This window comes from Beta vulgaris, chromosome 3, assembly GCF_026745355.1.
Source record: "Beta vulgaris subsp. vulgaris cultivar EL10 chromosome 3, EL10.2, whole genome shotgun sequence".
NCBI lineage: Eukaryota > Viridiplantae > Streptophyta > Magnoliopsida > Caryophyllales > Amaranthaceae > Beta > Beta vulgaris.
The window spans coordinates 38,653,127-38,725,215 of NC_079204.1; the positions used below are offsets into that span (position 1 = coordinate 38,653,127).

Sequence of the window (72,089 nt, forward strand, 5' to 3'; positions counted from 1 at the left end):
ACTAAACATAAGCATTCCTAACATGATACTACATAAATAACATGCAGGGATAAATAATAATAATATAATCATATAATATTCTGCAGATAACTTTAACTGAACTAAACTCTAAACATCTTTTTATTACTTTAATGGAATAATCATTGGAACGGAGTTGTCTTATCTACTAATGCCTTCACCTATGAAGACGAAATATGGGTGCTACTAGGCACTACAATGCATTTCAGATTGACCTACGATATCGAGGAACTTTTGCTAACTGAAAAAGGGATGGTGATCAATCCATCACCTGTAAAAAGCCATGGCTCGCTCACCATGTACTCCAACTCCTAAATTCTAACTCTAGACGTGTACCAATCTAAAGTCTATATGTAACAGCCCGAATCTCCCCGGCCAGCTTACAAAGGATTATGCACAATGAAAGAGACTCTAGTCAAGATAACTCGGACTCCTACCATCACACTCACCGAACTACATCAGAGAGTGTGTAACTCAATTCCCAACTCTATTCAAATTCATTAACTATTACAACTACGCCCTGATTCTTAGACTTTGTTCCAATAAATTCCTATAAAATATCCGGCAAAATTTCCTTTGAAAATAGGACAACTCTAAAGCGAGAAATAGTTTAAACCTGTTACAGTTTCAATAAATACAATATTTCCAAATCCCAGAACTCAATAACCTCAACGCTTTCGCGGAGCAACACCCAATAGAGAATCAGGCGCACTAACAACTCTTAAATGGAAAGATAGATTATAAATAATAAAAGACTACTATTACAAAGTCAAGCGTCCTCACTTTAGAATCAAATATGACACTACACCATCTCGTATCAGCTTCAACTCGAAAAAGATTAACTCACGACTTCAACCTGAAATATCTAGGAAAACTGCCACCCACCAAGTGTCAGGCCACAGAATTGACAAAACAACATACACACATCAACAAAGCTACTAAACCCGTAAATAAGCTTAACACATGCTTTGGTGGCTTTTATTTGAAAACGACTCAGCAGTCAACATAGTCACACTGTCATAACATACATCACATCAACTCATGTTGATGACATACTTATTATATCTTTATCCGATTGTTTCTTTTGGTACTACACCATCATTCACATAACAATATATGCAACAAGACTACTTCCAAGCAATCATAGCAGAGACATATTTCATATATATTTAATTAGCCTTCCAAACATATCACGATTCCTTATGAGGAATCTAAGTCAACCAATTCTGATATAGATGATATCATTTATTTCCTTTAATCGACTTATTATCAGAAATCCAAACTTATGCCTTGATACTCTATCAACCATTTTCTTATACTGTTTACACAAACCTTTAATCCAAACTTATGCCTTGATACTCTATCAACCATTTTCTTATACTGTTTACATAAACCTTTATCAGCAACAAATAACATAACTTCTACTATAACGATTTCTTATCGGGAATTCAACGTCAAAATAACTTACCACGCTATGCTTCCTTATCAGGAAACCAATATTGATATTCATATTCAAATATTGAATAAACATTCATAACTTACCTGATATGATTCCTTATCAGGAATCGAACATCGAAATAACTTACCATGATACGATTCCTTATCGGGAATCCATTATTGATATAACATTCATAATTTGCGATAACATTCTTTTTAACCAGGGGGAAAGAGATCGCGGCGGAGGAGACACAGCTTACACTCCGACAGTGGGGGTCGTCACCCAACCATTCGCTTTACTTTTGGCCAATAATCACGACTAGTCTAAAGTACATTTTTCGCTGATTTCATCAGCCATCCATAGGTTCACATTACCTGAGATATCGCCCGATTATCGCCCCCACAGAGCAAAGGGCAGGTTTCCTTGTGGGCCCCCCAAGGTTCATAGTCCATGGGGTACTATTCATGTCATCTCATCCGTCGACTCAGACGAGGCTACTTTCCCCTTTAGATTCCTTCCATTACCATTCATAACACAACCAATCATTCTTAGAACTCATCTGTTGGCTTTAGTAATTATAAGCAATTGTTGCATAACCATCCACACTAGAAGATTTCACACTAAAAGCTATAGATACATGTCATTGTACTTTCTTACGAATTCCAGGTTCCACATAGTTATGCAACTAGGTTCAACTCAATTTCAATCATAGAACTTATAAATAACAATTTATAATTGAGAGTTACTAACTCACAAACACACAACTCATATTCTTACTTATAAATAGTTTATACTCTTTTATACTTCATGATTATTAATCGACATTTAGCTCAACAATGATAACAACCATTATCAAGCACCAACAACAATTACCATATGTCTCTCTCTTAGAATTAACTAAGGAGAGTTAACTTAAAACTAAAATATAACTATAAAATCCTTTAAAATTATGGGGGATTACAGTCTATCCCCTTAAAATAAGTTTTTCCCCGAAACTTGACACAAAAACTCACATACTTTCAAAAGTTTGAACTCGTCTTTTTCAAAAGTTTAAAAAAGAATTGTGCCACTTGTGCACACTTTTGCTAACTTAAAACACTTGTATTACTTATGAACACGCTTTCTTATGCGGAGAATCTACTTCTTTAGCACTAACATGTGCAAATTGCCCAACATAGGCATACATATGCATGTAAATCTCATAAAAATAGACAAAAAGCGCGAAATTTATCGCATTCCATCCCCCTTAAAGAAAAAGAGTTACGCCCTCGTAACTCACCTCAAGGCATATGTCTGGATACTTCTTTCTCATATCATCTTTGGCTTCCCACGTTGCCTCTTCAGACTCGTGGTTAGACCAAAGGATCTTAACGATGTGGACATCCTTATTGCGTGTACTATGCACTTTCTTGTCGAAATCTTGACAGGTCTTTCCTCATATGTGAGGCTACTATCGATCTGAACTCGTGCAGGCTCTAGGACATGACGCTCATCAAGGATGTAACGTTTAAGTTGGGAAATATGGAATACATCGTGCATCGTCTCAAACTCCATTGGCAATGCCAATCTATAGGCTACTTTTCCAATGCGCTCTAAAATCTCATATGGGCCTACATATTTAGCACTTAGGTTGCCCTTTTTCCCAAATCTCACGACGCCCTTAGTGGGTGATACTTTCAAGAACACCTTATCACCTATGGCGAACTCATCCTCTCGATGTTTCAAGTCAGCATAACTTTTCTGCCTATCTTGCACAGCTTGAATTCTAGCCTGAATTAGTATAACATTTTTTACGGTTTCCTTAATGAACTATGTCCCCAAGACTATATTTTCACTAAAGTCATTCCAGCAAATGGGACTTCTACATTTCCGTCTATATAATGCCTCAAAAGGTGCTATCTTTATGCTCGCATGATAACTATAGTTATAGGAAAACTCAATCAAATCTAATTGGTCCTCCCAACTACCTTGAAAGTCCATTGCACATGCTCTCAACATGTCCTCCATAGTTTGGTAGTCCTCTCAGTCTGGCCATCAGTCGTAGGGTGAAAGGTTGTAGTCATTTTCAATGTTGTCCCAAGATTTAATTGAACCTCTTTCCAGAATTTCGAAAGAAACCTAGAGTCACGGTCAGAAATGATATCTTTCGGAACTCCATGTAGTCTTACCACATGCTTAATGTAAGTCTTAGCCAATTGTTTCTTCTTCCATGTCTCCTTAATGGGTATAAATATAGCGGACTTGGTCAATCTATCCACAATAACCCAAATAGTGTCATTTCCACTCCTCGTTTTAGGTAAGGCAGTCACGAAGTCCATAGAAAAAGAATCCCACTTCCATCCAAGAACCTCTAAAGATTGAACCTTCGCCATGGATCTCTTATGATTTATCTTCACCTTCTGACAGGTTAGGCACTTAGACACATACTAAGATACCTCTCGCTTCATATTTGGCCACCAATAGATAACCTTAAGGTCTTTATACAATTTATCACCCCTAAGGTGCATAGAATATGGGGTATTATGCCCCTCATCCATAAGGCATCTCTTAAGGTCATTACACTTCTGTGGTACACACCACCTCCCTTTAAACCTTAGACTCCCATCATGATGAATCTTAAAATTGGCTTCCTTACCTTGCTTCATCTTCTCCTTGATCTTACCTACGTGCTCATCCCCAATTTGACCCTTTTATTCGATGTCATCGAAAACTGACAAACCCAATGAAAGGGTACTATGTCTAGCCTCACTTTGCCCAGGATCTAAAATTTCTAAGCTCAACCTTTGCATATCTCTACACAACTCCTCAGGGACTATCAAGGCACTTAAGCTATGACTCGATTTTCTAGTCAAGGCATTAGCAACCACATTTGCTTTTCCCTCATGATACTGGATATCTAGGTCATAATCCTTAATTAACCCTAGTCATCTTCTTTGCCTCATATTCAGGTCTTTTTGGGTGAAAATGTACTTCAAGCTCTTATGGTCTGTGAATATCCTACAAGTCGCTCCATAGAGGTAATGTCTCCAAATTTTGAATGCAAATACTATGGCAGCTAACTCTAGGTCATGGGGTAAGGTAATTAGCGTCATTAGGTTTTAATTGACGCTACGCATATGCAATTACCTTCCCATTCTGCTGTAACACACATCCTAGACCATTTTTCGAAGCATCACTATATACCTCAAATCCCTCATTCCTATCAGGTAGGGTTAAAATAGCTGCGGAGGTTAAACAATCCTTCAAAATCTGAAAGGCTTCTTCACACTTTTCACTCCACTCAAATTTGGACTCCTTTTTCATCAAGTTGTTCATAGGTATCGCTATCTTCGAGAAATCTCTCACAAATGTCCTATAATAGCCAGCTAGACCTAGGAAACTTCTAACATCTGACACGCTCTTTGGAGTTGGCCACTCACTCACAGCTTGAATCTTAGCAAGATCTACTGAGACTCCTTCCTTAGACACATAGTGACCCAAAAACGCTACTTTCTGCAAATGAAACTCACACTTAGAGAACTGGGCATATAATTGGTTTTTCCTCAATGTCCCCAAAATAATCTTCAAGTGCTCATCATGCTCAGCTTCCTTCCTCGAATATATTAGTATGTCATCAATGAAAACCACCACAAACTTATCTAGAAACTCATGAAAGATCCTATTCATTAAACCATAAATATAGCAGGAGCATTGTTTACCCAAATGGTATTACAGTGAACTCATAGTGACCATAACGCGTTCTAAAGGCAGTCTTAAGTACATCCTTATCGGCTATCCTCAATTGATGATATCCTGAATGTAAGTCAATCTTTGAGAACACACTCGCTCCATTCAACTGGCCGAATAGGTCATCTATTCTAGGCAAAGGATATTTGTTTTTGATGGTTACATTATTCAACTCCTTATAATCAATACATAGCCTCATACTACCATCTTTTTCTTCACAAATAACACAGGAGCTCCCCAAGGTGATGCACTAGGCCTAATATAACCTTTATCTAATAGCTCTTGCAATTGCATCTTCAACTCACTCATCTCAGGAGATGCCATCCTATATGGTGCCTTAGATATAGGTGTAGTTCCAGGAACTAAGTCTATGGTGAACTCAACAGCTCTAGCAGGTGGCATACCTCAAAATCTCACTTGGAAACACATCCATAAACTCGTTCACAATTGGGCTTCCTCAAGTTTTACTTCGACTCCCTTACTCACATCTTGCATACTACAGAAAAATGATTCACACCCCTTTCTCATTAATTTCCTCACTTGCATAGCAGAGATAACTCCAAACTTCTGAGATTTCCCAAAACGTCTAAAGGAGGTCAATTTTCCTAAAGGGTTTCTCAACAATACTTTCTGAATCTCACAATCGATATTAGCCTTGCAAAAGCCTTAACCAGTTCATTCTCAGAATTACATCTAGGTCTCCCAAATTGAATTCTATTTAGTCAGATGGAAAAACACAGTCTTCTATCTTCAAAGGCAGATTTCTAAATAATTTGGTACACCTTATGATTTCTCCGGTAGGAATACTAATAGACAAGTCAATTTCTTCGTAATCTACCAACCCCAGACTCTTTAGGACAGATGATGCTATAAAATAATAAGTTGCCCCCGAATCAAATAATGTTTTAACAAGGATTGAGTTAATAGAAAAATTACCAGAAACTACGCCGGCAGATTTCTCAGCTTCCTTTCGACTCATCACGTACATCTTTCCCACATGCTTACTTTGGTAGGGGTTCTCACTTGCATGCTTACTATAGTTCCCTTGGTTATTCTGCTATCCTCGAGGCTTATAACCTTGGTTTCCGGACTAGTTGAATCCTGATCTGACCTGATTACCATTCCCTTGACCTTTCTGCTCCTTGCCATGCTTAGAGTAGCATTCGTACTCCCTATGACCCTTCTTGTGACAGTAGTTACAAATCACTGGTTCTCCCTTACAATCTTTCCCAGAATGGTTTTTGTCATAGAACTTGCAGTGATGCACTCTCCCAGGTCTACCCTTGTTGCGGTTATCCTGGTTGTTTCTCCCTTGGAAATTCCCATTACCATTCCGGTTTCTCTTGAAATTCCCCTGGTTTCCCCCAGCATTAAAATCTTTTCTCTTTTCACCTACTACCCCATTTTTCTTATCTCTCACTAGTGGAAAAAAACCTTATATGTCACCTAGTACCTGATGCGGTTTTTGTTAAACCGCATCCGAAAAGCAACCAAAATATGGGAGGGAAAATTTGGCAAAAAAAATCTGATGTGGTCTTGTTAAAACCGCATCAGATTTAAAAAACCACTACGGTTTTCGGTAATCTGATGCGGTTCGAAGACCGCATCAGATTTTACCCTTATTAAATTCTAAAAGACCCCCGCGTCCCAGATCAGGCCCATTTCTTAACCCGCATCCCTAGCCCTTATAACCCCAACCCCGTCCCTCCCTTATAACCCTAACCCTAACATTTCAAATTCTCTCTCCTCTCTCCCTACTAAATGGCGCCCCTACTCCCTTCTCCTTTCTCCTTCCACAATGAACCACCACCATTTTGCGTCCACGAACCACCACCACCATTTGCGTCCACGAACCACCACCACCACGAACCACATCTTTGTCGTCGCTTCACCACCATCGCTTCACGAAGACGAAGAGATGAAATGAGGACCACGAACCACTGTTGCACAGACAAAGATGAAGAGATGAAATAAAGACCACGAACCACCGTTGCACAGACGAAGACGAAGAGACGAAACAAAGATGAGAATGTAATTTTGCATGTAATTTAGGGTTTAGATTTTTATTTTGTTTGATTTATTTATATTTTTTTTATTTTTCCGTTTTAAATTATATTGTTCAATATTTTTAATTATTTAATTATAGTTTAGTATAGTTTATAGTTTTGCTCAACATTTTTCGCGATTATCAGATTTATTTTTTCATGTATGTATAGATTAGTATAATTTAGTTATTTGATATTTCGTTTTCAATTTAATTACGTTGCCTACTGTTGCTATTTGTTATTTCGTGTCCTTTTTCCTTTTCAAGTTGGTTGTTGTTGTAATATCATTTCCTACTTTCCTTGCCAATTTTCGGACTTTTTTTTTTATTTTTCGAAAACCACAAAATCTGATGCGGTCATGTTAAGAACCGCATCAGATTCTCACTATACCGATGTGGTTCTTAACCGCATGATGCAAACCAAAATCGCATCTGTAAGTCCTGTTTTGACCGCATTAAATGGGCTTTTTTCCACTAGTGTCTCACCATAAATATGAGATGCTCTCTCATACACAACGTCTAGGGACGTAAAGGTCTCCTCTCCTAATCCAAATTGTATCTCCTCGGTCAATCCTTGCTCAAACCTCTAGGCCCTAAACTCCTCAGTGGCTACAACCTCAGGTGCAAATATAGACAGGGCTATGAATTCTGCTTCCTCATAAAGGCAGGGTAAAACTTCTCTCTCAAGGCAATCACAAAGGCATCCCAAGTGAATCCTTCTGCAGCACTCAATCTAGCTCCACTCGCTCTCTACCATAGGTCAGCCTCATCTTTCAGATACAGCACAGCCTTACCCACTCTCATAGTTTCAGGCAGTTCACCACCTCAAAAAGCTTCTCAAACCCCTAATCCAATTCTCTAAGAAGGTTGCCCCTTAAAGTATGGTGTCTTAACTTTAGCTAGTCTTTCAAACATTTCCCCAGCAGTATCAGGACGCTCAGCTCTCTCCTGAGTCAATTTCTCCGCCAAGAGGCGAATAGCAGCAGCTAGGTCGTTGTTGTTCGCCATTCTACTTCGAGACCTGAAAGTAATATAACTCTACTTTAGGTTCCAGCATAAATTACATGTCTATCTAAGAAGGCAACATTTGATTTGATCATTTAAGATCGCATCAACAAACAATTTCTCAACTAGTTTCAAGTTCACATGAATTGTTCTCTAATACCATATACTCATCCATGTAAAACATACTCACATCAATATGCAAATAGAAACAGGCAAGCAAAAAAAATGTAATCAAATACTAAAAAATTAAATAATAAAAAATTTCCATCACGTGCCCAGAATAAATTCTTACTCACTCATATAAATTCAATAATCGCTTTTATTCTTCCATACAGGGTATTTAATGAAATGAATGTTACTATAATACTATACTTTCCCAAAACAATGGTTCTATAAACAATTTTATCACTGTTGGTCAAATATCCAACATTATTTTATAATACTAATATATTATATATTGTTAATCAGAGACATATAATGATCTAAGGTACTATATTGCTAGTCTTATCCTCAGCTTCCTGGTACTGATCAGGCATGAATGTCTCGTCATCAGTTTCTTCTTCCCCATCCTCATCATAGTCGACAGACTTCATCTTCCACTTTGATCTTCTAATAGGTTGAGTATCTTCATCTTCCTCGAGTTCAGTATCAGTTTCATACCTGAAACATGCATGATAGATATCTTCTCTAGTGTTGCCTCTAGCATGGTCAAGTTCTATAATGATCTCGTCGTCACTAAGCATTGCTGACCTCAAGATTGTACGCATGGTCCATTCTAAGTTGGTATATTCCCTATCATCGATGGGTGCAATGTCTTCATCAATTTCATCGTCACTCAGGATAATGGGGTTATAATAGCTTCATAATCTGGCAGACGTGTTTAGGGAGCTACAACACATATAGACCATAATATTTTAGTACTCTCCCTAACGCATTCCCAACAATAAACAATAAGGAGTAAGTACCACATCGTAGGTATGAAAACATAACACTTAGCAGGCAAGAAAGTATAAATAGTTAACATGCAAGAAAAAAATAATCATGCATCATTTGCAAGGAAGAAAAAATAATAATGCATCATTAGTAGAGAAGAAAAATAATAATGCATCATTAGTAGGGAAGAAAAATAATAATGCATCATTAGCAGGGAAGGAAAATAATAATGCATCATTAGTAGGGAAGAAAAATAATAATGCATCATTACCAGGGAAGAAAAATAATAATGATGCTGAACTAACTATTCAATGCAGGCATATAATATTTCTATTCTATATGCCCATCCTATACTACCCATTCTCACAATGCAACAATTTAAACTTTAAAGGCATGAAAAATAATGCAGGCACTCTTCATAAAATAATAATATTTAAGTGTCTAAAAAAAATTTGGACCTAATAATGTCGAAGGGAAAAAAATTAATTTCGATTTTAAAAAAAAATTGAAAATATTCCGGAATTTCGAAGAAAAAAAATTTCGAACACCGAAATTTTCGAAAGAAAAAACAATCGGACTCTTCTCTCTTTTTTTTTAATAATTCGATCTCCTATAATATTATAATATAATGTATTCCTATAAATTTTCAAAATGAATAAGTAGCAACAATTTTAATAATTCCTTCAAATAACTAGTAAGTTTATTAGTTAGGCGCCTAAATTTTTTGAATATAACATAAAGCTCCCAGATACCACTTTGTAACACCACGATAATTCTTTCTTTTCATAAACACCTTTATAATAAAAAAACTTAGAGAATTACCTAAGCATTATCCCCCGTGTGATAACGTATCGGCTTATTCAGAATTTTGCAACGGAAAACAAATAATTTACCTTTAAAATTAATTATAAACAAATAAATAAGTATTTAGAAACAAACAATCTAAATGAGTCTACTCAAAAACTTAATAAAATATGTTCTTATTAATGCAGAAAAATAAATTATACTACACATTCTCTCCATTCCAGATTCCCAATGATGCACATCTGCGAACCTGTAATCTCAATGCTATACTGAATCTACTCACCAAAATGGATCATCACAGGATCAATAAGGCAAAAGCCATGATCACAAACACAAACAAAGCACGTAATCAGCAAAGCTGAGTAGTACATACTAAACATAAGCATTCCTAACATGATACTACATAAATAACATGCAGGGATAAATAATAATATAATCATATAATATTCAGTAGATAACTTTAACTGAACTATACTCTAAAAATCTTTTTATTACTTTAATGGAATAGTTATTGGAACTGAGTTGTCTTATCTTCTAATGCCTTCACCTACGAAGACGAAATACGGGTGCTACTAGGCACTACAACGCATTTAAGATTGACCTACGAGATCGAGGAACTTTTGCTAACTGAAAAAGGGATGGTGATCAATCCATCTCCTGTAAAAAGTCATGGCTCGTTTCACCAGTACTCAACTCCTAATGTCAACTCTAGACGTGCACCAGTCTGAAGTCTATAACTACCTTGTTACACTTTAGTTCTTTAGAAGTTATTACTTGTTATGAACACATACAAGCAACACATAATACAAAGCAAACATGCACAACTAAACTTCTTTTATCTTAGAATTTCATAAGTGATCACAACTTACAATCCAAGACTTACTGTCTTTTAATCTTAACTTTCTTATTTGTTGAACCTAGCTCACAATCAAACTTACCTTTAGAAAGGCATACTTATCAACTTACCAAATAAGGCCCACAGTTCTCATAGAGTAGTGAAAATAAAACTTATAAGGGAACACATGAATAACATGATTCAATCTCTAAAACATATACTAATTCCTCATGCGAATGAATAATTAAAATTCCCTTTTACATGCTTGTATCAAATATTCCATACAAACATAACAATCTCTACTCATAATAAATCTCAAAATCACATGCTTGCACACAGGCATAAAATATGTAAAAATCAATAACACTAGAAAGCACATATGAATTTAATAAGTTCTTATACATGATACTAAAATTCTTTCTCCTTAAATCATGATACTAATCACAGGCATACACAGGTCTGTACGTAACTTGTGTAAATTAGTCGGCAGTCCACTTTTAATTCTTTAAAAGTCTCCTACAGAGTATTAGAAATCAATATAAACTAAAATCAATATTCTAAAATAAAAATACAGCAACTCTAAAATATTAAAAATCCCCTTTAAATATATTAAAAGCTGATTTTAATATCAAAACTTCAATGACTTTTAATTCCTAGCATAGTACTACCATAGTAGTAATTAAAATTCTTAAAACTCCCTAAATAAAATCCTTTCTGAAATTCCAGCAACTATGAAAATCATAGAACCCTCCTTAAACATATGTAGACATGATTAAATTCACAATCTAAACAAATCTCATAGTATAAAACATGCTACTATGATTTTCTAGTAATTAACACCCTAAAAATCCATGCTTTAATGCTGAAAACTTCAATCTAACAATAATAAACAAATCTGAATTTTTATTCTTATAATATATAATATATATGAATCAAGATTATTTATTGAAACAGTAAATTAAAACCAATAATCATGATTAACATCAAAAGAAAGCATAAAAAACATAATCTTTAATGGAATCTTGAGGAAGAAGAAAATAAATCAGCCAAAGAAACAAAGAACCAAGGAAAGAGATGAGGCGCCGAAAATCCGCAAGCCACGGCAGCAGCAGCACCTAGATGATTTTAAGACTTTGTGACGTTTCTTGTTGAAGAAGAAACATTACTTGAAGAAGAAGAAAGAAAGAACTTGAATGAGAGAGAAGAAAATAAAATCGTGGAAAGGAGAGAGAGAAAGAGTGCTGTGAGATTGGTGGTGAGAGGAGAGAGAAAATAATAAATCTTGTGTGGGGTAAAATAATTGGGTATTAGGATATTTATAAGGAGGCTTCCTTTTGGGCTTAGAAAAAGAATATTGAGCTCAATTAAAATTGATGATGAATAGGATAAACAAATTATAACTTTTATCATCAATATGACTCCTCGTTCCTAATATACTTAGAATTTAAGTTCCTCAAGTCCACTTAGACTTCTTTTCCAAATCAAATTAGTATTTAAAATATTTATCAAAGCATGCTTAATTAAAATATTTTTATTTTCTTAAATCCTTAAAATAATTTCATTTGACTTTTACAATAGTCAACCTTTTTAAATAGTCAAATCATCTTAAACTAAATTGTGTTTAAATATAAATATATAAATACTAAAATATATTTATAAGATCCTTTAAAATTATGGGAGATTAGATTATGACTCCCTTGAATGGCCTTACTTACAAGCTGTAATGTAATAGAGGAATTGGGTTTTCCTAGCAGGTTCATTAACTGGGTTATGGCCTGTGTGACTAGTGTGTCCTTCTCTGTACTCATTAATGGGGAACCTTGCAAGCCTTTTAGGCTAAGAAAGGCTTGAGGCAAGGGGACCCAATGTCCCCTTTTCTTTTTGCTTTGGGGATGGAGTACTTATCAAAGTGCTTTGGGCAACTTAAACATAATTTTGCTTTCAAGTATCATCCTAGATGTGCTAAATTGGATATTACACGTCTAATGTTTGCAGATGATCTTTTGCTCTTTGCTAGAGCAGATTATCATTCTTTACAGCTGTTATTTGATGATTTTCTAAGTTTTCTTCTGCTTCTGGCCTTGAAGCTAACTTAGATAAAAGTCATATTTATATTGTTGGAGTTATTGATAATACAAGACAAGCTTTAATAAGGTCCTATACATGATAAAAACTCTCTTACGCTGCATGATTACAATTCATGAATTCTGTTCTTCATGGGTTTTGACTGCACTGGTGCCAGCTATTCCTTATGCCTAAAAAGGTCCTTAGGGAAGGTCAGAGAATTTGTAGAGTAGTGTTCCTTTGGACTAGGCAAGATGATTACTCAAAGAAGGCTCTTGTTTCTTGGGATACACTTTGTTTGCCTAAGGTGTGGCGGGTGAAACATTAAGGATTTGATTACTTGGAATCAAGCTGTCATTGCTAAACATTTTTGGGTTGTGGCTCAGAAATAAGATAAGCTTTGGATCAAATGGATCTATGCTTATTATATTAATCATCATCATCTTGAAACCATGGTTATACGTAACAGCCTATCTTGGGTTATGAAGAAGATTTTGGGTAGTAGGAAAGTGTTCAATGAACATGAGGTCACTTACATGTTAGTTGAAGACAAATACTCCATCAAAAAGCTTTATGGTCATATACAAGGCTAGCAGCCTAGAGTTAGATGGAAAAAAATAATGCGTAATAATGAAGCTTCTCGTAAGGCTTTGTTTATTACTTGGTTGGCTATTCATGAAAGATTAGCTACAAAGGTTAGGTTGTGCCAGTGGGGTGTGATAGCTGATAGCAGCTGTATTTTTTGTGGCCATACTGTTGAAACTATTCATCACCTTTTCTTTGAATGTCCTGTCAGCAAAACTCTCTGGACTAAGTGTTTACAACAACTAGGGATAAATTATACTAGCAGGTCTTTTGAAGATGAAGTCAATCTTGTTGCCATAAGATGCAGGAGTAAAAAGCCTTAATTCATGTTGTATGCTATGATGTTTGTTGAAGATAATTATTTATCAAATATGGATGGATAGAAATAGGATTGTTCATGGCGGCCAAGCTGATCTCTGTGCTAGCTATAAAATTATTTTGTTTAAGCTGGCCTGTTTGTGTCGTGATCATTTTAGAGATCTGTTGTTGATGTAATGTCAGTGTTCTTTGTTGTGGATTGGGGTTGTCCTCCAAACCCTTCCTAGAAGGTGGGGGAAGCTTGCCTTTTTTCCTTGGTTGTTGAAGTTTAGGTTGTATTTTTTTTTTATTATCAATAATAACTTTGAATTGTCAAAAAAAAAATTACAATGCAGAAATACAAATGATTTCTTCATAATTCCTGTACAAATTTAAAGTCTAACATTCTTTTTTTGTGATTTTAATTTTAGACGCAAAAATAATTGAAGCACTGTAAACAATCATGAGCAGCAAGCCAAGCAGTTGCAAGTTCAATCTGAAAAACAAAAAAAAAGGTATTTCTTACTAAACTTCAAATGCAAATTGTATGAACAATAAGGAAGAAACCAAAATTAGCACACCAAGACTCTAAAAGTTTGCCTCCTCATACTCTAAAAAAGAGGTGCACTAGATAATCTGCACTCGAAGACTCCAAAATTTCTGATAAATTAAAAATCATTCCCAAATAAAAACTTTGAAAAAAAGAAAAATTTGGAGAAATTAAAGTGTGCGGATTTAATAAACTTAACCAAGAACTGCTTGTAAGATTAAAAGAGAATATAATAAAAATATTACCAAAATATGTTGCGTCAAATAGAATAAATATATTCAATTTGAAATAATCATTAATATAATACTTGATAGTTATACCAAGAGAGTTGGACAGACTTACTTTAGTGAGTTGTATTTAAATTTTTAACTTCAATAATAATTTTGCACGATAGTATGCATATAAGACTAGTAATATATAAGTCCAACACAACGATGAAAATTGTTTTATACAATTGGCGCCTAATTTTGGTGATCGTGTATGGTTGCCTATGTCGCACGTGCTCAACGCGGACCCTGTTTTCCAATAGGATTCGTTTCACGAAACCATTCGTCATGGTGACATATTCGAGCTCTCCTCAGAGAATGATTGCTTCAGCAACTTCCATCATCAGGGTCTTTATAATACACTGTTCCCTGGCGGGAATATGTCACAGTTATGGTTTCCAGGAGTAATGGAGAAAATAATAGCCCTGTAAAGATCCAAAAAAGGAATATAATGTAAACAGATCAAGCGTGAGAAAAAGCAAAATATAATGACAGCTAATAGATCCTTTTACCTTAATCAGTGACCTCCAAAAGCTTGATTGCCTTTAGCTTAATCTGTTCAAACTACAATCGGATCGGATTCATATTTGAATGCTGGCAATGAATCAATTCTGGAAAAGGAAGACATTAAACTAGGTTTAGATATCAAAGTATACACTATATGCTCTCTGCAATTTCCAAGGCATACTCAGCATAAGTAAATTTACTTCCTCCATTTCTTTTTACTTGCAACTGTTAAGTTTTACACTATTTACAAACTCTACTTAGTTTATGTTTGGTGAATTATAATTAAGGAAAAACATATTCATGTAGGATCTTGTTAGATTTTTCTCAATATATATTTTCCGATAAGTTTTAATAATCGAAAATTAAGGATATTAATTGTTGAAGTTATGCATTGGCAAGCGTGAAAGTCAAACTGTTGAAAGTAAAAAGAAACAGAGGAAGTATATCATTGGACATAATGCAAGGTGCTAATGCATTATTGAATCTCTTTACAACACAAATTGAAATTTAGTGCATAAGAACTTACATACAATTCTACCAAAAAACCAGTTTAGTCTTCAAGGAAATATGTATATGCTTTGTACTCACGTACATAATTATGTTTACACATGCATAGATGCTAATATACCATATATAAGTATAACTACGTGTACACATGCATTCTAACAGGTGAACAATAAAATATTTATAATTAATGCGTAAGTGCCACAAATTGCATAGCGAGGATTAACAAATGATTAATAATATAAAACAAAATTCCAATTAGAAACTTGTCCTGCATTCTAACATAATGTCTCAAGAAGAAAAAAAAACTTTCTCAAACAAGACGACACAATTTTGGCGGGGAACTTAGTCTTAAAACTTGGGTAATAAACGTGCAATATCATGTAGGTTATTCGATCATAATCATACTCCAATATTAGGTATGTATATAATTGTGACTTCTACTCCCAAAGAAGCATCTACGTCAGAATGCGTACTCTAATTGTATAAAGGAATTTTAGGTGGTGGTTTAGATAAAGATCTGCCTATTCTGCCAAACAGGGCTCTTTTCCATTACCCTTCTATAATTGTTGATGTGTGTGCGTTATATGTATTGATTGTGAATACCACCATGCAAGAGCCAGCTTTAAGGTGCATAGAGATGCGAAATAATCAAGGTATGTGTTGGCTTCCACCAACTCCATTCTGTAATATAATGAAACAGTGGATAATTTTCCCCTTGCATATGAGGCCTCATTGATGTAGGGCTTTTCCTTTCAGACACCAAACCACTATAAAATTGCTGTAACTGTTCTCCAAATAGAATATTACTCTTATTGCTGTAGGCTCACCATCAGCGTCCTAACCAGCTAGACTTTCTTTCACAAAGATTGGAACAATGTCAATCAAATGACATTGCTGAGCTCACAATATTTGATAAACGCAAATATATCGTATGAACTCTTTTATGTATACGTTATTGTCAATGACGGTGACCATAATCCCACAGCCACATCAGGCAGGAGAAGCACCATAGAGTTTCAGAGCGAAAGACACCTATGAGCCACAAAACCATATGATGGATTGCTGACCCATACAAGACATATCCACATATTGCAAAAGACAGCTTTCTGACAACAAATTTTGTGTTTTTGTGTGTGAGGTGGGGGGGACGCGTCATGGAACCAAATCATAGCTGCATTTCAAAGGTTTCTGAGATTATAGCGACCGAAATATTAGGCTTCACAAGTGATAGTGGTTTTGCAACGGTTAATCACAATCATGACAGCATCTGAGATTCAAAACCTGAGGACTCTGATCAATTAACCTCCTTATTAGTTCACTAAAAAAAGCATCACGGCTGTAGCACTGATATGGAGACATACATGAATTGTAGGAAATTTAGCAAAGCTTTTGTACATGGCCTTAGGGGGGTGTCACTTAGTTATTAAAGGAGACCAGGATAAAAACTATCATGCACTCAAGCTACGAGGTAGAATTTTCACAAGTAATCAGGCAGCCCTGCTATACATCCTTGATAAAAGAAGACCGGCTCATATTTCTCTAACTTTTTTTCGGACAACTCTGACTGAATTATTGAAATTATATGCAAGAATCTACAGGTTTGAGTTCCATAAAGCTGATTCACAGGAAACTACAGATTTCAGGTGACCATACTTTCTCCTTAGTACATATGTTGGTGATGGAATCTGAGTAAAAAAGCTACTAGGAGTTTTATCATTGAAATGCACTTAATAGTTAATTCAGAAGCTAGTGATCTTTCACTTGCTCTATAGTCTATACCTCATTGGTGACAACTTGGCGCTGATTTATTTCGTTTGGACTTCCATACCCATATTTTAGTCCTTCTCATAATACAACATTTGACAGCAAATTCAATAGACATTTTTATGGTAGACATCAAAGCATCTTTTAAGGAAACAAAACTTGATTGTGTAAGAATCAAATTGCCAAGTCATCTGATCTAAAATAGCCCATATTTACCAGTTAAAATGGATTGCCAAAGGAGAGAAGATTCGAGAAAGGGACTTCACTCAGTTGATTGATGTATGTTATCCCAAAATAGTATGTTCCTGTTAACATAAGACCCTTGGAGCCTGCAAGGAACCCAAATCCACCAGCTATCCATTTTACTTATGCTAAAAGACAAACAAGGCAGCCAGGGGAAAAACAATAATCCAGATAAGAAGTTAGTTATTTATGGGGGTGGGTTGTTATGCTGATGCCAGGGAACAATCTAGAGGCATAATCTAGGGTGGAAGAATCTCCTAGAAACCCGAGCCTCAAAAATAAAGCCAGGAGTAGAGAGAGAGTGGGGTATGCAAATTAGAGTGAGGTAAACACATTAGAGGGGGAGTCCCAAATCACAGAATTTGTGCTTGATCAGATCCAATTTGTAGCAAATTGGTAATGAGCAAGTCTATTCTGAGGTGAGAATAGTGAGAGAATGGCCCATTTTTTTAATGGACAAAGAATCGAGATGTTCAGGCAAGGTATGAGGGATCTAGAATCCTCGATAACCAAGCTAGTTACATCTCACTAATCCTAGACAGAGAAGTAACCACCAACACAGATTCAGTGTCTTAGGAGTTGGAAGATTGAATCCAAAGGGCACGAGAGACCCAGGAGGTGATAATGGAAGTGATGAGATGCGAACACAGGAAGTTCCAAGAGGAGATGAAGGCAATCTTAAGTTTGTTGAAGGAAAGGCCACCTGAACAACCACTCTCTCTCCCAGAAAGTTGGAACATTATATTTTTAACAAGATCGCGAAAATCGATAGAGCTCGAGTCAAGTGGGTGGATCCCGTTTCACCAAGGTAGGAAGGGGACCAAGGGAAGAAATGGGTGACTTCGCTGGTTGGCCGGGCTGTGGTAACCTAAACCATGCCGGAGTGGATAAGAAGTCTGGAAGCAAAGAAGCTCGATCTAATCGAGCTAAAAGGTATTTCAACTTCTATCATTTAAGTGAGGAAAACAAGGTGCAAGCACCATGGTCTCGCTAAGAAGAAATGTGTTTCCTCTTTTCCAGTGGGAGCACAGGCACTGAGCCGGACTGATCAATAGGGGAGAGGATCTCAAGGAACTTCTCCTTCGCCAATTCCGATCTTAATCAGCGAAGACACTTCGTGAACAATGGATATCTCACCAACAGACAGGCACAGTTCTGGATTGCCAACAGCAATTCACAGAGCTAATGTCTCCAATAGAGGGGATACCAGAAGAGATTGCAAAGGGACAATTCATTGGCCTGCGAGAGCAAATAAAGGCAGAGGTAAGATTACACGGACCTTACACTTTCGAGCAATGGATCTGGCCATCAAGGTGGAGGATAAGCTGAGGGTCAGCCCAACAAGAAGGTATGGACCTGGTACCAGAAGAGATTGCAAAGGGGACAATTCATTGGCCTGCGAGACGATATAAAGGCAGAGATAAGGTTACATGGAGCTTACACTTTCGAGCAATGGATGTGGCCGTCAACGTGGAGGATAAGCTGAGGGTCAGCCCAACAAGAAGGTATGGACCTGGCCCAAGTTCTTCAAAAAAATTCAAACCCATTTTCTTTTATTCTGCTAACTTCCATTCCAACTCCCTCCTTCAGTATCTGTTCGTTCTGTTGTGATGCCTACAACCCCTGTGGGTTTGAAGTCCAGCCACCAGGGAACGAGAACCTTGCCGGTGGCCAGGCCTATAGGAGAGATGCGGAGATTATCTGAAAAGGAGTTGCACGCAGAGGGAAAAGGGGGAGTGCTTTAAGTGTGATGAAAAATGGTTCATAGGGTATAAATGTAAGAAGAAAGAACTGAGTGTGATTGCCTTGGAGGGGGAACAATATTCCCACTGCTGAATTAGGGGACATGGCTAATAACCTAGAACCCGACCCCTCTTTAATCCAATCTGAAATCTCCTTTGATTCAGCCCTTGGTCTCACCAGCCCAAAAACCATGAAATTAGAAGTAGCAAGACAGGAAGTGGTGGTGATGCTAGACCCTAGGGCAACCCACATATCCACCCATGATGTGCACAAATTAGGCCCACCCATGAGCACACAGAAAGCTTTTGCGGCCTCTTGAGGTACAGGAAAGCAGTGCAATTGGGAGGGAATCTGTAAGGGAGCACGTTTGAAACTCCCTGGCCTCACCATAGTGGAAGATTACCACTTATTTCCCTTGAGCAATTCTGACATTATACTGAAAATACAATGGTTGGAAAAATCGGGGATACATGCTGACCAAGTATTCCTTTGTTATCACACGCCAGAAGGCCTTCCCTTTTCTAGGAATCATGAACACTCCATATTATTGAAAGAAGGAAGCAACCTGGTCAGTGTCAGGCCTTTTAGGTCCCATGAGGCAAAGCAGTTTAGACTTTAGAGGTTAGATAAGATGATGTTTCACATAAATTCAATAAATAAGCTGCTTCCCTTTTTATATTTAGTAGCTGACAGTTGTTGCATTCCAGATTAAGGGTATAAAGAAAAGGAGTAAAGTTGCCTTAACTATCGAACAATAAGACACGTGGTAGAAAATAAAAATACATGATAAGAAATCATCAACGTACCTCTGCCTTATCTTCAATATTCCCGTGCCAATTTGCATTGGTACGCCCATAATAATGCATTCACTAACTCCTTCAATCATTTCCTCCCTTCCATTTACAGAACCATTAAAAAGATGATCAGCTGTTTTCTCAAAAGATGCCAACATCAATATACTTTCTTTCATCTTCGCAATTCCAACTCTGGTAACTGCCAGAACCTCCCCCTGTTACACAAACCATAAATGAAATAAACAATTTCATCCATCTTAAAACTCATAGCCGCCACCATCATTGTGCACCATGATATATGGATATAGGTATAACCTTAAATGTCATCACATCAGCAAGAAGCATCATATGGCGTATGTCTACATCCATGGAATGACTTTGCATGACCTTATTTATCTCTCTGATGATACAGCTCCTTGCTGCTTCTATGCCAAGAGTTTGTTGCACTTCAACTATATGATTGCTCTCTGTCTTGTATCCATTGATTCCTAAAATCCCCATGACTTCCCTAAGCCCCGTCCTGTAATATCACAAACACATATAAGATTCAAAGTAAAGAAAAAATAATATATACATAAGCAGCTTATATGACCACCCTAGAATTTAATTTTTTGCCCTTGCCAGAATATATATCTTCTCATATTCAACGTCATACCATCCTATCCCCATAACAACGAGATGCTAATTTGACATAGGGAAATTCATGGAGGATGCTCCAAGTGTATATAGCTTTGTATAAACTCAACACTAGCACAAAAGAACACAGGGAATGAGCTATTGACTGCCTGCTTACAGTTGCAGTATTGGCACACAACCTCCTGCATATTTTAGAAAAAGAAGCAATGCAGGAACTTTCATAGGTTATATATTCTAGAATAATGTTTATATCAAGATATGGTTTTATATCTCGGTCAACATGTTGATCACATAGCTTTTCCAGCTCGGCGAACAATACCTCCGTTCCTTTTTTATAGTTACACTTTCACTTTTGACACTATTCACAAATTTTTTCTTTGACTATCATTTGTGATTTATGGTTAAGAGAAAATATAGTCATGTGGGGTCTTGTTTGATTTGTCTCGATATGTACTTTTAGAATATCGGCTTTTTAGATTTTTCACAAATACAAAATTAGAGATATAAAGGCTCAAAGTAGTGCATTGGCATGCGTGAAAAGTGTAAGTATAACTATTAAAAAGAACGGAGATAGTATCTCATACTGATACAATAGAAACAATATAATACAATTGACACAAGGTCAACTGTGATCCTTTGATCTTTACACAAAGCCCTGATAAAGCAGGAATCTGCAATGCTGAACTGATATCTACTACTACCGTGACTTACAACCCTACAAAAAGGTATTCCACAGGAAATGTGACCCACATTCTGGAATTGGAAAAAGAAAAATACTTAGATTAAGTGAACTGTTGAACATCTTAGCAGACACGACCTTTGAACGCACCAAAGTTGCCTCCCAAACTCCTAATTGCCTGTCGGCAAGGGAGATATCCTACGCAAGAGGAAATCATGTCGCATTGGAAATTTACAGCGATCATTTCACATTGAATCTCTCTGTAAATGTTTAAATGCCAGTGAGATTTTAGTTACAAGAACTAGAAGCAAACTAGTTGTCTTATCTTTCAGTCACTACATAGAAAATGCAGAAATCAATTACAAGTCGGTGCTAGCCTAAAAAAGCTAGTTTCCACTCACCATATTGTAGATATGTACACTAATTGAAATTAGTACTATATAATAAGAGAATCACTTCATTCCAAAAAGTTAGTTATTTGGTCATTATTGTTCTACAATATAATCTTGTTTATTAAAAGGGTTTTTTTTGTCAAAACTTGTTTATTAAAAGGGTTTTTTTTTTTGTCAAAACTTGTTTATTAAAAGGGTTTTTTTTTTTTTGTCAAAAACCAACTTATAAAACGTGAAATTTGTGAGAAACCACCTTATATTACTTCTTTTATGAAAACAACTTAAACATTTTTTTGCGAGAACAAACCTTATGCTGAATTCTTGTCGTTGACCCAAAGTTCTGGCATTCATCATGTCATGTGCAAGGCACGCGACTTTTTAAACCCAACAAAATCCATGGCATAGTCAATTCCGGAACCTTGGGTCAATGATCGGAGTCTAGCATAAGGTTTGTTTTCGCTAAAAAATTTTAGTTTAAGGTTTGTTTTCGCAGAAAAAAGAAAAAATTATATAAAGTTGTTTCTCACAAAGTTCATGTTTTATAAGGTTTTTACTTCAAAAAAGTACCAGCTATTCTTGGTATGTGCTATTTACCACATATTAACCATAGTTGGTAGTATTGAGAGCCATTTTCCTAAAGTTTATTATATGTCTATGTAATTATTATTAGCCATCATCATCGATAATTGATTACTACATTTGAACCATATTTTGTTGAACAACAGGTCGAAAAATGGTATCCCGAATCACACCTTTGCATTTCTAGATTAAAATGAAAAATGGTGTGAGCTTGTGAGCGCTTGTGTGTGAAAATGTACCTCTTGTTCAAAATATATGAGCATTGAGTATAAAAAAGCCATTAGAAAAAATGACTCTTTGGCGTAGAAAAGATGAATCAGAAACCTGACCTCAAGTGCAACTAGAATGGACCTATTGTTTAGAGCAAAGAATGAGCATATGTTTCAAAGAAAAAGAAATTCAATGTACTCATTTAAGTTGTTGTCCTTATTTGAAGATATATCTAGGTTTCGAATCAAATGAGCAGAACATCTTGGAATGAGTATAAGAGCTTAACTATAAATGCACTAAGGTTTCACTTTTTAAAGCTATAATATTCACTAAGTTATAATACTCACTTAGGGTGACATGAGAAAATGACATGCTTCATATTTTGAAATTGTTCATTTAAACAATTGTCATTTTTCAAAAAAGAAAAAAAAATGGTCATCATTGCAAGTGTCATTTTTCAAGTATTTTGTGTCGTATTTAACACTTGTCAATGTCCTTTCCCACTCGGTTCACACGACATGAATGGTGTGTACCTCAGGAAGGAATCGCGCAAGAACCTAAGGTGCATTTTCTCCTCTGAATTTGTCTAAAGTGAACTCATTACACCTAATTGGACCTAATAGGACATGATCTGATTCCACCTTACGTCACGTGCTTCGACTCATCCTTTTAAGGTGAAGACAACCCTATGCGAGCGTAGGTTTGCATTAGTGTCACAAATTTTGTCAAAAGTTGTCTTCACTTTTCCGAAGCACTTTTGGTGAATCATTTCCTACTAGGTGGGCTGGAGTTAGATACAACAGCTTGGCTTGGACTTAACAATCACAATTCATATTTCATATTATACTATCAAGGCGACAACTAATTCCTGATTGAGGAAAGAATTATACACTCCCTCCATATGTTTTGTGTTCTTTACACATGCTTTTCAGAAGTCTAAAACACATATCTTTGACCATTACTAGCTTCAATTACGTAGTAAACATCCCCTACTGAAATATTTTGAAAACAGATGTTGGTGCAAGTCTAACAAGATACCACGTGAAATGTACACTCATCCAAAGATTGCAAAGTTGGAATTTGAACACTAAATTCAAATCCCGTCGTCCCATATTACTCTCTATACTTTCCATAATCATCCATACCACATTTTATTTTTCACTTTCAAATCCAAATTCTACTTTCAAATCCAATTGTTTCTGCATCAATGTCTTGATTATAGTAAGTTATATGACCCAAATAGTGTAAGAGTATCCGAGCTCCCCCTCTTTAGTTAATGGGTTATATTTCCTTCATTTTAAGTTGCCTTTAGTCTTATGAAAAGCAAAGTCAAAGGGCCATAAATCTATGGATGGTGCATGGCTAAATAATGGATTATTAACTAAATGAGCTCCAAAAGTAGTGTGACTCATTGCCAAACAAGTGTAACAACTAACAACAAGTCACAAGATTTGTCATATGACCATATCAAATGTTGAATCTTGCAGACATTTCCAAAGTGTGAGGTTGTGGGCTTGCTTCTAGGGTTTTCTCAGCCTAAGGAATCCGATTACAAACTCACTTTGGCTGGTTTGGACAAGTACAGAGACTATTGGGAATCTCGAACCACGAAAGAGACTTCGCAATATAATTTTTTAAAAAAACTATCTGAGAAGAGGTGGGATGAGCAAGTGCTGTGATTTTAGTACACACTAGACTCAACCGGTGAACAAATGTGGTCCATCACATTCAAGCTTTTTTTAGCTATCATCATCAGGCATTCAAAAGATAGGCATCTTCACTTATCACGATATTCAAGTGAACGGAACAAATCTTGGCCATATTTTGCATTTTTGCTTCTATACTGGTGTGGGATAAGCAATCAACTCAAAAGGATTTGGTAGAAAAACAAGTCAACATCTTTGCTCTTTCTCATTCATTCCTATTTTTCTCAGTTACTCATAACATATCTTTTTTCTTTGAAGAGAGGGGCAGGGTCAGCAGGGGAATATAATCCAGTTTGCAAGGAAAAACTAACCCTTCAACAATCAAGTTGAGCTTCCCCTTATTCTTTTCCTCTTCAGCAATAATGGCTCGTTCAATGCTATCAATTCCCTAATACAACAAGATACAAAATCACCTTCAAGATGTAACAACTTCTAAATGACAGCAGAGATGTCACGTAAAAAATGAAATGAAAACAACATGAATTGCAACATGAATCTTCTAACTCTCACCTTTACGACAACTGTAGGAAGCTTATTCTTAAGTCTGTGTAGTAAAAAATGAGCATCAAGTTTATCAGCATCTGGCAGGACAGCCAGCTTCACATCATCAAGTACTTTAACATTCTGCAGATAAGATTAAAAGAATGCATCAAATGCAGATCAAATTGATCAAACATTATACAAAAAGCAGGCAGAAAATCTTCTCACCAGCTTGTCATTCTTGCGCTTCGCCAAAGTTTTTTCAATTTTATCCTTGACGGTATGAGCATTTATACACAGACGCAAAGCATTAATCTTTTCCATGTCAAGTTTAACAACTATTGAAGCTCTAATTGAAGTCATTACAAGCTTTATACTCTTCACAACCTGCAAAAAAACATAAGAAGATAAAAGCCTTAGGGTGAGAAATATTCACTGAAGAGGGGTTTGGAAATTCGGAATAGCTTTACTATTCTTTTTTCATATAAAATTCTTCTTTAATTAGAAACACTAATAAGAACAATCTTAACTTCCACCAATCTTCTTATAAAACTCACTACTTTCGATTAACTATTCTTATATGAAGGGCATGTTTATATTCACGATAGAGAAAGAGAAATATAAGATTAAAAGAATCATCCAGCCACAGAAAATGAAAGGAGCACAATGTACATTAAAAATCCAAATCCCTTAAGGGTTAGATTAACCTTGTCATACACTGTCAGTCCGTGCAATTATGCTTTTTAAAAGACATTTACAGTATGCGTAAGTTGATTTCAATTTTCTAACATCTTTTAAGGAATGAATAAGCAAGGAAGAAATTTCATTCAGCTACTTTCTGAAGCAAACTACATTCACTCATATAAACTTAGTTTCACAAGTCGAGTCGCACTAAATTGGATAAATACCTAAAGGAACGACACAGCGTCAGAAATTCGAAAGATACATCTCATTGCATATGTATAAAACTTAAACGACGATAAAATAAGCAACCAACGTAACCCATGATTGATATATAATCCTCATGGCCTGGTTGGCAAGAGCAATCTTATAAATTTTTCTACTATTACCATGGATGACTTGAATCACCATAGGCATTGGACAGATTGGGGTAGATGAATAGGACCGCCACAGAACACAAAGACATGTAGCAAAGATTGTCGAAGTTATTCTGACACGAAAATTTACATACAAAAATTACATAGGACCCTATGTTTAGAAATGCCGTAGGTAGTACTCCCATAGAGCATGTTCCAACCCCCCTATAAAATTAAACAAGTACAAGAAACAAAAAAATCCTCCACATTTTATATATTATAAGCCTAAATAGAAGATTACAGATAAAACAATTGAGAAGACAGAATAAAATCAGTGTAACATATTTCCCCTAATCTCCCCGCTGATTGCGATCCGAAAAAAGGTGAGTGCCTATTTTTTTCCCATTTTGGGCAAACTGCGAACTGAAAAAGCAAATTATATAGCGAATTATGTTACACTGGAATAAATAGTATCGAACAATTTATAGATGTAAACAAAAAAAAAAGTTACTTTTCTCTATGATATCCAAATTCATGGAAATGCAATCTCTGTCACACCACAGATCATGAATTGAATAGTATCTTCCACAACTTTTCTATTCACTTGTTGAGTTTATAAACTAAACCCGATAATTAGCCAGTAAAAGAAAATAACTTTGAAATCTGTGGTAAAAAGTTTTAGGATTTTTTGTCCATAACTGCCTTTATTTGGGATTTTTTTGTGAAAAACTGCCTTATGAATTTTTTTTTTGCACACAACTGCCACTAAAGGGACTTCCGGTTGTTGACTAGTGCCAAAAAAAGTTTTTAGGTGTTGACTTGTGATTTCCGGCAACTTAAAATCACGTGCTTGGCACGTGTTTCATTTTTTACGTTTTATGGACCCAAGATTCAAGTTCTTCACTCTTTCTCTGCTCTCTTCTCTTACTCTCTCTGCTCTCTTCCCTCACTCTCTCTATTCCCTCTCCTCCAATTTGGCAGTAGAATTGAAGCCTCCCAACATCGAATTCTCCTCTGATTCCTCGTATAATCTTTCGATCTTAGGTGTCTGTACCTTGTTTACTCATCCATTTTGTGGGGTTTTATATTTTGTAGTTGTTTTGCATAATTCCATCTATTTTGGTGGTTAATTCTAAAGAATTGGTCTTTGATGGATGTTTTTTTTTTAATTTGGTGCAGACAATGTCTACTGGGAGTGATATTGGTGAAGTAATTGAACCACGAACTGGAATGTGCTATTGTGGAATCAAAGTTGGTCAATTTGTATCTTGGACTGAGAAGAACCCTAAAAGGAGGTTCAAGAGGTGCAAATTATATTCTGGAAGAAGGGGGGATGGTTTGGGATGGAGGTATTGGAGATGGATTCATGAAGGAACTATTGATTGGCAAAGGAATGTGGCCAATCAACTCATTGATGAGAATAAGGCGTTGAAGACAGAGCTTAGGGCATTGAAGGGCAAATTGGAAGAAGGGGATATTAGAGCAAAATCAACATCCCGGGTTGAGGAATTAACTGAGCTCAAAATCAAGTTGAAGAGAGTATTGGTTATTTACTAATATGTTCAACTTAGGTTTAGTTATTGGAGGAGAGAGAAGAAAGAGAGTGAGAGAAGAGAGAGAAAGAGTGAAGAACTTGAGTTTTGGGTCCAAAAAATGTAAAAAATGAAACACGTGCCAAGCACGTGATTTTAAGTTTCCGGAAATCACAAGTCAACGCCTGAAAACTTTTTTTGGCAGCAGTCAACGACCGGAAGTCCCTTTAGTGGCAGTTGTGTGCAAAAAAAATTTCATAAGGCAGTTTTTCACAAAAAAGTCCCAAATAAAGGCAGTTATGGACAAAAAATCCAAAGTTATAATTGCATTGCCTACATATAATACAAAAATATATATAAGCAGCCAAGATTAATTAGTAAAACAAAATTCTGAAACAGATTCGAAAGAACATTTTGATGGAGTAATTACTGCTTTTTATATGTGAAACTCCCTCATTTTCTCAATGTTCTACCCATTTATTGTATAACCAAATACCAAGGAGAAGATTTGTCAGCCACCCATGTGGAGCACTTGTACTTTTTGGAGGAGAGAAAAACTTATGGGTTTAAATAATTCTCATAAAGTGAGGCAAGGGAGGGCAAATGTGGGGTAAGAGAGGGTAAGACAGGGAAAAACATTACAAAAAGGGAAATAAAGTGAAAGTACATAGAATGAAAGTGCAAAAATAGTTAGAACGAAAGGATGCAAGAAAGTACCATAGATAGCATAAATTACCATAGAGATTGAAACAGAAAAGAATGGCATGCGTTAGAAACACCGAATAATGCAAATGAATCGTAACAGAGTCAACGTGAGTTACCCGAGAAGAGAGATTTACTTGAAAGAAGATAATTATAGTGACTTTAAATGGTAGAAATGGTAGAAAAGATCAAGTACTACACGAATTGAATGCATGCTCCAGTTCACCAATCAAATAAATGACTATCGAGTACAAAAAAGGATAATTTGTTTTTGTAGGATATAACCTAAATCAGCGAAATGCACACAAAAGTAATAAGGGAGACAGCAAAAGTAGATAAGAGAAAATAAAATACTCGTTCCGTCCCTAAACAATATCACGTGGGCATGGATATCTAAATGTGGCTAAAATTTTGGTAGTGGATGAAAGTGGATGTGATGAAGTGATGCAGAGTGAAGAGCAAAAGTTTACTTGAAACGGAAGAGTGAAGTGAGACAACCTCGAAATGGAAGTGCGTAAGTATGAGCACTATTAAGGGACTGGATGGTTGAACAATGTAATTTTTACCAACTCATAAATCATTGTGAATATAGAAATCTTTTCAGATTCAATCGTATCCATCAAAAGGGATTCTTTTCAAATATCGAGATCCATGGAAGTAGAACTCTTGACAATGCATAAACCATTGTGAATATCGAACTCATGTTCCTGGAATATCCATTCCCAATCAATCTACCAAAATGCAACTCTAGCCAACGCATATGTGATCACTGAACTCTTGTCCAAAAATTGAAAACTTAAAAGAAAAGAGAGATCAAGGATAAGGTGGAGTATGCATTGATGTTAGGAAAACATGTACTTTATTTAAGAATTAAGGTATTACTCAACTTGATAAAAATAAAATTATTGAAGATTAGGCATGACATAAATTCCTAGCACTACAAACAAGATGTCATTGGTCTAGTGCATGAGTACTCCAACAAAATCACTTAGCTTACAAAATACAAACAGATCAAGATTAAAAATTATCAATTTAGTCCTAGGATTTTGAAGGAAAATTAAATGACAAGAGTCCAACCTTTTGACTAAGCCACCTAATGAAATATATACAGCAAAATCACTGAATCTTTTTGCTTTTCCAATAATTTTGAATCTAACCTTTGTCATGAGCAGATATCAACTATTAGCTATCAATTGTTTAGCCTCTCTTGAGTAATTTTTTTAAAAAAAAAAGTAGAACCTATAATGCTTAGCTAACAATTTCATACTCAATTGACAAGGGCAACAACCATAGGCAAATTTGAAAGATATGTGATTAAGAAGTTGAAACAATTGTAATAAAATTCACATACCTGGCCCAACAATGTCTTTTCAATTTGAGCTTTTACAGTTTGAGCTAGTTCCATACTCTTATCATCCACAAGTTTTGCCATGATAATTGGTGTACTTATCTTTTTGCTTGCATTAATGATTTCTTTAATACGAGGAACTCCAAGGGTAACATCTGTGTAAAGTTAAGAATTGAACAAACATGAAAATTCGTGTAGTATTCCTTCTTCCCCCCCCCCCCCCCCCCCACCACCAATATGACTATTTTCATGGGGCTGAGGTAGAGGAAGGGTTGAGGGTAAATGATATCAATCATATCATCAACAATGGATACTCATGCTGGCAACCCCAGCAAAGTGGAACGTCTTCAGCGTCATTTGCGTCCCGGGCTCCCCAATACTCTGAGCTCCAATTGCCCCAATAGCTGTTCCAGCTTCGATCCTTTTTGAACGAAGCCGAGTAATGCAAGCATCCAAGAACACCTTCACAATATTTGACAAACATGTATGAAGTAACACAATGTGAAAGAAAGATAATGTTCCAAACTTAAAGAATTTGTTTTAAAATAAGAATGCTACTTAAAGATGCAACTAGCCATTCAAACCCTAAATGGACCTCTTCTACGAAAATGATGAGATTTGTTGCTAGTCTCAAAAAAGGTGTTAGGACTAATAAATACCTCACCTGAATTGTTAAATGAATATATCATTTACAAAATTGCCAGCAGAGAAGCAACCTCTTTATGGTTATCTTTTTTTGTTCAGAGGAATTTACTGTGAGCCAAATATATCAGTACACTTTCACCAAAGACAAGGTAGCTAAACTAATTAGAATATTGCGCTCCGTGGTTTTTAGTCATGCAATGGCTACAACAAAGAAACAAGACAGTATGCATAGAATTGCTTTAAAATAAATCAAACACAGATGAATTTAGCTCCGTGGAAACCACAATAAAGAGTTGTAATCACATCAAACATCATCCATGTCAACTTTATTAAGGTAAATATAAAAAAAATTGGAAAACAAATACCTGCAGCTGCTGCTCAGAAACATAGCATTTCCTTCCAGCTAATTTATCGAAAAAATCAAACATCTTCTTCTTGAAGGCATCAGAACAACCACCACCAGTACTCACATCATAATCTGAAAGCCTCCTATTAATAGTTTCAGAGATCTCATCAGGAGATAGTTTCATATTTCTCCCTGCAGGACAAGTAGCCTGCAGAAAAGCAACTTGTTAGATCAAAAGTTCCAAACTCGAAAGCAACAGTCTCGACAATCCGGAAAGCTAGAAAAATCCATACCTCAACTTTGAAACGCAACCTCTCAAAATCCAGCGGAAATCCTTCTTGCCCTTCCATTTGTGCTGGATCCATGCCATCATCACCATAAAAAAACTGAATAATAGTTCCATTAGAATTTCTCACAGTCATGTCATAATAAACAGCTAGGTCCTCCAAGCATTTCATCAGTCTACGTGACATATAACCAGTGTCAGCAGTTTTCACCTGCAGCAAAGACCTTTTATTAAATCAACTACTTATTACAAGATTTAATTCAAAGCCAAATTTGACACAAGTATAGATACTCTACAGAGCAAGAAAACATTGTATGTAAAGGGGGAAAAAAATCTTAACTGCATTCACAAGAGAGATCAGACAATTAATACTTGGAACCATAAAAAACCTTTAATATAAGTACCTAGTATTTACTTCTCTGAAACACTGAATCTATTATCACAAAACGTGAAAATATATTTAAATAAAGAAACCCAATATTCTTGGAGTACTCTAGTTTAACATATAAATCCAGTGTTGATTTTAGTTTGACCAGTGTCTGAGAACTTCAAAAATATTCCAATGCTACTACTTCATGACTGCTAGTCTAGTTTCTTTTAACTATTTACCAATAGCGTATAGTCCACTAAAGAAACGAAGGAGACCTGCTTTCAAATTTTTATTTTAACTATTCAACATTAAGTAACTTTGGCATGATCTGATCCTATAAGTTGATAGCATCTTAGTGTATGTTTTGTACATAAATTATGTGGATAATGTTTTTTTCTACTTTGTACATAACCAAAGCATTCCACAATGTACTTCCTCTTTATATTTCTACCCATCTAAGGCACGGAGTTCTTCCCATATTCCAGTAATATTATTTCGTAAATTTCAGTTTCGCTTAAAGTAGATAGCGGGATAGAGAACTATACTAGCAACCTACCCAATTTATTGTAGAATTTTAAGAACCAATGACTGGACCACGCAAACTATAAATACCTTTTTGTGGATAAAAGAACAGATTACTCGATTTATTTCCATGTCGCTCATGATGAATATAATAACTCGGTCATCCATTTCAAATGCGTATCCCATTTTCGCAAAGCAACGTTATGAAAATCCACAAGAAGCGACTGGATGTAGGCAAGGAGGATAAAATTGCTTTTACGGCTAGGAAGATATTACGCCATGATTGTAATTCATGATACATGAACCAACTATGGGAAGTGATCAAGAGCAAGAACAACTCCATAACTGTGAGCAAGCCCAAGCAAAGGGATGTGATGGAGGCCACATTAAGCTGGTGCAAAACCTTAAGATCTTTGTTCATCGGTAAGGACAAAACAAGAGAGTAGGAGAAGCATGAACCATGAGGGTCAAGGCTTGTCTATAGCTCTCATCTTTTGTCGTATGCAAACGAGAATTTGACAGCGAAAAGAATAGATATATTTCATGGCGGACTCAGTCTCACTAACCTTTGACACCTGACTCGAAAAAAATTTAGCCCCCTTAATACTTGTTATTTTATTGGATTTTGTAAATGAATTATACAGCCATAATCTACACCTTAACATAATGTTCATTTGGGACATCTGAGAAACCTTATAGTTTGAGAGAGGCAAAGAGGACTCATGCTAATGATCTCCAAAACTTGTACAACATCTGTTTTTAAATAGATGGTCATTTTGACTATGACCATAATTTTCTACATCTGTGTAAAACTCAAAGTTAGCATGCAAGATATTGTTGAATTCGTCATGACGTATTTTTTTATAAGATCAATTTTTTGTAGTATATTGGTAATGGATAACTAGAGATTTTAATAATCAAAATAGTGCATTGGCAAGGGTGAAAGTCAAAATGGAGTATCCATTAAAAACCGTAGATAGTAATAAGCAAACATCAAGCAATGACTTAATCTAGTGTGAGTTTACCTTTTCTCCTTATCCATACTAATTCTATTTCTTTGTTTTGCAAGATGAATTTGTTATGTGTGAGTAACTTCCTTAATCTACGAGTCGTTACCACTAATGAATGGCTATTATTGTCATTACTTATGATTCTAAGTCAATTTGTAGAAGAATTACTACCTATAAGATCTCAATCCCACGCTGAACTCTAATTACTGAACAGGTGAATTTAGATCACCAAATTTAATCAATATGAGAACAGGAATTTAAAACAAGTCTTATTAAGAATTTTCACTTGATTGATTATCATCGTTCTTAAATTTTAAACAAGTTTAATCAATATGAGAACAGAAAAAAGAGAAAATTAGAACATTATTCCTTTGTTTTCAATCTCTAGTTGTGATTGTGGTAACGGTCACAGTATCACTTATGTCGGCAATCCCGATGATATGCAGCTATCACGGTATTAGTAATGCTCAAAAACCTTTAAAATGTTTTTCCGATGCGGTTAAGATTCTTGTGGATGAGGTAGATGATTATATTGGCTGGAAAAGTCATGAAGAGAGAAGCGATCTTTTGTTAATTATATTCTAGCATCACTTTCACCAACTGCTCATCGTTATGCTCCTAATCTTACCACGTCTTACCATCAAAGCAAACCCACTATTTGTGGACTTTTCATTTGACAAGTGCCGGATTGTGTTACTCCTACAGCTAAGCAACTTCAGTCCAAAGATCCTGCCACATGAGCAGCAAGTGGTCATACTTGACTTTCACCAACTCTGTATTATTCCTAGCTAGTTGCAATAAGGTGCCTCATATTTCACCTCATTCATTCACATACATTCTACATAATGTATCCTTTAATTATCTGAATAAACACGAGAAAGATTCTCTGAGAATAACTGTAAATCTGAGTTCCGAACCCTTTCTGCCATAATCAGTTTTGTTGCCAGCTTTATCATGGTATCGTAAGTCTTTTTTGAACTCTCTCTGCCATAATCACGAGTGGTCCTGTGCCTAAACTCGTCTTGTGAATAAGTTTTCATTTCTAGCAACATGACTAATTTTTACTCTATTCAATATCATCTATGATTAAACTTTCATTTCAGAACTTTATCAATTCCTTTGTACTCAATACCTTCAAAGCTTCACTGTAAACATCTGATTTCTTTCAGAAAATGCCCAATCTGAACACAAATGTGGCTTCTTGATACTCTTGACTGCTTAGATCCTGTGCTACAAATTTTTGGGAGTTTGATTGTCGATAATTGAGCACCAAGGTAAGCAACTGTCCTAGATAATATTTAGAGACATTCAGAGATTCTAATATGATGTTTATAATAATACCCCCAACACATAATCTATAGGGTGAAAGAAAATAAAGAAGCATCAATATAAATAAAGTCATCAAAACGAAATAAAACAATTAGCAGAACCAACGTACAGCTGTATCGACTAGGCCTTCTCGCCCACCCATAGTATGGAAAAAAAATTCTGTAGCTGTCAAGCCTGTGTAAAATGAATTAGCCACAAAACCCTTAGCCTGCACAAAATCAGTAAACAGATCATCTTCGGAAAATTATACACCACTCTGTTACTCCCTCGAATCCGAAATATTGGCCATTCAATGCTTTTTATTTCATGTTACTTGTCATTTAATAAAATAGGAAAAAGTTGCAGGTCTGCTAATCTATCTAAAAAATCAACGAAATGTTACATGCAGTTCTAAATACCAAACCCTTCAACCAGCATTTCTTTCAAATCGTCTACCTTAAACGATATTCATATTGGGATGGAGAGAGTGATATATAAATTCACAGAATACATGCATAAGTACCACAAGTAGTGCTTTGGACGGGTAATTCAATTAAGAAACTATTGGTGCCTCTTCAATAGTTAGAAAGGTAGGACTTGGACACTCCAAACAAGATGCCACCTAAATGCAACTATTCCATAGTATCTGCTTTGGTTTGGAAGTGATACTATTGCAATCAATAAAGATGAAAAACGAATTAAATTTGTTTCAAGATGATCACAATGCCCAACCCTTACTTTGCAGGAGATAATGTAAAGAACTTTTCCGATACAACCAGAAGATATCTCTTTTGCAGCTGTACAATCTAGGTAAGTCCCGACATTAAGAAGCAACTTCTTGCCAACAAATGACCTCATAGGATAGATATGCGACGCTTAAATGGAGCAAATAATCATTATTTAGCAAAAATAATAGAATATGAAACTATTCCTGGGGCATTGACCATCAGCTTAAGCTTTTGGTTGAATTGGTGTGGTGACAAGGTATGGGAGCCAGTATGACAAAAAAGTCACGGGTTCAAATCTCATCCACCCCTTCTTTTTAAGTGGGATATTATCACAAAGGGCTGTCGTGGGAGAGGCGTGATAGAATATATAATACTATTCCTAGGACTTCAACAGTTCAACCATTAGCTTAAGCAAATAATCCGATCCCCCCGATACATCACCTTAAAAGTAAGTTATTATTTTTAAGGGGACACTTCAAAAGTAAATATTTTTGTATTTGGTGCAAAAAATCAATCTAAACATATTGTCATTATCATTTAAATAAAGAGCTCATTGACCTCCTAACTGTTGCCCAGGCACATTAATGCCATATAACGTAGGATATAGAAGCCAACATCACACTCTTTATGTCATACCAATATTGTAATTTATACACCATTTGATTGATATACAGGATGGGAACAAGGAGACAAATCGTGGCCTCTGGTAAATCTGGTGCATTTGGATTTTGTTAGGAGGGGGAGAAAGGGATGAAAGGTCTCTCATAGGAGGAGTATTTAAGGCACTAAAAGATACAACATAAATGCGGAGACAATAGTAGAACACCATTAACCACTTGCCAAATAATTCATATCGTAGTCAATAAATATTTAAAATACGAAATAGTAGATATATTGTTCCATCTATATTTACTAGCTACTAGTAAATACACCACTCAAGACTCTCCATAGGATACAAAAAATTGACCTTATGTCAAAAACAAGTTCACGTGAGGTTAGCTACCCCTTTAATATATTCTAACACTAGCTTAAACATCTTTCTTCCAATCTTTTTCTCTCCTGTCCTACCTCTCTTGTATCCCCAGGTTAGTCAGTATGCGAGCCCTACCCTCTCAGCAAACAGCCTGACAAGCATCACTTCTCTTGAAGATGGTTTTAGGACCCTGTCCTTCCTCCAACATCATTGTCAAATGGTGAATCAGTGCACAAAAGAAGTCTGGAGCTGAATTCTGCATATAGTAATTGGGCAACAACCGCAACGCCAAAGTTGGGTGTTTTCAATATACACCCTAAATCTGAAAACTTCGTCAAAGTTCACGTCTAATTTATTTGTATCTCCTCTTTTTGTGGCTGGTTTGCAAGTCAATGAATCTAGTCATATTGAATGCTCTAGGTTAATGGCCCATTTTTCGGAATACATGACTTTGGTTCACCATTCAACCCAGCACTTATTATCCAGGTTGGTCACCACTGAAAGCATCTCAGATTCTCTATTCAGGTAAGGAACATCAAAAGCAAATATTCCCATCATCTTCCGACAAGCATTGCCTATGCACAAGTTTCTTAAATATCACAGCAAAAATTTCTGTAGATTAAATCAGAGCATGATAGAAGAGACATTAAAAACTGATAGAAGCTTTCTCACATACACGTTCTTTAAGCAATGAATGACATTTCAAAGACAATGTAAAACAGAGGTTATTGCAACATTTCGTGAAACTATCCAAACAAATTATTATAATAGAGTTGTAACATACTGCTGGGGTCTTTGATTTTCTAGGAAAATGTGGTAGACTGCGTTCGATGAAGCCATCTGGTGCTCTACGCCCCCCAACTGCTTGTTGACCAACACATGCAACCATTTGGCTAATATTGATTGGGGAACCTTTTGAGCCACATTGTGACATTATCAATGGGCTATTCCTCCAGTGAAGCTCTTTCATACAAATCTGGAAACATATTTATACATAGGTAAATATATAAAATGATCTGATTAAAAACAATTAGCAACCAAGAAATATTAGAAGAAGAGATACAAAATGAAGGTGATAGTCCTATATGATTAAAGATCCAGGACGCATAAAAGAAAAAAGACTCGATGCCTTTATGAGAAAACCTGGAAGGACAATAATACTGAGGACACAGCCACGTCAGGGAGAAAAGTGGAGGCATGGTTGTAGTAATTTGTATGCTAAGCATATATAATTGATTGTTGTGTTCTTTACTTTGCAGTTGATCAGTAGTCATTGCTTCTGATTGCCTGATCTCACAGGTAAAACCAATTACCTCCTCCGCTAGCAACAAGTGCCCAGGGGTTTGGTGGGTTGGTACAGAAATCATTTTCCTTGTTTGGGAGATTTAGATATTACCCTTAACTTCCATTATAATCCTTGTTTGGCTCTTGGTCTTTTCTCACCTCTCCCAGCCTTGAAGCTTTTCAGGGATAGAGGAAGCACACCAACTAACTTGTTACAAGTATTTAATTATAATACATTTTTCAAAAAAGGGCTAAAAGGCATTGTTACTCCGACGCCTTCATTTACCTCAAAAACGGGGAGTCATGTCGTGTCCGACATGACACTTTACTTGGATACTTCATTGTAAACTAAAAACTTGACTTTTTTCTACAAAATAGCCGAGTCGGACACTTGGACTCCCGTATCCGAATAGAAACATAGGTAAAAGGCATTACCTTTCCAGCTATTTCACGAATTTCATTTAAATTTTTTGTTATTTCTGCCTCTAGAGTTTGCGCTGCATCACAGCCTGGCATGAGAGTCAGATTCCCCTCATTGTAGGATTGTATTAGCCCATCACACACTTTATAGCCTGCGGATATATTGAATTGTTTCTGTTCATTTAAAAATTTCCCAGGTTGGACATCATCAATGCCAATTGAAAACCCATGATTACCAATCCACCTGGCACTGCAGCAAAGAAAATACCAAATTTAGGTAGGTACTCCAATTCAAACTTTTGATCTGTTACATCAAGGTAGAGATCCAAGCCATACACCAATACACACTAGATTGCAACTTGTAAATACTAAAGGAAAACATAAATACATATCTTCTACAAGATTATAGCATATTAGCATGACACCAACAAATAATACAAAGGCGGATTTATGCCTGAAAAACCAAAGCCACACCAGCTTACAAGATCACACGTTATAATTTGGGTTCATGTGATTTCAAACAAGTGAAGACTCTCTCTATATACTTATGAACCATTGAGGTAGTATTCGCATATATCATATCTGTGAAGGATTAAGGGTGTAAGTGGACAGGCAAAAGTCCCGAGTCCAGTCCAAAATCGTTTGACTGATTTGGATTCGATTGGATTTCAAATCCCAAATACTTGGGACGGATTGGACTTGGACTCAACCTTTTCGAGTCTAAAGTCCAGTCTCAAATTCATATGCGAAGGCTTTTTTATGCGAGGAGGGAGAAGAGGTATAACTCTAATTGACAAGTGTTGTAACTCTAACCTAAGAATATATGTGTATGTGTGTGTGTGCGTGTATTTTCACTTCTCACTTCTCAACCTAAGACTTCTTTCATAGGGTTGGGTTCCCGTGAAAACAATACTTATATGATAAAATGAGAACACTCCGTAGTAATTACCAATAACTAATCCATTTTAGTAAAATTGTAATTCATTATTATGATATTACATGGTAAATCTTTTTCCTAACAGTGTAATTCACTTGAAAGATTGGCCCTGTAAGGGAAGATATGGTTACATTTTGACCAAAATGGATCACTTGATACATTTAATTGGGATCGAAATGCTTGATCAACAGATTGATGAGTATTTGAATTCCTTTTTAATCTTTGCTCATGTGATTACAAAGATCCCATTAACTCATGCATGGTGAGAGTTGATAAATCTTTCGACTTTTCTATTATAAATTCTGTTGAATTATACTTTTTTGTCATACTCCTCAATATTTTACGAACAACTCTCTTCTCTTCTATGGTGTCACCAAGACTTCTTATTTGATTTACAATCTCTGTGACTCACAGAAAAATAAACTTGGATGCTTTCAGTCTCTTTCATCTCCAAGTTATCAAAATCTATCCAAAGAGTTTACAATCTAACAGCAACAACCTTTTCATTTCCTAAAAATTCTTCCTTTAATGTATGCCAAGCTTCTTTAGATGTTTTCAATCCATATAAGCGGTATTGTTTTATTCACAGCTGCATGAATATATCGTAATGCAAGTGCATCTTTTTTCTTATTTTCTTTAAATATTTTTTTGTTGTGCTTCATTAGCACCTTCAGCAAGGTCTTCATATCCGTCTTCCACAAGCTCCCATAAATCTTGAGATATGAAGAAGGTTTGCATTTTACTACTCAAATAATCATAATGCTCTCCATCAAATATAGGAAGTGTTGGTTGTGCATAAGAGAAAATGGGGTTGAACTTGTAGCCATATTAAGCTATGATACCAAATTTGTTTGAGACAGTGGAAATATAATGAGTGTAAGGATCGGAAATATAAGCAATGTATAAAAAATAATATATATATATATATATATATATATATATATATATATATATATATATATATATATATATATATATATATTATATATGTTTAAGTTCATATGAGAACCACCCTTATGGTGAGAACCGTGAGAACCACTCATTTTCCTCATTTCATAATATTTTTGCTCATTTTTTGTTTCACTTATTTTATGGTTTGGTCATCTAACAATTTTATGCTTATTTATCAATGTTTTTGCTCATTTTACGTTTTGCTCATTTTACTTTTTTTTCTCATTGAACTTTTTTATGCTCATTTTACGTTTTTCTTCTTTTACATTTTTGTTCATTTTACGTTTTTGATAATTTAATGTTTTCTACTGATTTTATGTTTATGCACATTTGTTACTTTTTTTTGCTCATTTTAGGAAGTTTTTGCTCATTTTAAGTGGTTCTCACGGTTCTCACCATAAGAGGGTATATATATATATATACATATATATATATATATAAATATATATTATATATATAATATATATATATATATATATTATTTATATATATATATATATATATATATAAAAATAATAAGCACAGATGCAGCACCTACTTTATATAATAAAATAATAAATAAAGATAAATGTATTATATTGTCTTGGTATATATTACCTCATTTTAGATGAAAAATTATTACAACTTCTATAGATTGTTACAAACTAAAATTAGAGAGGTGGAACATCAACATTATTGTACGCCTTACACATAAATAACCTTTTACTATTTTATTTGAAGATTTCCCTTTAATTTCTCTTTATTGCAAATTAATCTCCCAGTAATATGTTGTGGATTAGTATCAATGTGTCTTCAAAATATCAACTTCTCACAAATTAGAACAATCAATTATTACAAAAAATTAATGGTCAAAGTAGCATCTTCACAAGTGTGAAAGTCAAAACGTTGCAATTATAAAAGAACATAAGAAGTCTATAAAATGAAAAACAAAGAAAATCATGGTATGTCTCCACTAAAATTGTTCTTAGGTTTTATTATTCCGGTGGTTCTCATTTGAAAATCAATTAAATGAAAAAGAAAAAAAAATCATGGTATGTCTGCACTAAAATTGTTCTTAGGTTTTATTATTCCGGTGGTTCTCATTTGAAAATCAATTGACACAAATGGGTTTAATTTGTTTTGGTGGATACTCGGAAAAAATAAAATTATTATTTTAAATTTTGGGTTAGAGTATCAAGATTTGGACTACAAGGCGAACTGGATTAGGACTCAAACGAGTACAACATCTTTTGGACTCAAACGAGTACAAAATATTTTGTACTCAACCTGCATACCGTCCAAGTTACAATCCTATGAAGGATCTAGTCTCCTATTTCGTCTAGAGTTCTAGATTGCGTAAAGTAATGGGATATGGGAAGACACAATCGAGTTCCATGCGCTTAAGTCTAGGGACATATAGCAACTAATTCATCCGAAACAGTATTTGCAGGAGGAAATGTTAAATTGAACCCCAACAATACTCAATTTGTGCGTGATTTGAGCTCCAAAAATTATGCCAAAACTAGCACGTCAATTGTTGCCATTAGTGACTTCCCATTAATTATTTCCAAAAATACATATATGATATAACCATGGAATCAAAACTCTTCCTTTCCGTTATACAACAGCCATTCTGTAATGGATTTTGTATTTGTCGTTCCACGAAAAACCGTTACGGAACGCCATAATAAAATCACATACTTCTCACCAGGTTGTCCGTTCCGTAACGCGAACTCGCCGCGTTAGAACGCTTTTATCCGTTACATCCGTTCTTTTCAAACATTGGCCAAAAATATTTTACGATCTAATTTTATAGCTGATGGATATTCTGATAAATTTAGTTATATTATGTTGTAATAATGCTTCATAAACTAAAATATTGCAAATAAGGTTAGAACATATTATTGTGATTTTTTTTAAAAGAATTCACACCGCGTCGGCTGCAAAACATTCTATTTCCCCATTACAAGTCGTTTCCGCGATCGCGTTTTTTTGATTGCATATAACTGAATACAAGTGCCATGCACACACCAAAGAAGGGAGAAGAACATGATGTGGGCTTCCAAGTAGAAAAATGTACATGAGTTATATCTATTTATATAAATATTGTATACTAGATTTCTTTATTTGGTATATTATGTTGAAAAATTATTTCTTAAGCTAGAAGTTGCAAAATTGAGGTCAAAATTCATTGATACAAATATCTTCGTAAAATTCAAGTTATGTTAGCGCCTTAGAGGCGATCCATTCATCTGTTACAAGCCACTTCCAGAACATCACGCCATTACCCCATATGCGACCCTATCCGTGATTTTTTTCTCGACTTAGTCTAATCTTTTGGACTAAACCAGATTGAACTAAAATTGTGAGGGGAACTTGTTTGAATTGAATTAAATTGAATTTCCATTAATTTAATTCAAAAGAACAGTGCCTAAAGGTAATACTCCCTTGATCCTTTTTTGATTTATCTATTATCTTTTTCTATTAGTGTTCTCTTTTTTGTTCTACTCATTTTCACTTTACTCTAATTTTGCTCTCACTTACCCCCTACATGCAACATACAACCCCCTCTTTTTTCCTACAAAAAATTCACATGCAATAATTTCCCTCTTACCCACCATAAGATTTGACTTACAATAAATGGGTAGAAATATAACGAAAAAATGGACTACAAAGAAATCTACAACATATCATCGAAACAAAATATAATATTGCCTCCGTCCTCAAATAAACTTTCTACTACCTCACAGCACGCATTGTGATACTTTTGAGTAAGAGTTGTTTTGCTTTTTTTTTTTTTGAAAGGCAAGAGTTGTTTTGCTTGATAAATGTAAAAGAAAAAGAAGAAAAATAATCGATTAAGAGAGAGAGAGAGATTAGTAAAGGAAAGTGCACATCACATGGGTTGGATGGGTAAATATTCCTTTTAGGAAAATACAAAGTTTATGTGCACTACCCAAAAATTAATGTACAAAATTTCCTTATCATAGGCTTCACCTTATCTGATTTGATCTTAACATTTTATGTAAACTCTGGTCTAATCAAATTTGAACTCATTTTTACCAATCTAGTGTGATCTTAGTTTTTTTCTCATATGAACTTAATTTCTTTAATTGAATATGAACTTATCTTTCCGGAAATAAGTAATGATGTCTTCAATAAGTTAAAACAAAACATAGTCGTAGTCTAACTAACTTTAGGTGAGTTTCAGTCTTTTGAATCTTATGCAAGGCTGTTATATCATGTTTTATCTTATATTATTGGTTGACGTAAAAAGATTCATGTAAGGCATTCCATGCGCATAGGTGTTATACACTCCTAACCAAAAATGTGACACAAAGTATTTTTGTTGTGCAACGCTAATAAAGTAAGATATGCATTACCTCTTCAATCATCTGTATTTGACTTAACTGAAATTATTCTTAATGATTACTCCCTCCGTCCCAAATACTCTTGACACTTATCAAGACACGTAGTTTTAGATAATAAGTTGTTTGGTTATCAATTGGTACTTTATTGAAAAGTATGTGAGAGGAGTTAGTAGTTAGTAAAGTAGTATTATTTTATTTCAAGTAGAGAATGTGGGTCATGGTTAGAGTTGATAGGTAATAAGAGTGGTATTATTTTATTTGGAGGAGAGAGAGTGTGGGCCAATAGTTAAAAGGTAGAAAGATTAAAATATTAGTGGGTCGTATCCCAAAATAGAAGTGTAAAGAGTATTCTGGATTAAAAAAAAAAGGAAAGTGTAAAGAGTCATTTGGGACACAGGAAGTACAATTTTTTTCTAAATTGAAAATATTTATACTTACAAAAACTGATTTTTACTGATTTTCTATTATTTTCTCAAAATTACCTTTTATCCTGACTTAAGTTGAAGTGAGCACGGCCTTTGTTATGCCAAAATTCAAGTGAAAAAGTCTGAGACAGCATTAGAGTTCGCCACCGTGCGGGCCGAGATAAGAAAATTAGACACAAGCTCATAGAATTACAAAAAGGCACTCCGAGCAAGTTGTGCGCCTCCCGTTTTGGTAAAAGATCAGGTCAATTAAAGTGGGTTAGAAATCTGTCGATCTTCTTTACCTTTTAAAATTGGAAAAATTATTTTTAATAAGTTAACCTTTGCGCGTTCTTCTTAAAATACGTCAGCCTTCGATTAACTATGAATTAGTTAACCTTGTATCTACTTTTGCTATAAATGAGTTAAATCACAATGTCATCCTATTAAAATGTGACACGTATCATAATTTCAACGTCAGTAACTCATTACAGCAGAAGTAGATACAAGGTTAACTTATTCTAAGATAATCAAAAGATTGACTTATTTTGAGAAGATCAAGCAAAGGTTGACTTATCAAAAACAATTTTTCCTTTAAAATTTTGGCTTCAAAATGAACAAGTAGAGTAAGTTGGGTCAGTTATGAACTAGGTTGGTGACTTGGGAGTTTGACACAAGGGCCATGATCCTCCTAGGGTACTGGTCCAGGCTGCATTGTGTCTGAGTCAAGGCTGAGTCTGACCACGGGTTAGGCCGGGAGGATGGACTTGATTCATCCCATCCCAGCAATGACCTCTAGACAGCAAAGTGCTTGAGCCTTGCATTAATACCTACTAGACAAGGATATAAATATTTATAATATTTTACTCAATTTGACATAGCGTACCAATTTCCCAAAATCATAGCAGAACTTTTTCTTGATCTGAAATAAATAAAAATAATATGCGCTGGCAACATGATGAGCATTTACCTCAATTTTGCCAATCGATTCATGCAAGCAGCAGCAGCATGTGCATTATAGTCTCGAACAAGGACAGAGAAAAGCCCAACTTTATTGCCATTCCCTGCATTAGTTAATTGAGCATTAATCTTCAGATCCTTCTTTTAGTTGCAATAATATTTTTAGTAATTCTCTCGTTCCTGCAGCCACAGGGTCTCTTAAGTATTCAGAATTCAGAAGCCTTATGGGTAAAGAAGAAAATGGACATCCACATTCCCAGGCAAACCCATCAAACTTGCACTTCATAGCTGTTTGCATTATAACCCTTTTTTATGTTCTTTGAGCAGCACTCAGCAGATTATAGAACCATAAAGATTTAGATAGAGGAAAAACTTAATCCTCTAGAAGACAGTATCATCTACTTTAGGTATTGTTCTTTTAACTAAAAAATCCCTTACCTGAACTAAAATTAACTTATAGGCCCTTACAACTAATTGTAGTAGTGAACTGAACTTACTTATCTTTTCAGGTGAAAAGTACAAAGGAGTGCCACCCCAATGCAAGAAAAAGGAGCTATCGTGAGCTATTCCAAGAAAAGGAATCTAGGCCACAGTCGAAGAACAGCTAGTCTTAATACGCTCACTGACAAGATGTCTGCAACAAGGCTGATGTCCCTCTGAACTTTTAGGCAATTTGGCAGAGCATTCTAAATCCCATTTGAAAGTCAAATCTGTGACAGTTAAGGTCTCGTGTGGACAGCGATTTAGGATAAATTAACCTCTTTTAATAGTCTGCAACTCTGGTGACAACTAGAGGTTTGTCTCCTTACTCTCCTGATAATTGCATCCTGTGTTGCAAGGTGCGAAATCTGGTCCTTAACACTATGAGGGAGTTACACTTTATGAAATAGGCTTTTTGATTCAAGAAGAAAGTGCAAGCTGAGGAGGGTAGGTTTAAAGTGAGGGAATGACACAATATTGCTTTAGAGTTAAGCATTTCTGGGGTAAATTGGGTGCTTTGTCTAGATCATCATGCCTTGTCAAATAAGGCTCTTGGCTCTTTGCGCCTTTGTGGTCTACTCCAGTTTTCTTTCATTTAATTGCTTCCAGATGTCCAACATGATTTATTTGCATTCTTTAGGGTGCATTCTCTTGACAATATTATTCCTACGACTTATTTTATCTGAAAAAATCTGAGCTAATCTGACGAAATGTAAGTTTATTCTATGCAGTGTTAAAGAGTTCATTTTATACAGTGTGAGAGTTTCTTGGAACTTATTAGAACCTAAAGGGAAAAATCTTAACTTACCTGAAGTTATTAGACCTAAAACTACTGCATAACATGGAGATTCTTCGCACCGTTTAGGGTGCCAATATTGTACCTCAATGTGCAAATTAGTTTTGTATAATTCCACTAATTTGTACTCGATAATTTGCATGTCATACATTGCAGATAGCTTAACAGGGCAAAATCTCAGATTTTCTAGATAACTTTAATTGATAAACCCCCACCCCCCACCCCCCGATCATGAATTTGTTACTCATAGTCCTAAACCAAGAAAGCACCACAAGCTTTCCCTCAGATCAAATAAAAAAAACTGGGCATTACATAAAAAAGATAATACGATTGCATGAACATATGAAAATCTGACCTAAGGTAGCTTTTCCAAGTTGCCCAGACATTAATTCACTATTGCGGAAGTAAACAAAACCATCATTAGGACACATGGTTTCCTCCCTGCAAGTAGTTTCCCTGTCTTCAGGTTTGCAATATATCTTCTCTCTCACCATAAGATTTACAAAGACCTTCAGTTGTGCATTCGGACGTAATAGAACATTAAATAATTGTTTACCCGTCCAGAGCTCAATTGGCTGCAGCAAAGCAGAGGCGTTTAAATCAGTAAGCAAAATTAGAGGGAAATAGACAAAGGCCCCCCTTCAAAGATCAGCCACCATGGCTTGAATGCAGAAAAGGGAATATAGTAGGCTCCATCCAAACTTCTTAGAAATAGCACATATTGCTTGAATCATATTTTTTATTTTCACACTATTTATAATTTTCAGATCCATTATGAAGATCATGGATTTTGAGTTTTGTGAGCATTTCACAAACAAGTAGATGCTTGGGTTTTATTTCATTAAATTTGTGAGGAATAGAAGGATATGCATTTCAACATAGATATGAACACAAAAGAATGTCGCAATCAAGAGCTAAGCTTATCAATCAACACAGGAAGTAGACAGCAAACAAGCCAAAGACATATTAAAGCTTGAATCATAGTCGTAGCACTTAGCCACTTACATCAAGGAGTAGCAAAAAAATTAATGTTTTTTGATCAGAAGGAAATCGAAGTTTCCAATAGACACAAAGCACCAAATGAGGAGTAAACGTCACTCTCAAGCTCAAAGCTCAATACTCATTCATGTCAGATTTAAACCTTACAGATAACACTAAGTAAACACTAAAGTGTTTCTGAGTCTAGTGGTTGATTATGGCCATGGGTGAGCTCTCCATTATGAACTGACATGGCTAAGACAGAAAAGATGGTTAAGAGAAGAACATGAACTTTAATATTGAATAGTGGATAACACAAGCTTTTGAGTGGCTTGTTCTCTCCCAACTAACACTAAATAAAACTAACAACAGCACATAATATTTCCTGATCTTTTCTTCTGTCAACTCTTTCCTATTAATGCTCTTTCCTTTTCCCCAATAACTAACTACTCATATCTTCTCTTGCAAGCTCCATCCAATAGAACAATGATGGTATTCCTAGCGTGCCCTTACCATTAAGTAAGTTCATAACATTACCAGCTGCCCAAACTTCCACCTTGTCCTCAAGGTGGATGGCAACCAGTACTTGAGAAGACAATACATATCAGTTTTCTATTCTGATACACAATTTAATACCCCAAGACCAAAATCATAAACTACGATAATAGCTTAATCACAACAAACTTTAACTAATACTTGTACTACAGACATATTTTAGTCAAAACAAACCTTAACCAATGTTGGTGTTGGCAAGTCAATCATTTCCATTCCATCTCCCATATAAGAACACATTAGAGAAAATGTTGCACGATCATAGAATGTATCCTTTCTGGTAATCAAAAAAGAAGATGTCAAAAAGTCCTGGGTGGAAGCGACCAATATAGCTCCATTTTTCGGCGTACATAGGTTGTTTTGAACCTGCAATGAAAACAGAAAATATATTGTAACTATTGACTAGCAAAAAGTGCAGAACCACTGAACAAAACAAAAAACATGCTGGAGCACCAATACTGCTCCTGCACATTTCCTCATTAGTTCACATTTCATATCACCTATGTATTATGCAGCAAACAGAATCACAATTTCCGTACACAGATTTCGCTCAAGGACCTACTGGTAAAGAAGTAATGAATACATTAGCCAAAAATTAAATAGCCCGTCATACAGGTAAAGTATCTAGCAACGCTACAATTAGCAAAAGCAAAAATCATAGCTGATTATGCAGCAACATTAATTTGCCTTTCACAAATAAATTGTAACTCTTTCAATTGAAAGCTGGTAAATGGGCAGAAAAAAGCCTCATATTTCACAATATCAATCGTACAGAAAATTTGTTTACCCCCATCAACAATAAAGCCTCTGCTCTAGCTTCCTCCGTCTGTGGAACATGCATATTCATCTCATCGCCATCAAAATCAGCATTGTATGGATTGCAAACAGATTCATTGAATCTCAAAGTCCTCCATGGCATGATTCTAGCCTACAAGCAGGCATATATAAGTCACCACTTAGCCTCGACAATGTAAATGGCAACTAAAAAGTAGACCACTTTAAAATACAAATCACCCTGTGGGACATAATAGACATCCGGTGCAAACTTGGTTGCCTGTTAAAAAGAACAACATCTCCATCTTCAAGGTGACGATGAACTATGTACCCAAACTTTAATTCGTCAGCAATTCGTTTCCTACCAGAAAATGATAAATCCCTGCAACAGAATAGGCATTTTTCATCAGTATATCTAGTTAAAATGTATACAATCTACTTCTTGTCAAGAATAATATCTTACTTCTTGTCACCATTGGGTTCTATAACAAACTTTGCGCCCGGGTACTTCTTTGGCCCATTGCGTACACACTGCCTCAACTTTTCTATATTGTGATGATTGACACATTCAGGGTATGTTAAGATTGAAGCCATTAGCAGTGGAACAGCAACCTGGAAGAATAACAGTTTTCTTCTAAACCCAGAAACAAAAGATAATTATTTTATCGCGAAAAAAAAAACTCACTGAAAATTAACAAAATTCTGAACCTCTGTGATTTTCAGATTAGGATCAGGTGATATTACAGTCCTTCCAGTGAACTCGACACGCTTCCCAGACAGATTCCCACGGAAGCGTCCTTGTTTCCCTTTTAGACGTTGGACAAACCCACTCAATGGCTTGGTAGGTTGTTGTCCTTGTAAAGCAACACGTACGTCGCTATTTATGTATTGAGCCACTTCAACTTGAAGGTAATCCCAGTCATCCTAAACAAAGTCTTAATCACTATCAAATTTCATTACAAGCTTGCATGCTAATCGGTAAAAAACTACAGTTAACTAAATTTGAGGGGCTGCCATATCTACATCCAATTAGTCTGAATCTTCTACCAAAAAATAAACCAAGATATAAATAAATAAATAAGCTGAAAAGACAGAGAGTCAATTAATAGATTTTGGAAATAAAGTCCAAATATTGTTTCGCATCACGAAAGACATCATCTGTTTTATTCCTTTGAATGCTAATCATAATAGGGAGGGGACCAGGCTTTAAAAATATATAGGCAGGTGCGTGGAACTCATACAGCATAGCATAGATTTAAGGACAGCTTACTAGTTTGGACTCACATATAACACAAGGGACCAAGACTCACCTCTTTTTATATGTTTACAAAGGCTTTCAATCATATTCTTAAACTCCCTCCATTACATATTAAGTAACCAGTTTAACTAACTGCTCCAATCCCATAACATCTGGCACCCAAAAACCAACGCACTGTTTGTTGCGAGTTTGAAATACCAATGTAATATTAGTTGTTTGTTTTAATACCAGTATACCACTGCAGTAGCTAAAACCACCTTGATTGCATGCCCTTCAAAGACACTTTTTTAAGGAACCTTCAAAGACACTTAAGAGTTCATACATATTTTTATTCTTTTTGTAGGGTTTTTTAGGGACATTATCCAATCAAGTAAGAAAGAGAGAGACACTAGGCCTAGCTACTACAGTCATGATTTTAATGCAACAGATAAATATGTCAGCAATCACAATATCATATGAAGCCAATGGGCTATCAGACTTCTTTACTAAACTTATGCAGATATAATCAATTAAGACATCAAATTACACATTCTTATTCGACCATCCCATGATAACTTCTTCATGAAACAAATAAGTTATTGATTATATTGTACTGGGCTTCCGCTTAGCTCACTGAGGACCAACCTTTTGTTGGATTCTGAAACAGTCTCGCAGTAAATGTTGCACTCAATAGTTGTATGTAAGACATGCTATTAAAAGATATGGATTATGGACTCACGTGCCGCCATGGTAATTAATTTTGGCCGCATTGAAAAGGTTTTTGAGCTTATGGCGACCACAATATAAGGCTGCGATAGCCAAAAACCATCCACATCGCCTGCGAAAGTGATTTTGTGACCGCATCCAAGATTTAAAACAATGATAATTATCTATTCCTATTGACATAGCAACACATGATTCAATGCAGCTCTCCTAATCAGCAAAAAGAAAATACCAAGATAGTAATGAATGAAGCAGCCCATAGCCCCAAAAAAAGAGCTGTAGCAAGAACAAGAGGATGGACTAAGAGATCGAAAAGGTCTCTTGCAGATTTTCTAGGAACTTTTATTCACTAAGACGTGATTAAAACCCAACCATGACATATTAGTTACTATTTAGGGGACTATTTGCATGTTTTTTAAAAACTGCATAAGATTGCATATTCAAAGAAAAATTATATGTTCCGATCTTAATGTTCATTGGATTGCTCTAAGTCTAAAGTGCATACAATGGTGACGGATTGTGACGGATTGGACAGTGATTGAAGGACTTAGATAATGTCAATTAAAGAACTATCCTATAGTTTAATTTAGCCCTTCAGTTGCTATATTAAGCTTCAAGTTTCAAAACTTGTAGCTTATACAATTTACTGTTTTATGTCAGTGGTGTAAAAAAAGGTCCTAGATTTGATCACTTTTTAAATAAATACGAAAAAGAAAACATAAGAGCCTGGCAATCAACTGACACACACACGCGCACGCGCGCACCTGCACACACACATAGTAGATTCTCAAAAGCCAGGATCTCCATCACCCTCTGTCAATATTTGATTATCCCCCCCCCCTACTTCCCTTTTTCTTTCTCTCCACAAGCTTATTGTTTCCCTAATCATAAGTGGATTACCACCCTCAATCTCCATTCCAGATTTTATGAATGGAAACTGAAAAAATTTTGACAGCCATCAACCTCAATTAAATTCCATCTTTCTATTCTCCTTCAGCTCTCCTCCTACTAGGACTTAATGGTGCTCAAGATACAAAGTCAATTCAATGATCATCTCTAATTACAGTCCTCCTATATATATATCATTTCCTACTGAATCCAAAAAACAACAGCTTCATTTTTTCTCCTATAAGAAAATTATCATCAATAAATGGAGAATGATGTACAAAACATAGAGGCCAAGGGTAAACCACATTAATGATGAGAAATAACATGTCAATCATGCTTCACATGATCGATTTCACACTTCTTGATACCTCATAAAACAGAAAGAAAATGCTAGTTCCCAATCTCCCAACATTACAAGCACAATACATGGACATCCATTGAAATTCGTTAATTTGGTCCTCATCTCATAGTCTCTAAGATCAAAGGAAAAACCCAGTAACTTCACATAAGAGAAATCTCTCTTCTCTACCGAAATTCTTACTTTCCAGATACAACTAGACCTTCATTTGCAGCCCTTCAATTACGGGTGAAAAACTTCAACAAATTTCAGGTTCAGCTCACAGAATATAAATATAATTCATGTAACATCTATTTGAGGATTTGAAATATACAATATATATATATATATATATATATATATATATAACGAGTGAGCACGTTTAAAGTTAACTATAAATCCCGTGTAAAAATAGACAAAAAGTCAAAACACAAAATAAGTTGTCTTACCAAAATTTTATATGAGCTACTTGGTTCTTGCAAACCCTGGTGAAGGCAAGCATTTGCTTGTATAATTCTTTTTAACCTTTCAGTAATGTCATTTTCATTGCTGCAAGTGTAAAGAAGGAAGAGAAAACATCATCATGACACGAATCAGAATATTGATGGAAGTGCAAGTGTCGATCCTAGACTAAATTCCTATGGTAGAAATGTGTAAAAGAAATTGAGATACGGACCTTTGAATTCCTCCATCCACAAAAACAGAAGGACGAAGAGCCATCGGAGGAACAGATACGTTGGTAATTATAAGATTTTCAGGTCTATTATTTAGATAGAGTAGCTCACAGTCCTGCAAGATGATGAAGGCTTATATAAGAACTAGCTAAGAATTCAATACTTTCATCCGGTGACCATTCCTGGAATTTCTTCAGCCTCAGATGCATTCACTAGTCACACCCTACACACAAATCAACACACGCACATACTCGGGGAAAGAAGAGAGAAGTTCAAGACTGCATAAATATTTCACCTGATCCAGCATTTGCTTAAACAATAACAACGCGTCATGTGGATTTATAAGAGAAGGAGAGGATGCTCCACTTTCTTCATGGTTTTTGTCCTGCTTTGGACGATTATGAACAATTTGTAATGCAGTTTTGCCCTTCTTCACCTTTCCTGGAATGCATATGCAATGACTAATAAATTGTCGACATATATGCCATGAAAAAGTAAATAATACTTGAGCGACACCACTTAGAATCCAAGCAAAATTTACTAATATCTAACAACTATCTTTGCAAAATGTGCAGGCTCCGCACAAACAATCTTCTTCACATCGTTAAGTGAGACATTCAGTACTGGTGGCAGCAGCAGATGCCTTGGAAGAGTTGAACATTAATTTTATCATCAATAACAGATGTAGCTTGTTAGCAGACAGCTAAGATGAACACCCAAAAAATTCACGATTAAGCATTCTGATATAAGTTGGCTACGGTTGTTCAAATTTCACTAAATTTTGGGGTTATTAGCTTTAGAAGCAGATTAGACTTAAAGACAAGCAACAAGTGTGTTTAATCGATTTCCACTAGACGGATAAAACCAAACTCAAATTTTCAAGAACTCTAATATCATTAATCTCAACCCAGTATGAATGTAATATTTCACACTAAAGCCACTTATATAGGCAACTATTAAGCTCTAGAATATTGTTAAATAGATTATCCCAACTCCAACTCGTAAAACCCAGACTTAAACATTGAAAAAACAGAGTAGGTTCCTGTTTTAACATTACCGAGAGTCCTATATACCATACAATCTTGTCATATTGTTCTCTAAGAAACAGGAAACAAATTCCTAATGCGTGAAGGAATAAATCTCAGTGCCAATTAGTAACTAAGAAGTAGAAACAATAAATTTATTCCTACTGAAACTCTGACTGATAATTATTAATATATAAGCTAGCAAAGCCAATGTAAAAGACTTGTAACACTGTTTACTTAAATGTTATAGGAAACACAGGCCAAAGACTTCAATGCACGTGCACCTGCTGTTTGTTTAACATTTTGTTCATTTTTAAAGAGTCATCACCGCCCATTATAATCAGATGTTTCCCTAGTAGCTCGAATGAGGATAAAATATGGACTTAATCCACCAATCACCACATTAGTGTGCCAAAACTTTTCCATATATATCTAATATTTTTCCACTGTACCACCACCCCGACCCTATAGCAGTATTGCCACCAAAAATAACAAGTGAGTAAACAAAAGTTGGCCAATTCTAACCCACTAAAATATAACCACCCAGGAAATTGTGCTTTAGGAACTCATTATGAAAATGACAAATCTAAATGATCCACCAATCACCACATTAGTGTGCCAAAACTTTCCAATATATATCTAATATTTTTCCACCCTACCGCCAGGGTCCACCACCCCGACCCTATAGCAGTATTGCCACCAAAAATAACAAGTGAGTAAACAAAAGTTGGCCAATTCTAACCCACTAAAATATAACAACCCAGGAAATTGTGCTTTAGGAACTCATTATGAAAATGACAAATCTAAATGTGTTCTTCAGATACGTCGGATAAAATGACAGAAAGCTACATGAGTTAACAGTTCATCAAAATATTGTCTTCAGTTTGTTCTGAGGCTGACACGTCAAAACACTTGTCATTCTTTAACAGCCACTCATAAATGAAACTCGTAATTTACTGCCGTTGCTTTAATCAATCTTAGAATCTACAGCACAATCTGATAAGAGATCCCCAGAAACAAAAAAAAGAAAAAGAAAATCAGCCCTGCAATAAATCTGTTTTAGAGAAATAACACATCTTATTATGAAAAAGGCAAAGCTTTTCCAAACAGTTCCTGCTTTACCAACGTTATCATAACAGACACTATAGTTCAAACATTGATTGACACCAACGGACAGACAGGACGAGAGGGGACAAGTCAGATACACAAAAGTATGCAGACACAAGCCACTACTTTCATCTGCAAATAATTGGATAAAAAAGCAAGATATTACCATTCAAGTACCCACATCTCAAGCACTGCACTTCCAGTTTAGAGGTACACTTCTTAACAATCTTTTTCCTCAGTTCAGTTTTTTGCAGCGAGTCAAGCTTGTTATTTCTCATCTTCTTCAAAAACTCTTTACATTCTTTTTCTGGTAGCAGGATATGTGAGCAAGACTGACAGGTAGAAATAGGATATTAAGTTTAGATGGCTAGATAACTACAAGTCAGATCAACATTTAAAAGACGAGTATGTAATTAATACTTACAGACGTATTATCATTATGTATGCATTAAATGAAACAACCATCATGCCAAGTGAACAAGTAGAAATGAGCATGAAGACAAGTTCCATAGTTTTAAGGTAAACCCACGAACCTTCTAGGCCACCCCATTCTCTCTCCTAAAGTCAGCAGCAGGTAGCTCGCTGACAGCTGTTTCAGCTACTCTGATTGCCGGCAAGCCTACTTTATCGCTGATCTGGAGCTGTTTATTTCTTGATTGGCCTAAATCGCAAGTCTTGATCTACAGATACCAAATGGTTTTTCTACTTCTCTCATTCGGGTAACTCTCGGACGATCTTGTATTGGTCTTGTCTGTCTTTCTTGATTGTTGTGGCTCTAGCATTGAGTTGTATTAGCCCAATTAGATTAGTGGTATAAGTCAATTTAACTTGGAAGATGTCACAAGCCTTGCTCCCCTATTGTCTTTTCATCTGAGTAAATTGAATGAGGAGGATAAAGATGTGGAGCAGTTAATTTACATATGTGAGTTTCCTCAGGGAAGAAGGAACTCCCTCTACAGATTCAATTACTTTAAAAGTGCCTTTGCCAAACATTCCAAAGCCATTAAATGCCTTTGTTTAGTTATGTCAATTGCCTGTGAAAATAATCATTTAGGTAAGAGTTCTTATACTTTGCTTGTTAGTTTTGGATATTTATGTCAAGAATGTATAGACCGCATTGAAGGAGGTACGGCATCAGTGAACTTGAGGAATTTGGAGGAGGCTCACGAAGATCTAAAGAAAGCAAATGAGCCAGAGCCAAAAAAATCACTTGGAGATAGCTATCGATATAGCAGGTTTTGAAAAATTCCTCACAAAAGGCTCAGATGTTGAGGATGTTGAGATTAGTAGAGAACAAATACACCATGGTGCAGGAGTCAAGAATTGAGCTCTAGGCTTGAAGATGGTGATATATTGGAGGAAATTAACCAACTTTCTTCCCTAGAAGCAAGGATTAACAACGGAGATGAATGTAAAGATCGTGTTTCATCGATGAATGTTTGAAAAAAGATTAAGGACTTAAACAGACAATGCCCAAGAATAATAAAAATTAAATAAATAACCAAGATAATGTGGATTTTTCACCAAATACCACCGAATCTTCAGTTTATTCAACGAATAGGTGAATACCCTTGACATTTAGAAAATTTACCATGTACGCCCGAGTTTTCAACAAATAGACCAAAATGCCCATAATGACTCACGACTCACAAGTGTCAAATCAGTTAGTAATTGTTTCCTAATTAAACCTTATTGACCCTAACTCTCTTCATTTTTCTTTCTCGCTACATCAATCTCCCTCCCCTTCCACCATTAACACTCATTTTTTCTCTTCTTTAACCTCCAAGCTCTATCAATGGAGTTCACCATCTCAAAACCCCCATAATCCTGTCTCTTTCCTTCTCTCTTCTCCTTCTTTTTCCTGTCCACTCAACCTCCTCCCCTCCACCACAGCTACCCACAATAAGCCTAACCCCTAAAATCTAACTAACCACCATTTTCTATCTACAAGCCACCACAATATCCAAAATCCCTACCTTCACAAACGTCGGCTTCCATTCACTGAATGAGGAAAGAGAGGAATTTAGTGAAAACAAAAGAGTAGAAACACGATTAAATCTGGATTGATTTCATTTTTTCCAATTTTCACCTACCATTTCTCCATCGACACCGACCATCATTAGTGTCGCCATCCTTATATCTCCTTTGCTTCGTTTTGTGCAAATCAGGAAGCAAAGCGTCTTACTTTTGTTGACGAGAGTTGTCACGGATCACTTTTAAAAAAAATTGAATTTGACTTTTCAAACTTGAAAGAGAAAGAGAGAGAAGCTTTGATGTCATGCCAATCAGAAAACCATCTTCCTAATTTGAAAAACCATTGGTGGAGAGGAAAAGGCCTTGGTGGAAAGGGAAAAATAAAAGGACGAGAGAAAAAAAAAAAGGGAGTTTGAGATGGTGAACTACATTAATGGAGTTTGGAGGCTAGAGAAGAAAGAGAAAAAGGAGAGTCTCAATGGTTAATTGAAATTAATTGCTAATTAGGTGTTATTGGCTAACAAAAATTATTGTCCGTATTCATTAAGGCCAATTGGTTGTATATGTGAAAAATATGAAGGTTTATGATGACTTTACAAAACATCAATTGTATTTGATGAATGAACAGAAAACTAGTGGGTATTTGGTGAATAATCTGAATAAGGTGACAATTGATACCGGGAACGTGGTACGTGGCCACGTTCCACGTTACAGGGGATGCGTCCCGGAACGCAATACGTGGTACGGTACATGGTCTAGGAGTCCATCTGGTTTACTCTAGAGGTTGCGTTCCGCGTTCCCGTTCCCGAACCACGTTCCGAAACGTTCTCTGTACCATGTAACAATGAAGGTGATTTTCATCAACAAAAGAAAGTGGTTCCTCTGGTTTCCTGTGCGGACATACGAAGTTAAAGCACGGGAAGAAGTTGCAATATTTTCATCCCCATTCAATGTCAATTTTGAAGGTTTGCCCCTATGGAAAACCAAACCCTAAAGGAGGATTCCCGCAAAAGTAATGTGAGGGAAGCAAGGTCCCAAGCTCAGTACCCCAAATGAGTGAAGTCCTCAATAATGTTAGTTTGAAGGATTCCATAACTAAAGATGATGAGGCAAAGGAGTTGGGTGACGGAGTCATACAGCGACCATCACCATCCTCTTGCAAGTGTAGCAAAACAAGGAATCTTTTGGTATACAAAGGAAGCATAATGTATTCGAATAAGCAAAAGGTTGTTGGTTCAAAGAGCAATGCAAAAAAGGTTGAGTATAACTTCTACTTCAAAAAATAGGAGCAATAGCAAGGATCAACTCGTCAAGAAGTGTAGCTTAACTCCCCAATATTAAGTGTATATCTCGTGCAGGTATGAAGAGAAAATATGGTACTCTACCATCATTGGATCTCTATGGCCATCCAAGAAAGAAGCGTACAAGTGGTAGGTGCACTTGTGTTACAGTATGTACCTGTTTTAGTATGCCGTTTCTTTTGGTTGTAGTCTTAATAAGGGTCCCCATAATCAGGCCACAAAAGCTAGAGAAGGAACCTAGTTGGTTGTTCTTGTTTCTTCCGTAAACAAAAAAATTAACAAGTGCTGGATCTAGAAATTTAAGTTTCTCGGCTCTCTGGTACCAAATTGACATTTGCATTACAAAATTGAAACCATCTTGGAAAAATAGTGACTTTAACGTTAGGAGGAATAAGCTCAGGCTACCAAATCATGCAGATTTAATCCAAGACATGCAAACTTAATTTTATCTTAGAGATTGTGGTGCTAGATTCTTGCTGCTTTAATTTTTTGTATCTTATTTATGATATTTGATAGAAGAGCAGACTCAGAGTAAACAACTAATTTATAATTTCTACATTTTAACCAAAATGATCCTCTTGGTTTAAGATAACAACAAAAGTACAATACATCTAAGGGGGTTGACAAGAAACAATTAACACTCCATGACTCCGTAGTATTCAGATTAGCTACTAACTTAAAATTCCTACCCTGTATCAATCAAGTATAGCAACAAAATTCTAATTCAACATCATGACACCTCTCTCATTCTCAACTCTCAAGTTCAGTCTTCATTGCCCAACAGATGCCTGATTATCCAATGGAATTCATAATCCTTAGTCGAACCACTCTCAGCAATGAAAGGAGTTTCACATGCTCTTTCACACTTTGTCTTTTGCTCGTGTATGCTACTGCCCAAAACATCCAAGTGCGGAAAATTAAAAACTTTGATTGGACTCTTATCTTCCAACTTCATCAACTAAAGCTTCACATTTTCGAATTTATGTATATGCAGCGGTTATTTTCTTTCTCCCGCTATATTTGTCTTGCAGTTTTTGCTTTAGCTTTTGCCTGCTAGATATTTGAAGGTCATCAAATTCATTTCCCTGTATAAGACAGGGCAGTCTTCTCATGGCAGTAAAATGAGATGGGAAGGACCGAAGGAGTATCTAAAACAAAAGATTTAGCAACAACCCAAAATGCAGAAAGAAGGAACCTAGTTGTACAGTAGGGAAATGTTTACCCCTAAATGATTTGGTCATTGCTGTGAGTTACTGAGTTGTAGGTTGTTGGTCTAAGCCACACATACTATAGTACCCCGGCATGGCGCTGACCTTTACTAGGAGGTGGATTTCCAGAAGGGTCTGAAGCAGTTTATTCCAAACACTATGATGTTTGCTTGTAATGGTGTGAAGTTTGTAATTTCAAGATGTATGCAGTACTTTTTAAAATATATTATCCCCACCCCCATAGAAAAAATAGAAGCAAGAAAAACTAAGTAAAATTATTCCGAAGGACACAACTGCTCATAAAGAAAAAGAATGGCAATCTATCAGATGAATCAAAATACAGCACGTACCTTGCAAATACACTTCAAAACATCTAGAATGGCACTAATATAGCCGATATTAAAAACAGGCAGTGAAAGAGTCAAGCATCCATAATGGCCCGGACAATCTTCGTATTTTGAATAACACGTTGTGCAAAGACCACTGCTTTTGTTCGGAGGCCCCTGTAATCAAAGAAAATAATAATGAACATCACCTGGAAAGCCTAGACATAAAACGAACCCAAAACTACATACACGATATACAAAAAAGTTAGTGACATTGCATATCAAGTTATCAAATACCCCTTTGTTTCCTTTTTTCTCCCAGTACCAAATCCAATGACTAGCAGTTCTCTATAAATCACACAGACTAGGCCTGAAACTTGATGAAGCATGGAAACCTCTAAATCCCGAGGTTCCCCGTTTCCAAGACCCCACCTTTTAGCGCTAATGAATCCCAAAAAATGACTGAACACAAGGTTTCCGTGTTTCAGAAATGTTTCCCTTTCCAAAACCCCAACCCTTCCCATGCTACAAATAAAACTGCAGTCCTCAATTATCAATTTCATCTTCAAAAGCTCAAAAACGATGTTATCATGGGCCAAACTATTATAAATCATTAAATTTGAAATGAATCAGAAACGATACATTTGCAATTATTCAATTAAGCTCTAACAATTTCGAAGATGGCAATTTACAACAAAAATCAACACAAAATATGTAACAAATAACATAAAACAAGAAAGAAAGCGCACCATTTTGGGGTCCAAAAGACCGTTGACAATAGGCTTCTTTTGAGCATCATAATAAACACCTTTAAACACTTCAACTTCCGATATTTTACTGATTTCCGGTGCCGAGAACATCGAAAACGTGATGCTATGACTGCAAAATTTTAATCCAAAGAAAATTCATAACTTCCAAATAAAACTGCAATACAAAAATTCAAAAAAAAAAAAACAAACAATTCACTTACATTCGGCGAGGTTCATTGTCCTCGATATAAGGCTGCTTAGTAAAGACTATATTATCATGAGGCCGCAGCATCTTGCTGTGCAGCAAGTTCAATTGGAAGTGTGAATTTTCCGACAATAATTTAGGGGAAAAGTTCTTAGGGTTTCAATTTCCGGACAAAGAAGAAGAATCGCCCGCGATAAATATGGAATGTGTACAGGGGAGAGGTGAAGTAGCAACTGAAGAATGTAAACAGAGGGGAAACAGGGTTTAAGACAGGTACTAGTATTTTCGCCCTTCGAACAGTCTTGCACGGGATGTATTTTGCTTTTCTTTTTTTCCCCTCTCAACAATCCTTTGGTAAAAAGTAAAAACAATATTCTCTATGATGTCATCATACACCATTCATAGATTATGAATCCAGGTATACAGTGATCTACATCCGATATGAAACGATGTCGGAATGATGAAATACACAAAAAATAAAAGAATGTCTTGATTATCGATTGATATCAAATCCAATCAAGAACTTTCCTTTATCCATTCTAGTGATGATCTTGTTATAATCTTTGCCAAAATTACTTATTTCTTTTTTTTTTCCCTCCAATGTTGCGTTTTCTTTCTCTCACTACTTTTTTTTTTTTCCTCCGTTGAAGAAACCATGGATGATGGACAAAAAAAAATGAGAATGAGAAGCAAACTTATATATTCTTAAAAAATCAGTAAAATTCAAAAAAAAAATCATCCTAATTTATAAAAAAAATACGAGTTTTGAAAAATAAATTATTCAAGCTCTGAAACTCATTATTTGTAGCTGAAAATAGGTTTTATAGATTTTGGTTTGATAATAAATTAGTGAAGCTTACAATTGGAGGGGAAAATGGAGAATGAATGTATCTTCAATAATCTTCTCAAGGGCTTCTATGTCTCTAGAATTGGAAAGTATCTCCATATCATTTCTATAAAACTAATGAGTTGCGATAAATATGCAGTGGATCACCCGACCATCCGCTCTACCCGGTTTATTAAGTGGGTGAAAACCCCGATTTTAACGGATGATAATCGGGTGACAGATGCGGGTCGGGTTCGGGTGATATTTTTTCAAACCATCACCCGAGCCATCACCCAATTACCACTCAACCCGTCACCTGTTTAAATTTTAAAAAAAAATTTGGCTTTTTCATTTTTACAAGCTCATTAATCCACTATCAAAACCCAGTCCAAAGGCCCAAACTAAGCAAGTGAACCCTAGCAGGCAGCAGCCTCCTCTCAATTCTTCTCACTCTCATCTCAGTTCTCACTCTCAGTCTCACTCTTATCTCACTCTCATCTCACTTTCTCCTGCTTTCATCAGTGTCGGTTGCCGCAGTTTTACCAGAGCTTCCTTCTGAAACCTGCTGTTATGAAGCTTACAGTGCAATCTAATGTTCTGCAGCATGCCAAAGCAAAATCAATTGTGAAATTAGCCAAATTAGTAGACATGCCACCAGTAGCACTATCATGTGGGTTATTCGGAAGAAACCATGAAGTTTATTATCCAAAACCGCTTCTAAATTTGTGGATAACACAACAAATGTCAGCTTCCTCTGCATTAGATTCCGTGACATGGGAATAAATTGACCTTGCTGAAAGGTAATACTTTCTACTCAATTTTCATCATCAGTTTCATTTTTTGTTCACTGTTTTAGGGCTTTTTTTATTAACATAATTAGACACAAATTCATTTTGTTAACATAACATCTATATTCATATAGAAATTTTGACAAAATTGCAAAAATTCAAGCTACTCCTCTAAAGATTGCTACTTTTTCAAGCAATAACATACAATTTAGCTAAATATTGAAAGATCCTGATTAAGTTATATGCTCTTGTTTTGGTATCTGCTTGAAATGGTTTTCATATGGGTTGTATCCATCAACCTTATTATAATTAATTGAAGTTTGGATTTGGATTTTGGATGTTAAAATTGAACGTTTGACACTTAAACTTACATACTTCATCTGAATATCACCTGATCCATCTGTTTCACCAGTGGGTGACGGATGGATGAATTTGGGTGGATGTTTGACCGGGTGGTGGATGGATCGAGTGGGGTGGATGGATGAGGGTGATGGTCCACACCCGCCCCAAACCCGACCCATTTCCATCTCTACTAATGAGATTTAACATTAAAGAGGGAAATGGCTTTCATAATTTCTTCATTGCACACTTAAGTCACCAACATGTCAAGTAAGTTAGAAAAACACATGGCATGATTTTCTTTTGTTTTTGACATAACACATGTCATGCATGACAAATTAACTAAAAAATATTTAAAAAAAAAATTGATATAACGCCTATAACAATATAAGTGAAGTGATGATGTTCTTTTACAATTACTATGATATTCATTTTCTTTTCGTATTTTTTATTATTATTCTCGCGGTTTTTTATGGTTTTTTGTTTCTTAAGTCTTATATACACGTTCATATAAGTATGATGTAATTTGTTTGATATCTCTGTGTTCTTTTAATATTTTTATTTATATTTGCAATTATTAATAGTTTTTTGTTTCGCAAGTCTTATATGTACATGTTCATTTATAGTCATCATGAATCATTATGTTCTTTGTTTGATACCTTCATATTCTTTTAATGTATTCATTCATTTTTGTGATTTTAATAGATTTTTTGTTTCTCAACTCTTATATGTCCATGTTCTTTTGTAATCAACATGATGTTCTTTATCTGATATCTTCATGTTCTTTTTATGTTTTTATTTATTTATTTTTATTTTTAATAGTTTTTTTATATCCCGAAGAAAAATAATAATATATCAGGTTTTAAATTGTCAGATAATTTCTCACAAAAATGGTACATAAAAAAACTGTTTTAATAAATTATAAGGGGGTAATATGCACCTTTATAAATTAACTATGAAACTTTTTATTAAAATTAAATTCTCATATACATCAAATAATCACTAAAATACAATGCAAAAAATGGAAAGATGAACACAATAAGGAAAAAGAACTACACTAAAAATTAAAAAGAACATCACAAGATACATGATGTAAAACACACAAAAAAATATATATATATATCATGATTTACATCATGTCTAATAAACTGATTTTGCTAATTGAGAATAGAAGAATATTGAAAAGTAAAAATCTCCAATCATGATTGATCTCAAATCAGATAAATCAGGGGAGAGAATATAGGTGCATGTACCTGTTTACAAAAAATAAAAAACATTTCACTGGCAGACAAATTTGTATTTTTTATGTTTTGATCTGTATTTGATTCCGTGACCATACCCCTCTATGTGGTCTCAAGTGCACATTGACCGCACAGGGTCACTTGTCTAGAGGCACAACCCCAATAATTCCTTCCTCTGACCAACAATTTGAACCTTGGTTCGTATGAGATAGAAAGTCATATCATTAGATTCAAGGGTCCTTTATATATACTCCCTCCGTTTCCTAAAGATCTTCCCTCTTTCCATTTAAGGGTGTTTCCAAAAGATCTTCCCTCTTTTGCTTTATTCCTTATTTGGCAAAACAAATTTCCCTATTTACTCTCTCATGTCACTATCATATGGTCCACCATTACATTATTAATTCAATTTTACTCCCATTCTCTCTCCTACTTTAACCCCTTTTTATTTGTTTATCTATCTTAACCCCTTTCTTTCTCCTACTTTACTCACACCATGCCCCACACAACTTGATTTTCCTTGGTATCTGTAGGAACAGTAAGTGGGAAGATCTTTAGGAAACGGAGGGAGTATTTTGCTTAATTAGTTTGATTGTAGGATATACAATAAATAATTATTAAACTAAATATATAGTATATATGCAATAAATAATTAGAAAACTAAAGTTCTTTGTAGTTTTTGTTTAAGGATACTCGATAAAGTTATTTACGTTTTTACTTTATTCTATTTTTGGTAAATAAGTATGTATATATTATTGTATTACCTAGTTGTCCCATTATGTGGACCCACCACTAGGGGAAAAAACAGGAAGGGCTGCGCTGGAAGGCCTGCGTATTCTTCAAAACGCAGTCCTTCTTTCTTGTAGGGCTGCGGTTTTAAAAAAACGCAGCCCTTCTTACATGTAGGGCTGTGTTTTTGAAGAAAAGCGCAGCCTTTTGAAAAGGGTTGCGCTTGTAAAAAAAACGCAGCCCTTCTTACTATAATATAGGGCTGCGGTTTTTAAAAAACGCAGCCCTTAAAGTAATAAAGGGTTGCGGTTTTTTAAAAACGCAACCCTTTAAGTAATTAATTTAAAATTGCAAAGCTTTAGGGTTTGTTATTTGAGATTGACCTCTCTCCTCTCCCTCCTCATTTCACGCCTGTCTTGAGTGTCTTCTCTCCCTCCTCTCATCCTCACGCCTGTCTTCTCTCTACCTCCACTCATCTTCACGCCCATCTTCAGCCTTCGAACACCTTTCTCCTCTCATCTCCTCCTCTAATTTTCGAATTCAAGAACCCTAAAAACGTTGAAGATCTGGATTCTCTCGCCTTTTTCCGCACCTTCATGGCCCATCCTCCTACGTACTTTTCCGACAACACCAAACGAATTTCTCCGGCGGCTCATTACTCTCTGTTGAAGCAAAACGTCGACGCTTTGAAGATATTCAGCTAGGGTTGATGTTGGCGGATTCGAAAGGAAATCTTCCGGATCTTGGAAACCCTAAGTGTAGGTTCATCGTCGGCGCTTGAAGTATAGTTCGGATGGATTTTGTTTTTCAGATCTGGAATTTTTGTTTATTTTTTGCGATTTATCAAATTTGAGATGAAATGTTAGTTGATTTTGTAATTTTTAAGACCTAGAATTTTTGTTAATCGGTTGGTATTTCGTGTTTATTGAGAGAACACGCAACACCAACAACACCAACAACAACGGTTTGAGTTTGAGACAGTAATTTTTGATTTTTTTTTTCAGATCTAGGTTTGAGTTTGAGTTTTGTTTAATTTTCATTTTCGTTTTTGTTCTTTTTTTTCATTTTCTGTCATTCTGAATTTGTGTGTTTGTAATTTTTGAGTTTAATTTCATTTTGGTTTGAGTATTATGTATTTATGTGAATTTGTGTGTTTGATTTGTTTTTTCATTTTCATTCCTTTTTTTTTTCATTTTCTGTCCCTTTTTTTCCATTTTGGTTCATTTTCGTTATTTTTTTCGTTTTTAGATCTAAAAATTTCGACTGTTAAAGAATGTCAAAAAAAAAAGTCATTCATTATAGAACCGGAAGTGTTAATTATACAGTCAGAAACATGCTGCATAAGGTCACGTTCAATTAATTGTTATGACCATTACTGATGAATGTATAAATTATCACAACCCTAAGAAGCTAATGATGGATTGCTGAGTGGAATTTTTTTTTTATGGGTCGAAAGGGCTACGTTTTTGTGGCAAAACCGCAGCCCTTTGTACAAAGAAGTGTTGCGTTTTAGGCCCAAAAACGCAGCCCTTCATTGTGAAGGGCTGCAGTTTAAAAACGCAGCCCTTCACTAAAAGTGAAGGGCTGCTATGGAAAGGGTTGCTGTCAGAATACGGAGCCCTAAGGGCCTTTTTTTAGCGCAGCTCTTCATGTGTTTCTCCACTAGTGCACTATCTTTTACACTATCTCACAACCACATTTTCTCTCCTATAAAAATCAAAAATTAACCACTTGTACGAACTCTCTCCTATTGACAAATAATACATGACCCGCTTGCATATTCTATCTTCCCTATCTCTTGATTTTTGGATGTACAATAAATAGGTAAATTTTATGAAATGAAGGGTTGTAGTACTATTGTTTTATTAAAAAAAAAGGAACAATATATTTGACAATTGATTTTAGCTTTCCATTTTTAACACATTTTTAAGAAAACATTAAATGTAGAGTTGAGAACATTTCCAAAATTTTCCTCGATCTTTTATGAAATTATGAATTTCAAATTTCAACAAATGATAAATTACAACTAAAATTAAAGATATAAACTGGCAATTTAAAAATTTATGATCTTGTACATAAAATAATTGAAACCTGACTTACCATCCATATGTTGCACATTTATGATTTATGATATCCATGTTATATCCTTGTCATATTGTACAATATCAATCATCCAAAATATATTGTACAAATGTTGTTTATCGAATACTACCTCCGTTCCTATTTAATCTACACACTTTCCTTTTTGAGAAGTTCATTTTTAGTAGTTACACTGTTACTTTATCTATATAAGGTAAAATATCTACTTAATATTTCCTATTCCCCCCCCCCATTTTTGTCACCTATGTGGTCACTCACCAAATAAGTTAACCTACTTAAAACCCTCCACCAACACCATTTTTCTCTCTCCTCATTTTTTTTACAAAGAGTTACAATCATAAACAAAACCAAACAACTATAGCTGGCTCTCTTTACTAGCTATGATAGCTAAATCATGAGCTTGGACAACCTTTTATTTTATTTTTTACGGGTTTGTCTATTAACTTTAACAATACAAAAACCTTTATAACTACTCAATAGACTCAAAATGTCCAGCACTATATTCTCATATAACTTACGGGCCTTCTTTGAGTTACTCTCACTTCTAACTAATTTCGAGGAATCAGTAAGGATCTTGATGTTGGCAATATATCAAGATTTTATGGACATTAACCCCCTGAGAAGTGCACAAGACTTTGCTTGTTCCACCGTCATTGAGAAACTATTCCCTTTTCCTGAATCAATAACAACTGAATCTTGCATTAGAATCCATTCAAACGCCGCCTTCCAATCTTGATTTCCGTTTTTATTTTCTTCCTTCCAAGCACCATCGATTATAAGAGTAAAAATGTCTTGATCTATGTTTTCCCAATTCTTACTCATATGAAGTATTGTGACATATGCAATTAACGAAACAAAAATAATGAACAATCAACACAAGAATCATTGTAGTTCAGTAACAATGTGTTAGCTACGTCCACCGCTAGAGGAGAAATATTTTTATTAGTTTTAGGAGAGAGTACATAATACAAAATAATACGGAGGCAGAGGTTAATAATAGGGTTTATATAGTACCCTACTAATTAACCTAAATAGATGCGCCTAAACCCGAAACTAAAACATACTTGATTTATTAAATAACATATATCAAAAAGTTCGGAGGCGTTGCCCCCTAACCCTCACCAGGGCTATTCACCCTTGGACCCCGACGACCTCTATGCTAGGTTAATCCTAGCGTCAGATTATTAATTCAAGACATAGTTTAACATGAAGAGGGCAAAAATCTTAATGCCCTTGTCTTTCAATTTAGAGTTTTGAGGATCTTCTTGTCGTAAGCCTGTCTTAGAAATAATCTTCATTGATGGTTATACATTAATAAGAGCCGAGTAAGTAATTGTAGTGATACATTGCATAATGATGTGAATCCACGAAGGTGGTGTTTTCAATTTCTTTAGCAAATTTTCCACAAAACTCCAATTAACTCTATCATAAACTTTGTTCAAATCCAAATTTAGACTTAGAAAGTAGTCTTTTCCTTTCTTTTTCTTTTTGATGAGATTCTACATTTCATGCCAATAAACAGTTGTCATTTATCGATCTTCCTTTAATGAAAGCACTTTGAAAAGGATCAATGATGTTTCTTAAAATCAGTTGCAGTCTTTTAAACAGTACCTTTGAAATTACTTTATAGGACGAGTTGCATAAATTATTTGGTCTCAATTGACCAACTTGTTCCGGTCTATCGACCTTTGGAATTAAACTCATGAAATTAAAGTATTCTAGTTTCCTTCAACAAGTAGCCTCCTTTAAGGAGCCCAAGCATTAAATTGCAAATATCCTCTCCACAAGCATCCCAATTCTTTGAAGAAATCCTAGTGGAGTTCCATGTGGTCCTGGGGAATTTATAGCCTTCATTTGAAACATTGCTTCCTTCACCTCTTTTATTGTAAAATCTTGGTTTAGATGATCCAGAAGCTCACAGGACACACCCGACAAATAGTATAACCAATTGTTCACATCATATTTTTTGGTTTTGCGGATAGGAAATCTTGGTATAGATTTGAAAAATACTCAACAAAGGCGTGCTTTATGTCATCTGGATTTGGCCTCCAAACTCCTTCCGGATTCTTGGTTGTGCGAATATCGTTTGATGCTTGTCATGACTTAACACACTTACAAGAGAATCTTGTAGATTGATTAACTAATGTGTCCCAATTATGTCTCCCTCTTTTTTTCCAATACTCAAGCTTAGTATTAGTTGAAGCTCAGATTTTTCTTACTTTCCTAGTACTGTCACTTGCCATCTTCTTATTTTGAATAAGTTATTGATCCCCCAAAAGATCTCTTTTTTATATCATCCCATTGAATTCATTCTCCTTTTTAATAGTTTAAACACCATTCTTTGCACCACTTATTAGTAGATCCTAACTTTCTTTGGACAACAAACATTGTCGATCCATGGACATCTGTTTTCCAAATTTTTTAATTCCATTTGAAACTTCTTCAAAGTCTAAGCACCAATTTTCGATTTTGTAGATTCTTTTTCTTTTTTTTGCAAAACAAGTTTTCAATCCAATACAATTGGTCCATGGTATAAAATGAAGATAGGATAGTTAATGATAATCATATCCGGGAACTCGCTCCTCCATCCATCATTACAGTAGGCCCTGTCAATTCTTTCACAAATCATCTCATTTTCTTGTCGATTTTTTGACCACGTATACGACACCCCCATGGAAGGGGAAGTCCATAAGGTTGCACTCCAGTTTCCAATTGCTAAATGCATTAGATCTTGAAATTTTGTTTAACCCTCCTAATTTTGGAGAGTACATGTTCCCCAGGATGAGACCACAGAAAAGCTTTTAATGTCTCATACACTTCTCCCTTGTTTTATACAATAGGAGCTCCATACGCGTACATCACATAATAAATTATGTTGCATTCATCATTAACCTTACAACATACATGATTAGCAGAAATAAAAAGGACATCAACACTAATTTAACCTGCACAAAATCAGACCCCTAGAGGGGCCAATAGAGTCATGTCCTAACCAGCCAGCAAACCCTATGCTAGACATCATAGAGTTAACAGAGACACTTTACTTTAAGTTTCTCATAAAAAAATAAAATCAAGAGTTTTGATGCCAACAAGCCATGCATTTGATGAAGGGAATTGTAGGGGAGTTGACAGACTTAAGTCCTCTACAATTTCAGGCACCAACTTCCATATCTTCAATGGGGGTTGTACACGCCACACCCAAGCTTGAAGAATAGTCATCCAAACTGGGGAAAGAGTTATCCCTCTCACTAAGACCAAATTTAAGGTTGAACTTTCCTCTGGAGAATTGAATTCCCAATTTGCGTCAAATTTAAATTTATTTCCTTTCATACCGTCCACGTATGACAGTATGCCAGAAATTCAATTTTTTATTTTACTTGCATAGAACCGCTACTTGAAATAGCGATTAACGATATTAAGTCGCTATTTCAACTAGCGGTTAAATCAAAACAAGAGTCACTATAGCGAGTAGCGGTTTTATTCTCTCTCGTAATTCCTTGAGCAAAGAAAAGTGCTAACTCTAGTTCTATCTCTTGATAAAAGTTTTGATCTTTTTCCACTATTCATTATACTTACCCCATTATCATCATCATTCATCATCCACCCATCAAAATCTTCTCGTCTTCTTCGCCGTTTCTTTGACTCATTCTCTATTCTGTATCTTTTCGAAAAAATACAAGTGAGAAAATTTAGAATCCTGTGATTTTCTCACACAGATCCATCTTATTCTCTTTTTTACACTTCAAACTCCATTGCCTCTTCTAGGTATGTCTCTTCTCTCTCTTAATCATCTCTTCTTTTTTTGGTTTTTTGTACCCTTTTCTCTGCCTTTTTTATAATTGAATTTGTATTTTTATTGAATGTTGAGTGTAGTTACAAAGTAATTTGAAAGTGTATTGAAGATGCAGATAAATTTGGCTCAGACTTACTGCTCTTCGTTGGTTGTAAATCAGACGAATCTTCATTATATGGGTTGTAAATCAGATGAATCTTCATTATATGGGTTGTAAATCAGACGAATCTGCCAAATGAGTTGGACAATCACCATTCATTATATGCCAATACCAACTCATAGTCTTATAGAGAAGTTCACCGCTACTTTAAGTGACGGATTATGCCAGTAAACCGCTAATACAGATAACGGTTTCCTGCATCTTCTAGTAAAGCTACGTTTAAAATTAACCGCTACTCTAACTAACGGTTTGTTTTCCCGAAAAAAAATAATTCTTACGTGCCATCCTACGTGGACAGTATGGAGGGAAATAAGTTTAACTTTGACGCAAATTGGGAATTAAATCTCTCAACGATATAAAGGGGAAAAATTCCAATTAATATAAACAATCAATTACCATAAACAAAAAATACGACTACTATCATTATTAAAGAATTAAACATGCACATATTCTCTCTAAAACCAAAAAAGAGAGTTAAAACAACTATTATTCAAAATCCAATAATCTATAACAAATAGAATAGAAAAATAAAAAATTAATTTTATAATGATGATGAATTGCCATACATTTTTCCCCTCCCATATACTTGACACTTTCAGCCCCAGTTTTCCTTTTTAGAAAACTTTTGTCTAGAGTTAGAGTAGTAATGAGAAAAAAAAGGAAGGAATGTTAGACAATATAATTAATTACTAACTTGCAATTTGATATAGTTAATATCCCAACCTATTTGTCAATAGTTTGAGCATCATAGATCGTGCTGACAATAGTATAAATAGTATTGTTATTATTATGTGTACGTCAACCTCAGAAAGATATTTCATGCCCAAAAAAGCCTTAAATTTCTCCATACGAAACTTCCATCACCATTATAATAATGAAAATAGTGAGCATTATTAATCTAGTCATAAGCCATGCAAAATTTTCGGAATATACCATCTATAAAATATTACTTTTGCATTATAAGATAAAATATTACCTTTCTTACCATGTAAAAGCAGACTTCTTGACCAATTTTCTAACCTCTCGTTCAAGCATCATAAATGATGCATCACCAATATTATGAGAAACAATTAGCTTTTTATTAAATTATCATAGTTGGAAGTATGATCAACAAGGAAACCGGATATACCACTCCAACACACAGAAATTACGCTTTCCTATTAGTTTAATTTCGCCCCTCTAGGATCAACGCGTTAACACGAAATAACTAATGAGATACAATGGAGAAAACAATTCACAAGATGATCTTCTATGTGAATCAACAATAATTTTTGGGTTTGTTGTTTGTGAAGAACGTTAGAGAGAAAATACAGAAGTTTCTCTATAGCAAAGCAAGTTTTTTGAGATATATAAAACTGATTTCTTTTCGTCATTCCTCATATGAATACCAAAAGATATTATATAAATATTACCTTCATAGATTAGAGTAGTTGTTGCCTTAATATCCTTTTAATCCTTTTATTAAGATTCTCAATCATCATTAAAAGGATAATATACACAATACAACAGTTACAAACAGTTCACACAAAATTTCACGCTCCGAAACAGCACGCACGTCGCGAGCCGCTACAGATTGCGAGCCACGACACTACGCAGGTCACGACCAGTGACGACACCCTGGTCGCGACCCGCGACAGATGTCGTGACCCGCGACAGATGTCACGACCAGTGACGAACTTCCTGTTTCGCTTGATTATTTCACGTGTTTTACGTCTTCTAATCTTAGCATACTAGACCTCCTCCTCTTCTAGTATAGAACCATATGAACTTATAAAACCCATTACACTATAAATGTTCCAACAATCCTTCTCCCATTTATAGGGTAATGTTGAAAGATTTTCCAACTTGCTATAAATCACAAACAAGACATGCTCATGCATCATGGAAATATCTTACGATTGAATCTCCACTTAGTAAAAGTAACTTTACAACAACTTCGGTAATAATGATAGACAAAGCTTTGAATGATACATTAGTGAAAAAAACCCCACCTGATGCGGTCAAAACTGGCCTTTCAGATGCGGTTTTGGTCCGCATCAGGTGGGCTCGCAGCAGGTTTTAATAAATTCTGATGCGGTCCAAAACGGCATCAGAAAACGATAATCTGATGCGGTTCATGGGGAAAACCGCATCAGATTAGCTGATAATATGATGTCGGTTTTCCCATGAACAGCATCAGCTTGTCAAATAATTTGCCAAAAAAATTTTGCAGACCTGCCAAGTGGCAGGTCTGCAACCCTTTTCATATCAACACTCACCTTTCACGCTCACTTTCATACCTAGCAAACAAGAACAGATTTGTACAAAAAAATCTTATATATATATATATATATATATACAATTCCAATTCAACAATGAAAATAAACAAAAATTACAAAAAAAAAACGAAAAAAATGACAGTAAAATGAAGAAAAATTGAAAATGACAGTAAAAAACAAAATAGATCTAACTAAAAAATATAAAATACAGAAAATGAACGAAAATTGTACAATAATGAACGAAAATTGAAAATGATGAACGAAAATTGAAAAAAAAAATGAACGAAAATTGAAAAAAAAAACTAACTTAATCTAACTAAAAATATAAATTAAAGTAAATGAAGGGAAATCGTAAAAAAAGAACTAAAAACATAAATTACAGAAAATGAACGAAAATATGAAAAAAAGGAAAAAAAACGAAACGAATATTATAAAACAAAAAACCTAACTAGATCTGGAATCCAGTGAGTTCGTGAAGGCTCCGGTGAGTTCGTGAACGAGTGGTGAAGAACGACGGCGAGTTCGTGAGTAACGACGCTTGAAGAAAGAAAGAGGGAGTTCGTGAACGACGACGCTTGAAGACTGGTGAAGAACGACGGCGAGTTC

The 72,089-nt window shown here is 35.3% G+C and overlaps 1 protein-coding gene across 2 annotated transcripts; it reads right to left on the reverse strand.

The window, feature by feature from the left end:
* Positions 1–14,553: 14,553 nt before the first annotated feature.
* On the reverse strand, positions 14,554–59,541 carry LOC104883712 (DNA-directed RNA polymerase III subunit 1). Of its 2 annotated transcripts, XR_007272734.2 has the most exons (29): positions 59,269–59,541; positions 59,048–59,177; positions 58,323–58,475; positions 53,656–53,821; positions 51,653–51,798; positions 51,360–51,472; positions 51,133–51,232; positions 48,207–48,422; positions 47,962–48,110; positions 47,739–47,880; positions 47,512–47,652; positions 46,902–47,090; positions 45,550–45,769; positions 43,929–44,022; positions 37,332–37,566; positions 36,397–36,588; positions 34,042–34,140; positions 30,709–30,912; positions 30,435–30,623; positions 29,739–29,886; positions 29,428–29,579; positions 25,034–25,192; positions 24,836–24,949; positions 24,637–24,713; positions 20,439–20,643; positions 20,136–20,338; positions 18,866–18,982; positions 15,078–15,176; positions 14,554–14,990 (listed from the first exon to the last, which is right to left on the reverse strand). XR_007272734.2 is itself a non-coding variant. In XM_010668266.3 (28 exons), exons 1-27 carry the CDS (start codon positions 59,337–59,339, stop codon positions 15,125–15,127), a joined length of 4,059 nt encoding a protein of 1,352 aa, XP_010666568.2. In that variant the 5' UTR covers positions 59,340–59,537; the 3' UTR covers positions 14,554–14,990; positions 15,078–15,124. The 2 variants fall into 2 exon arrangements, 1 of the variants encoding a protein (XP_010666568.2); XM_010668266.3 differs by lacking the exon at positions 18,866–18,982 and having other exon boundaries at positions 59,269–59,537.
* Positions 59,542–72,089: the final 12,548 nt, after the last annotated feature.

What these genes read in the sequence shown, in the direction of transcription:
- LOC104883712 (XM_010668266.3), bottom strand. Translation starts at nt 59,339, where the DNA reads ATGCTGCGGCCTCATGATAATATAGTCTTTACTAAGCAGCCTTATATC. An exon ending in GACAATGAACCTCGCCGAAT is followed by an intron (nt 59,178 to 59,268) that starts GTAAGTGAATTG and finishes AAAATTTTGCAG; the next exon opens with TCATAGCATCACGTTTTCGA. An exon ending in TTCGTGAAATAGCTGGAAAG is followed by an intron (nt 36,589 to 37,331) that starts GTAATGCCTTTT and finishes ATATGTTTCCAG; the next exon opens with ATTTGTATGAAAGAGCTTCA.